The 61,756-nt window shown below is 41.3% G+C and overlaps 2 protein-coding genes across 3 annotated transcripts; both read right to left on the bottom strand.

Annotated features, from left to right (window-relative positions):
* Positions 1–19,258: 19,258 nt before the first annotated feature.
* On the bottom strand, positions 19,259–45,218 carry LOC131234679 (auxin-induced protein PCNT115-like). 2 transcript variants are annotated; one of them, XM_058231600.1, is made up of 6 exons: positions 44,768–45,043; positions 42,882–43,079; positions 28,872–29,044; positions 28,678–28,780; positions 21,300–21,624; positions 19,274–20,143 (listed from the first exon to the last, which is right to left on the bottom strand). In XM_058231600.1, exons 1-6 carry the CDS (start codon positions 44,987–44,989, stop codon positions 20,058–20,060), a joined length of 1,107 nt encoding a protein of 368 aa, XP_058087583.1. In that variant the 5' UTR covers positions 44,990–45,043; the 3' UTR covers positions 19,274–20,057. The 2 variants fall into 2 exon arrangements, with proteins under 2 accessions (XP_058087584.1, XP_058087583.1); XM_058231601.1 differs by lacking the exon at positions 42,882–43,079 and having other exon boundaries at positions 19,259–20,143; positions 44,768–45,218.
* A 4,215-nt stretch (positions 45,219–49,433) lies between these two features.
* LOC131234678 (probable aldo-keto reductase 2) lies at positions 49,434–57,079 on the bottom strand. Its single transcript, XM_058231599.1, has 5 exons — positions 56,829–57,079; positions 54,281–54,478; positions 51,569–51,741; positions 51,373–51,475; positions 49,434–50,141 (listed from the first exon to the last, which is right to left on the bottom strand). Exons 1-5 carry the CDS (start codon positions 57,051–57,053, stop codon positions 49,809–49,811), a joined length of 1,032 nt encoding a protein of 343 aa, XP_058087582.1. The 5' UTR covers positions 57,054–57,079; the 3' UTR covers positions 49,434–49,808.
* Positions 57,080–61,756: the final 4,677 nt, after the last annotated feature.

The raw sequence follows: 61,756 nt of genomic DNA on the forward strand, positions 1-61,756 counted from the left end.
GATTCACGTCTCAGTTTTGGAGGAGCTTTCAGAAAGTTATGGGCACTGATTTGCAGCTCAGCACCGCGTATCATCCACAGTCCGATGGCTAGACCGAAAGGGTCAACCAGATCCTTGAGGATATGCTTCGGGCCTGCGTGATTGACTTCGGTGGTAGTTGGGATGAGCATCTGCGATTGGCTGAGTTCGCATACAACAATAGCTATCAGGCGACCATTGGCATGGCTCCTTTTGAGGCATTATATGGCAGACCGTGCAGATCTCCGAGTTGTTGGACCGAGGTTGGAGAGCGGCGTCTCTTAGGTCCCGAGCTTGTGTAGGAGACATCAGAGGTTATTGATATCATCAGGCAGAGAATGCGCACAGCTCAGAGCCGGCAGAAGAGTTTTACTGATCGCCGGCGTCGTCCCTTAGAGTTCGATGTAGGGGACCATGTGTATCTCAAGGTCTCGCCCATGAAGGGCGTAGTTAGATTTGGAGCGAAGGGCAAGCTTGCCCCGAGATTCATAGGACCTTTCGAGATCACTGAGCGCATTGGCGCTGTGACCTATCGGTTTGCCTTACCATCTCAGTTGTCTGGCGTCCACAACGTTTTCCATGTCTCTATGTTGAGGAAGTGTGGGTCAGACATAGTTCCTGTTATTGATTGGCAGCCGTTAGAAGTTCGTGAGGACGCTTCTTACATCGAGCAGCCAGTTCGTATCCTTGATCGGAAGGAGCATGTCCTCCGAACCAAGGTCATCCCCTTGGTGAAGGTTCAGTGGGGTCACCATTCTGTGGATGAGGCATCTTGGGAGCGCGAGGCTGAGATTCGAGAGCGCTATCCTCATCTCTTTGATGATTGATTGTATGTTGTATGTTATATGTTGTCTCTGATATTTATATAGCGATGCCTTGCTTCCTCTCCTATTATAATTTATGTTTTGTGATGATTGTTTAAATTTCGAGGACGAAATTTTTATTTGGAAGGGAGAGCTGTAAGACCCGTGTCCTAGTCCGTACTGTTCCGTTAGCTTCCGCGGTCCTTCCGGTCAAATTCTGGCAACCTTCGCACCGTATTCGGTGTCTACGCACGATCCTAAGCCAGGTCCCGCGCACCGACGTCGGCTTGATCCGAAAGTTGTATCATAGCGACCGCGTCGTCGCCGCGGTTCCAACGCCGTGACTTGCGCACCGAACCGATACCCAGGTAAGAAGATGCCGATCAGCGTTTATTCCGAAGGAACACCGCGCGTTGCGGATTTCGAGGGAATCTCTACACAATTAGTCCTATCAATTAACCATAAATGCATCCCATACATCAAGTACTTCACCCATTCCCTCTTTTTCCAAAAGTCTACCATCTTTCCACCTCACCATTCCTCTTTTTCTCATTTTCAACCACAACCATCTCTCTTCTCCACCAATTTCAAACTAAACCATACCTCTCATCACTCCTTTCTTACAACCATCACTCCACCCATCCCTCCATCCATTATTTCTATCTCTCTCTCTCATTCTCTAGCAATTTTTTCAAATCCCATGAGAAATTTCACTCATCCAACACACTCTCTCAACTTCAAGTGTGGCCCACCCTCTCATCTCCAATCTCAACCATTCATCTTTCATCAACCTCCATTAAAAGTGAAGGTAAGGAGCTAAGGAGTCCAAGGGAGCAAGGAAAAGGAAGATAAGGTGGGTGATTTGTCATTATTTTAAATTTTAAGGCCCACTTGTTGGTGGGACCCATTTTAATGTATGTGATGTATCAATGGAGGGCCCATAGTGGCGGGGGTCCCTCCTCTTTATCTCACCGTACATTTCCCTCTCTCTCTCTCTCTCCCTCTCTTGTTGTGATGGTGTGGATCCCACTAATATGTGTTACATCTACCCCGTCCATCTACATCAGACGGTGTGGCCCACTCTATTACAGGTGATGATCCACACCATCCACTGTTTGGATGGGCCCGATGCATCTTTTTTTTTATCTATATACATGTTATATTTTAATATATATATATATATATATATATATATATATATATATATGTGTATATATATAAATATAATATATTATGTACACATTATATGTATATATGTTGGTGGGCCACATTTACGTGGGACCCACCACAATATCATGGTTATGAATGCCGTCCAGCGTCCCTGGACGCTGGACGTTGGCTGGCATGGGCTGTACTAACGAGCTAGCATAGAGGAGGAAGTGGTGGGCCACTCATGCAGGCCATACCTTGATGTATATGTAAAATCCAAGCCGTCCATTTTGTTCCCCATCTCATTTTAGGCGTTGAGCCGAAAAATGAAGTTGATCCCCTTCCTTAGCGGGCCATACCATAGGAAACAAGTTTCCTACCTTTAATTTACTCCCTGATGCTCCGGTACATTTGAAACAGCCCAATATTAGACTCTATGGGTTTGTATCGAGCCACAGGGACTGATGGCTGGTGTGGATCTTACTGAAGCGGGCCCCGCCTAGGAAAAACTGCAGAAAAACGGCTTTTCAAAAAAAAAAAAAAAGGAAGGAGAAGCAGCAGGGCTGCTGCTGCCGTCAGAAGACGCAGGCAGTGCCTGCGGCTGCGCTGCCGCTGACGGACGAGCGAGCGGGTGGGCTGCCAGTCTCGGCCCCGCTGTGGGCCCCATCTTGATGTCGTTCGACCATCTAAACCGTGCATTTGATGGGTCCCCATGGACCAACCGTCCATCCCAATTCCGCCTTATACGGAACTCATGTGGGCCATACCATTTAAAATCATGTAAAGACATGTCTAAGCATATAAAAACACTTGGTGGGGCCTACCTGAAACTTGGATGCGGTTGAAACTTGGTCTGTACCCTTAGCCAAGTGGGGCACACATAATGAGCGGGCTGGATTTGTGGACCACATTACGGTGGGCCCCCTGTCCATGTGATATATATATATATAATATATATATATATATATATATATATATATATATATATATATATATATTTATACATATGTAAATAAATAAAATGAAATAAAATAAAATAAAATAAAATAAAATCAGCACGGTGGGCTTCTGACCGAGTTATGGTGAGCCCAACCCACAGTCCGTGTGACCTTACGAATAGTTTGGGTGGAAAATAAACATTCATAGTGGGCCCCAGTCCAATGGGCCCATTTTGTATGGAAATAAATATTACGGTGGGCGCTATCTAGGCCCACGTGACCTTGGCCCATTTGGATGGAAACAAATATCACAGTGGGTCCTATCCAGGCCCACGTGACCTTATGAATAGATTGGATGATAAATAAATAATTTGGTGGGCCCTACCCTGGTCCACATGACCTTATGAACAGTGGTTGGAAAATAAACATTATATTGGGCCCTAGGCAGGGTGGGAAAAATAAGCATTATGGTGGGCCCCGCTTATGTATGTAAACTACACCCTCCATTAGTGTGGGCTCCATCATGATGCATGTGTTTCATCCAACAGTCCAACCGTTTGGAGATAAATTAAGGCCCATTATGGAGGCCCATCTTCATGCATTAGTGGTCTTTGTTGAGGCCCACCTTGATTTGTATTAGGCCCATATTATGAGGCCCATTGAGGCCCACCTTGATATAGATATGGGGCTCATGTTATGTAGCCCATTTGATGTATTTGGGTCCTTGGGTCAAGGCCCAATTAGATGTACAAAAGGCCCATTACAATATGTGATTCATGGAAGGCCATTCCTTGGGAGCAATGCTGGTTTGATGTCCACATTAAATGGATAATGTTGGTTAAATGTCCGCATTATAACTCTCCCTAAGGCCCACTGATAGGCCCAAAATTATGGTAAGAAGGCCGCCTAGGGTCATCTCCATTATATCTAGAGCCCATCTCTTTATACATGTTTAGTATAGATCCATGATTCATGATCATTCGCATCATATGTATGCCTGATATGAGGAGTGACCGATCATATCATATGCCTTTGGACAGACTATTTATGGGCTCCTTGATAGGCGAAGTTGCCTCATATAAGTGCATGGTATATACAGGACTGTTGCATGACTGATAGTGTGACTCATGCACTTGCATTTGTGTGATTGTAGTTACTGTATGCTCTAGCGACATCAGGGCCATAACCTCCACAGACACATCGTGGATGGCAGGATTGGATACCGAAAATATTTGGTTCTAGCATACGGGCGCCATAGACGTCCCTAGGTGAAAATCCCTAAACCCGATGGTACCAGAGGATGACTCCAATGTCAAGACCGAGTGGATATATGAGCGCATGAGGGCCGAATACCAGGAGGCCGCGTCTCCCACTGTGTCGTGGTCGGTTGGAAAGGAGTGTGGCCTTACTCGCCCGAGGGTAGGGGGCAATACTAGGCTGAGTTTGACCAGCTCCCGAATGGGTCCGCTATCGACGTGCCAGATAGGTATTGGCAAACTATTGGTCAGGCGGATAGTGAGGTTTCTTACGCTCACTTGGGCAGCGCAAGGAGAGCCGCAGTGCCATTTGGAGTGTATTGAACCCGGTGATTATCCAGAATGGAACTGTTCTGATACATGTTGAGGATTGGCATGCTTGAGTTGCATCTTGCATCGCATGGCCGTGTTATGGCCGATAGCATTCATATCTTACACCCATAGCCTTGGTACGGCTGATTGCATTCATGTGCTCATCACCATGGATTCCACATTACTCTGATATTATATTCTGAGCACGCTTATATTGCACACACACTTACACCACCCTCTAAGCTTCTATAAGCTTATGCACGATTGATGCGTGCAGTAGATCCTAGGCAGGTGTCGCAGTGGCAGAGTTTGGATTAGAGCTGCAGTTGAGCTTCTAGAGTTTTGCTTCTTTTGTTACATTGTATTTTTCCTTTCCGTTGTATTGTACAAAAAGTTTTTGATCATAGTGGATTTTGTGGTGGTGTTCTTGTGGTTATTGTTTGTGGGTTATGCTTTTGTTATGCTCATTATGAATCAGACTGATGATTTGAAACCCTCCTTGTAGTATTCCAGGATCGGAACCTGGTGAATGGGTATCGGGATCCGAGAACGGGGTTCTACGGAGGCTGTCGGCGCCGGATTCGGTGATCGGTAATTTTGTGAGCCCGGTTTCCGAGTTCGGGGCGTGACATGGGATGCCCTTACCACCCAACTCCATGATCATTGGACACCTTAATCAATGCATGCAAGTGTCCTAGTCCTAGTATGTGATCTGGACTTATGTGGGGCCCACTAAGGAAGGCCACACACCCTTTTTATGGCTGAGATTATTGAAATATAGGCTGATGTGTCCAGCCATGTATTGCTGTCCAAAAACCTGGACTGTTGCATGGATTGTCATGTTCAATCTTTGACATGGATTTTTGGATCATGATTGCCATTATTTTCTTTATAAGTATGGGGTGTAATGAGAAGGTGTGGACCCCACCATGAGGTGTGATGGGTCATACCTCAGATGGCCCATGATATGGTACCCAAAAAGGAGGCCCATAGGGGTGGGCGGTCCACCTTGTTGGGCTGTCCAACCCACATGTATGGAGGGAAAACATACACTTCAGCTTGGTTTCTCTGAGGGATGGGCCACTTTTATGGACCCCACCTTACTTTATTTTATGAAGAAAATACTAAACCTCCATTTTCCCCCTCTTGGATGAAGGTTGGGCCCACCTTATCGGGTAAACAATGCATGGACAGCAACATCTCTTCCTGGACAGATTGAAATTCCTAATTTAATTAAAATATTTATGAGTATCCAAAAATCATAAAATTTTGCAGAGAGGTGGTTCACTCATGGTAGGACCCACCTACAAGATTTTGGGCCCAATGGACACCTGTACATACCATGGTGGTGGCTGGACCAGCCCATTACAATATAGTGTCCAGATCAGTCCGATTTTCTGGACAGTCTGTTTCATTTAAATAAATTAAAATATTTTTAAGTGTTCAAAAATTCTGAAATTTTGTGGGGGTGTGACCCACCTATAGAAGTATCACTCTGCAAAATTTTAGGCCCAACGGACAATCGAACTGACTTTGGTGCGGCCTGCAAATTTGGGTCAGTTTGGGCCAAATACTCAGGCCCATATGGGACGCCCCATGTGGGCTACCTGCTGGACTTTGGTCTAGCAGTGTGGCCCACCTACTCCCTTGTGTAGTATGATGTAACCCTATGTGGTGGGGCCCTCTGACTTGATAGCTGGACCACTTGGGCTGATGTCCTAATCAAATGAAACAACTACTAGACTCCAATAAGCCCATAAACCTGTTGGGTTAAAAATCCAGCAACTTGTTATAATTATGATTGGCCTTTGGGCTGAAATTCTGAGGAGTGGGGCCCACCACATTGTGAAGATCTTAGAGAGAATAATTTATACCTTTGGTTCCTTACATGTTGGGCTTGATAAATACACTTTTGAGGCCCACCACAGTTGAATTTAATCGGGTCCATGGATGTAGCTGGTTGTTGAATTCTTTAGGCCCAATTGGGCTAGAACTTTCCAGATAGGCCCATTGAACTCTTGGGCCATTTTTACCATACTATTGTATTGGGTTAGTGGGCTAGATTACACAAGTAGATGGGCCCTTGGTTGCCCACCAAATCAACTTTAATACTTGGACCGGGTTGTAGGCCCAACTTACTTGACTAAGAGCATGACATTTGCCCATGTGGTTTGAGCAATGGGCTACCCACTAGGCCACCACAATATATAGGATTAGTGGCCTTTATGTTGGGCCCTAACCTTTCCCCTATGGGCCTATAGCGGTATATATGGGTTGGGCTATGTGTGTTTCCCTTGGACCCATGTTGTAGATAGGCCTTGGGCCGCCTTTCTGAAGCCCAACATGAGTATTTGTGATATGATTATGGCTGCCCGTTTCTTATTTCTGATGTTGCGTAAGCCTTAGGCCTTGATCCATGATCAATTAGAGATGGGCTAATTCTTGGGGACCAATTGTGGTTGGATGTCCACATTGGTGGCTGTAAGGTAGGCCCATGGACTTCTATAGGTGGTTAAAGGTCCACCATAGACCTTTGCTAGGCCCGTTTCATCTATTTAGGCCTATACCATTAGTCTCGTGGTCCTTAGTCTAGGTCCTTAATCTCGTGGGCTACCCCAGGTATATGGGCCCCCACTAGATGTTGTATTCCTTATGAGAAATTGGTTAAGTACCTAGACCCTTCATAGTTAGGTAGAGAGTTCATCTTTACCTCATCGGCACCCCTATTCATCTTCATGGGCCACTCCCATACGCATCATATACATGCTTGGTTGAGGTATGATTGGCCATGGCTGTGTCATTGTGTAGGACATGTTGCTATCTCCCCAAGAGATGGATGCCTGGAATTGATGCATGGGTGATTGTATGATTCATGTATCTGGCATTGCATAGCTTGTGGATATCCGCCCTTACTTCATCAGGGCCTTGCCTCCACAGGGGTATTCGTGGATGGCCGTATGTGTGGACACCGAAAATATTAGTTGAGCATACCGGGTGTATAGGATGCCCATGGGTGAAATTCCCAAAACTTCCATAGTACCAAGGATCTGCTCCAACGCCGTGACAGGGTGGAATACATGAGCGCACAAGGGCCTTATACCGTTAGGCCGTGACTCCCACTTTCGTGTAGTCGGTTGGATAGGGGTGTGGCCTTACCTGCCTGGTGTGAGGAGGCATTGCTAGGCTGAGTCTGACCAGCTCGTAAATGAGTCCGCTACCTTCAGGGCTTGTTGGTGATTAGTTGTCCACAGGCGGGTAGTGAGGTCTCTTACGCTCATTTGACTGTGCGGGGTCTGCAGAGCGGTAGTCATTCAGTAGTGTAATGGACCCCGGTGATTTCCTTATGATTGAAAATGTACTTGACATATGATTTGGATATGAGCACTGACATTACTTGTATCGCATTAGCATTGGCAGTACAAGCCCCCCTTCATACATTGCCTTGGTATGGCACCCATTACTTACTGCATCGCGTTCATGGTAAGCCTTGGTAAGACTAGTGATATGTTCATTGATTATGCTTCTCTCTTTATACCTCCTACTATTCTTCTGTGCACCATTGTCACACACTTACACCACCCTCTAAGCTTCTATAAGCTTATGCACGATTGATGCATGCAGGAGACTCTAGGTAGGCGCCGTAGCAGCAGAGCGTGGAGTAGAGTTGAGCAGTGAGGACTCCAGTGTTGCTGATTTCTCTCTCTTTTCCTTTTATTCTCATGTATGTCCTTTTGGACCTTTTAGATGATTGTAAAAGTTTAAATTTTTTGCGATGTGTGCCTTTGTTATTCTCAGATATACTTGCTGTGATCTTGGGTATGCTCGTATTGAAAATGATTATACTGTTATGAAAATCCTCCTTGTAGGATCCCAGGATCGGAACCTACCTCAGGAGCCAAGAATGGGGTACTACGGAGGCTGTTGTGGCCAGAACCGGCTATCGGGTTCCTTGTGAGTCCGGTTACCGAGTCTGGGGCGTGACACTTGACCTCTGTATTTTGAAAAATAGTGGGGGATTGTTGGGGTTTTTCAAAATAAGAAGAAAATAAATTTTAATTTATAAAAGAAATTAGGAAAGGATTGTAGCTTTTGGTGATTGTTGGTGACCATTCATTTGTGAATGGTGGTGTCTCTTAGTAAATGGAGCATTATTTAGATTTGAAATGGAGGGATGCCATTGTTGAAAAGACACCATGGAAGAAGATGTCTTTTCATGAAAATGGTCTTAAAGTATCTCTTGTGATTCTATATAAACCCATCTTTGGGTCAATCCGAATCACAATTCCAACAATCTCCTCTTCATCTTCTTCTTCTTCTCCATTTTCAATTTTGGATGGTTTTTAGAAAGTTACAGTTTTTAGGCGCTAAACTGTAAACAGTTTTTCGAGCAGTAAATTGCAAACAGTTTTTACAGGGTAAATTGTAATAGCACAGAAGTTAGGGGTGTACATTGTAAAAGTGTGTTTGGGGTGCAGTTTTTCAGTTTTGTCAAGCCAAAACCCACATTTCTCTGATCTTCGAGAAGAGGCTTATTGTATCCTGGAGGCGGATTTGTTGTAACTCTCTTACAAATTGGTTTAATCACCAGTAGGGTGCGAATACCGCCTTAAAGATAGTGACATCATAACGCGCCTTAAGTCTATCTTTAAGAGATTCATTTTCTATTTTTCCGCCTCAACCATAACAAGCAAGTTCCAGCAACATCATCTTCAATTATTTACAAAATATTTTGCCCATGTTCGATGGAGAAAGTTACGACTATTGGAGCATTCAAATGAAGACTCTCTTCATCTCACAAAACTTGTAGGAGTTGGTGGAAGACGGATATGAAGTACTAGAAAATGCAACTGCATTAGCGACATGGATAGATGCAAGACAACAAGCATTCAAGGAGAATAAAAAGAATGATGCCAAAGCCCTACTTTACATCCAACAAGGAGTGAGCAAAAGCATCTTTCCCAGACTCCTTCCTGCAACAACTTCAAAAGAAGCATGGGAAATTTTGAAGAAAGAATTTCAAGGATCAGAAAAGGTGATCACTATCAAACTTCAATCTCTTTGGAGAGAATTTGATAATATACAAATGAAGGAAGGTGAGTCAATTCATACTCACTTCTCTCGTATTTCTGACATCATTAATCAAATTAGAAGTTATGGAGATACAATTCAAGATAATAAAAAATCGTGAAAAAGATTTAAAGAACTCTTCCAATAAAATTTGATCATGTAGTAGCTGTTATAGAAGAATCTAAAGATTTATCTAAGTTTATATGAGCTGATGGGTTCTCTTCATGCACATGAACAAAGAATGAGCAGGTTCGTGGAAAAGTGTTGAACAAGCTTTTCAATCCAAAATAAATATATCGGAAAAGAAGAATATGGAAGTAGACAAGAGAAGTCAAGAGGCATATTTAAATCAAAGATGGCAATCTAGAAGGGGTCACGGGAGGACAAACTTTAACCGTAGCCGTGGAAGAAGCAAAGGAAGGTCTGATTTCAACAATTAAAGAAATCAAAGAGGTAACAAGCAAAATGATTCTCAATGCTCTATTTGCAAAAATTCTAATCATATTGACAAGGATTGTTGGTACAACAAATGCAACATACGCAAAAAATCGGGTCACATAGATAAGGATTGTTGGTATAAAACAAAGAATGAAGCAAATTTTTCTAAAAAGACAGAAAATTCAGAAATTTTAGTTTATTCTTGTTTGAATACTCAAGAAGAATCAAATGATATTTGGTATTTGGATAGCGGTTGCAGTAACCATATGACAGGAAATCAAAGTTGTTTTGTTGATTTGAATGAAAGAGTACATTCTCAAGTAAAGCTTGGAGATGGAAAGCTTCAAAATATTGAAGGAAAGGGAGTCATAGCTGTACAAACAAAGGAAGGTAATTTTAAACTTATCCATGATGTTCTTTATGTTCCTGGCTTAGCTCAAAATTTACTAAGTGTTGGACAATTAATTCAGAAAGGATATTCGGTCAATGTTGGTAGAGATGAATGCATGATCTTGGATAAGAAAAATAAGCAAATCGTGGCAAAAGTAAAAATGACACCAAACAAGGTTTTCCATCTGAACATTAAAATCTGAAGATGTTGATAAAACTTGGCTATCGCATTTGAGATATGGGCATTTAAATTTCAGAGGCATAAAATTGCTAAAGCAGAAGAATATGGTAATCAGTCTACCTTTTATTAACAAAGAAGATAAAGTTTGTGAAGGTTGCATCTATGGTAAATTTCACAGGCTTCCATTTACGAGTTCGTCATGGAGAGAAAAAGCTCCTCTTGAACTTGTACATGCTGATATTTATGGTCCTATGCAGACACCATCTCTTAACAAGAAGAGATATTTTCTACTCTTCGTTGATGATTATGGCAGATGATGTGGATATATTTTCTTGAATAAAAATCAGAGGCTTCCACCATTTTTCTTCAATTCAAAGCATTTGCAGAAAAACAAAGTGGTCAATTCTTGAAGGTTCTAAGGACAGACCATGGTGGATAATTCACATCAAAAGAATTTTGAAATTTCTGTAAGTCAAATGGTATCAAAAGAGAGTTGACAACTAGATACACTCCTCAGCTAAATGGCGTGGCAAAAAGAAAGAACCAGATAATTGTAGAAACGGCTCCAAGCATGCTAAAAGGAAAAGGGCTTCCAAATGATTACTGGGCGGAAGCTATACATACGGCAGTTTATATCCTCAATAGATCTCTAACAAAAACAGTAAGGAACATGACTCCGTATGAAGCATGGCATCAGAAAAAAGCCATAGGTAAAATATTTCAAAGTTTTTGGATGCATTGCATGTGCTCATATTCCATCACAAAAAGTGAAAGAAAAGTTCGATGAAAAGGGAGAAAAATGCATATTTATAGGCTACAGTGAAGACTCCAAAGCCTACCACCTTTATAATCCCACTTCTAGTAAATTGGTGATTTCTAAAGATGTGGTATTTGATGAAATGATAGGATGGAAATGAGATGAGAAACAAAACCACGTTCTAAAGACATTTAAAGAGCCTGAAATTATACCAAAGGTGACTACAGTTCCATGTTCTTCACCACAAAGCCCCACTACACCAAATTCAAGCTCAAGCAATTCTTCAAGCCCATCAAGCAGCTCTTCATCAAATTTTGATACACCTCCAAGTAAGATACGTTCTCTAAGAGAAATTTATGATAAATGTGATGTTACCTACTTTGCATGTGAGCTGTAGATATTTGAAGAAGCAGTAAAATAAGAAGCTTGGATTAAGGCAATGAATGAAGAAATTGCAGTAATTGAGAAGAATCGCACATGAGAGATGGTTGATCTACCTAAAGGAAAAGATGTTATAGGCTTGAAATGGATTTACAAGACCAAGTATAATGAAGATGGCTCAATCTAGAAACACAAAGCTCGATTGATGGCAAAAGGTTATTCTCAACAACAAGCTTTTCTGAATGGAGAAATAGAAGAAGAAGTATATGTTGAGCAACCACAAGGATATGTAGTGAAAGGAAAAGAAGAAAAGGTATATCAACTCAAGGAAGCTCTATATGGGTTAAAGCAAGCACCAAGAGCATAGAACAGGAAGATCGACAAGTACTTTCATCAAAACGGCTTTAAAAGAAGTCCAAGTGAACAATCCTTATATGTGAAGAAAGAAGATCTCGGCCTTATGAGATACTTCCTTGGCATTCAAGGCAGAAGGCAATAGCATTATCATCCGCCGAAGCAGAGTATATTTCAGCTACTGGAGCAGCATGTGAAGCAATTTGTATTAAAAGAATTTTGAGCGATTTACAAAATGAACAAAAAGCGTCTACTACTATTTTCTGTGACAACATGTCGGCAATTGCCATGACAAAGAATCTAGTCTTCCATAGTCGATCAAAGCACATCGAGCTTCGCCATCACTTCATCAAGGAGTTAGTTGAAGAAGAACAAATTTAGCTAAAATTTGCAGATCAAAAGATCAACTCGTAGATATTTTCACCAAGGTTGTGACTATAGAAAAGTTCATCAAATTCAGAAAAATGATGGGGTTGCAATATTTTCAAATTAAGGGGGAGTGTTGAAAATATAATTTGAAAATAAAATATATTTGAGAAATGTCTAGAATGTTTCTAGGAAGCATCAAGAAAAGTGTTTAGAATGTGTTTAGAAAGTTTTCCTAGATTAGTCTAGAAAGTGTCTTTTGAGTTTCCTAGGTAATTAATGCTTATTCTAGAAAGTTGTAGTGCATTTACTCTTGTGTTTAGATTATTCCTCAGAAGTCTATGAAAAGGGACTTAATGTACATGGAGGAAGCAACAAGAACAAAAACCAAAAATAAGAAGAAAAGCCCTCCCTTCAAACAATTCAAAGCAATGTAATATCTACTTTCATAATTCAAAATATTCAAAATTAAAGCATTCTATATGCAATACTCGAAGTCCAAAAAATCTTCCTCTTCTCCAACAATTACGCCTACTTCAGAAGAATTCAGAACACTTCAACACACCTAACTGCAAAATGTTGGAATTACATAACAATGCATCAAATGACCTCGACAGATGCCAAGCTTTCTTTATGATGCCTAACCCAGTCCAGGGAGGCTCCAAGTATGATTTGAGCCGAATCTAGAGTGAAAAACACGGAACTGCGAAATGGCAAATGAACCGACCCCGACATAGGCCGAGATTTCTTCAGGGCGTCTATCCCGGTCCAGGGAGCCTCCATGTCCGTTTTGAGCTGATTCCAAATCAGTTAGCCGCACTCTAGTCCACTTCAGACCACTTCAGCACACCTGACTGCAAAATGCAAGAACTCTGAAACAACACATCAAATGAACCCAACAAAGACCTAGAATTGGTTGTGATGCCCATCTTAGTTTGGGGAGGTTCCATGTCCATTTCCAACTGAATCTGACTCAGTAACGCCCACTTCAATCTAGTTCAGAACACTTAAGCACACCCGATTATGAAATGCCTGAACTGTGAAATGGCACATCAAATGACCCCCACTGAGGCCACGGCTTTTTCGGGATGCCTATCCCGATCCAGGGAGGCTCTACATTCGTTTCGATCCGAGTTCAAATCAGTTAGGGCTACTTCAGACCAGTTCAACACACCAACTTAAAAAGACCAAAACTCCAAAATGATGAATCAAATGATTTCAAAAGAGACCGAGATTAATTTGGCACGCCTATCCCAAATCATTTCAAGTTGAATCTAAATCAGTTACAACCACTTCAAACCAAGTCAAACCACTTCAGCACACTCGACAGCAAAACGCTAGAACTAAAAATTACATGTCAAACAACCCCCATGGAGGCCTATATTTTTTCAGAACATCTATACCATTCCAAGGAGGCTTCACACGTCCATTTCGAGCCGAATCCAAATTAGTTAGGCCCAATTCAAACCAATTTAGACAACTTTAACACAATCAACTATAAAACATCGAAATTGTGAAATGGCATGTCAAACAACCCCCACAGAGGCTAAGATTTATCTGGGACGCCTATCCCAGTCCAGGGAGGCTCCATGTTCGTTTCAAGTCAAATCTGAATCAGTTAGGCCCACTTCAATCCAGTTCAGACCACTTCAACATGCCTGACTATGAAATGTCAAAACTACAAAACGGCGCATCAAATGACCCTGTGAAGGCCTAAATTATTTCAGGACACCTATCTCGATCTAGGAAGGCTCCATGCCTATTTCAAGCCAAATTTGAATCAATTAGGGGCACTTCAAATCACTTCAGCACACATGACTTGAAAAACACTAAATCAGAGAAATGGTGGATCAAACAATTTCGAAGAGGCCGAGATTTCTCTGAGATGCCTATCCGAATCAATTAAGCCCACTTCAGATCACTTCAGCATGCCCGACTATGAAATATTGGAACCACGAAATGGTGTGTCAAGTTATTGCCATGTAGGCCGAGATTTCTTCTGGATACCTATCCTGGTCAAGGGAGGTTCAGAGTTAGACTGACTATTAATAAACTTTAAGGGTCGATGGTCAGTGTAGAGAACAAACTCTCTTGAAATCAAATAATGTCGCTAATGTCGCAGCGCTTGAACCATTGCATACAACTCAAGCTCATATGTCGACCATTTCTTTTAGGCTTCGTTGAGCTTCTCACTGTAGAAGGCTAGCGGCTTACCTTCCTATAATAAGACTTGTCCAATTCCGACATATGAGGCATTGCACTCAACCCCAAACAGCTTATCAAAACTGGGAAGAACCAAGACCGGTATTGTGGACAACCAATGTTTGATTTCAACAAAGCTCTTGTAAGCCTCATCAGTCCATTAAAACGATCATTTTTTCATACAATCTATAATGGGTGCGACTATAGTGCTGAAATTATGCACGAATTGATGATAGAATGTCCTAAGCTCATGAAAACTTCTCATTTCATAAACGTTCGTTGGAATCGGCAATTCCTTGATGGCTCTCACCTTTTCATCGTCCACATGGATGCCTGTAGACGTTACAATAAATTTAAAAACAACAGTTTGTACGTTAAAATACTGCACTTCTTCAAGTTGAGGTATAACTTGTTAACTGTCAAGACCTATAGCACCTGCCTAAGATGTCTCATGTGTTCCATCTCACCCTAACTATATATCAGTATATCATTAAATTATACTATCACAAACTGCCCAATGAACGGCTTCAACACCTGATTCATCATACGCATAAAACTACTCAGTGCATTTGATATACCGAAGGGCATGACCAGATACTCATACAACCCTTCCTTACTCTTGAATGCATTTTTTACTCATCACCGGGCCGGATACAAATCTGATGGTACCCACTCCTCGGATCAAATTTAAATAACACCTTGACACTTTCTAGCATATCAAGCATGTCGTCCAACCACCCTTGAAGTATTTGACATTATTTCAGACTCATCCGATAGTGATGGCGATTGGACAAGTCAGCCCTAAGAACGAGGTATATGTGATGTTGGATGTCCTGCATTGGGGGCAATCCATCTAGTAACTCTTCGGGTAAGATTTCTTTGAATTTGTTCAGTAACAACCTTAAACTTGGTGGAATGTCTAAAGGCTCTAATTCATAGCCTTTTTACCACCACGGTGTACACATCGCCAATTTCATTGGATTCCTCCACAAAATCTCAAATGATTAGGAGGGAGCTTCCCTCCACTTTAGAAGCTTCGGGGTAATTCTTTGGTGCCATAAGGGCAATGATCGGCTTACGATTGTCATTGATGAAGACGTAGACATTATATCGTCCTTGGTGGGTCGTATCACGGCCCGATTGCCATGGTCGACTGAGCAACATATGACATACTTCCATTTTGACAACGTCACAAAGTATTTAATCTTAATAATTCCTATCAATTGAAAACGAGACAGCGCATTGTTCAATTACTTTAGTCCTGTTGATGTTTTGTCATAGGCAGCCGCAACTTGTCTACCATCACCTTCGAGACGATGTTCTCGCTACCACCACTATATATGATTACATCACAAGCCTTATCGTTGATGGTACATCGCGTGCAGAATATATTATGTTACTGCGGGTGCACCTCCTTCCTTGGAGTGTACAATAACCGCCTCACAACCAATGATTCACCATGATCCTCGGCCAACCATTCTTTGTTATCAACTCATTCTTTAGCAACTTTCATTCTCATCAAATCCAGGGCCTTTTTCCGTTGTCTCACCTTCAGCACCCCATTCATTAATGGCCAAGTGGGTTGCAAGGCATTAAGGGTGGGTGCTGAGTAAGTAGCCCGATTAGCCACAGCAGAAACAATGGTCCGGCCTTAGTCGAACATAAGGATTTGAAATCTTGCTCGGACCCATTATTGTGGGCATTGCACATTAAGGCCTAGATGGACCGCTCCTCGTATCACAGTTTGTGGTTGTATGAAGTTGAGGACACCCTCCTACTAGTTCCTTTCCTTTGGACAGCGTTGAATCCTGTGTGGAACCCATCATGGGGGCCCGAGTCGAAGGATAAGGCCGAGTAGGGACAGTTACAAGCTGTGTTTTCGCCCTACCCGTCAATTGAACTACTCCATCCACAGTCCCGACCGAGTGCATCTGAACTCGGTCCTAAATTGTCGATCATAAACCACCTATGAACCATGCTACCTTCTATGATTCGTTCTCCGACAAATCATTCCGCATTACCAACCGTTAGAATTCTTCAATGTAATCTATGACGATATGATTCCCCTGCCGATAATTTTGGTATTGTTGGAACAACACTTGCTCGACTTGTAATCGAAGAAGGCGTTTCATCCGCGGCCATGATCAGAATGGCGCCTTGGTCTTTCAGGCATGTGGCAGAAGCACCAGATTTCTATTTAAATGCAACCAACTTCGCTTTCTTTTCTTCCAACGTGTCTATGTAATCAAAATATCACTCTACTTTATATAACCAATCAACGAATTCTTCTACACGCAATAAGACATTAAAACTAGGAAGTTTGGCCTTGCCTCAATGTCTCTTTCAGCACGATCAAGTCAATCATTTCCATGGACCGGCCATTGAGTAATGACGCCACCAACGTTCTCGTCGTTGGAGCTCAACTCATCTAAGATAGCCTTGCAATTAGCCTCCAGAAGCAATATATGAAAAACGGAGTTATGTTGTACAATGATTACGGACGGCTGAGCATCTCCTCGGGCTCAGGGCGAAATTAGCAAATTTTCAATACAGTCGAGAGTTGCCTGCAGCCCTTTCATGGTCAACTAACTCTCTTGATAGAAAATTTTCATGCTTTTCGACAGATAACAAATCTCTTAATCACCGTCCACATGATTTTGGTCGATTCTGTTGTTAATTGCCATCGGCCCGATGGGAATCCTCGTTTTGATACCACTTAGCGTAGTGAGAAACGTGATGAGGCCAATCACTATCTTCCTCAGGGAACAATTACTCTGAATCCATGGAGCTCTCTAGACTCCTCACAGAGCTTCCTCGAATCTATAAGGGATAAAAGCAGGAATAATTCCTAATAAATTTGAAATAACTTAATCGATGATTTAAACAATGAAAGTACAACTCTTCTTCTTCTTTTTTGAAAGATAACGTGCATTAAAAAGGGGAAAAAGATACAAAGAAGGACTGCCCAGCTGACAGCCCCTTAGGACACAAGAAAAGAAAGATCAACATTGGGCCCTTCCCTAATGGAAATCCACTCAGCAATGAAACAAAAAGCATTGGAAGAGACTATGTGGGGAGGGTTTCGCGTCATTCTGAAAGCATCTGTTGTTCCTTTCTAACCAAAGGGCCCACCAAATCGCCAAAATACCGATTCGCCAGATCCTAGATTTGAATTTGCTTAATCCGACCCCGTGTCAAGCTTTAAGGAGAGTATCCACATCCTTCGGAAAACACCATTTAATTTTAAAGCAATACAGGAAAGCTGACCAGACGAAATAAGCGAAGGGGCAGTGGATCAATAAATGGTTCACCGATTCTTCAGCAAACATGCAGTAAAGGCAGACATTCGGCACAATCAATCCTTTTTTCCTAAGGTTGTCGATGGTGAGGATTCGGTTGTTCCCCACCAGCCACCCGAAAACCTAGAGTTTTGGTGGAGCAACGTATTTCCATATGAAATGAGGATGTTGCAAGGAGGCGGAAACATTGTTGGCTGATAAGATTTTAAAGAATGACCTGATCGTGAAAGCAGATTTGTCTGCTTTCCACGTGAGGCAATCGTCGCGATCCTGGTTGATGGAGACAGATTGAAGAAGCTGCAACAGATGAACATAGTGATCGATTTCCCAATCTTACAAGTTCCTTCTACAAGGGATGTTCCAAATAACCTTGTCATCTACCCAGGAATAATATTCAGCGATGAAAGTACTGTTGTCTTTTGCCACCCTGAATATTGGAGGGAATTTATCCTTCAGAGGCATGTCCCCAAGCCAACTGTCGTGCCAAAACCTAACGCTGTCTCCCCTGCCCACTTTAAAAGCAATCAAACGGATCACTTTCTCTTTTAGGCGACTGATTCCTCTCCAAATCGCAAAGACCCTGTGAGGAGCAACGTCATTCATCCACCATCCGCCTATCGAGCTCCCATATTTACCTTTAATGATTTTATTCCAAAGGCTGTCCTTTTCTACTCCAAGACGCCATATCCATTTACCTAAAAGGGCCTGGTTCATTAATTTAAGGTCTTTGATTCCAGCTCCGCCATCTCGAAAATGTTTACAAACTTCCCTCCATTTCATGAGATTGAACTTATTCCTATCTTCCGATCCGCTCCAAAGGAAATTCCGCCTGAGCGTGTCGATGGAGTTAAGGACCGAGGAAGGACACCGAAAAAGGGACATAAAGTAGGTGGGGAGATTAGAAAGCGCTGCTTTGATTAGCGTAAGCCTGCCACCAATGGAAAGATAACGACACCTCCATCTGGCAAGCCGAGAGCGGAATCTGTCAAGAACTTTCTCCCATTGATTTTTTTTTTAGGCTGGCCAATGCCTAAAGGGAGGCCGACGAAGGTAGATGGGAGAGATCCCAAAGCACAGCCCAAAAGATCAGCAAGAACTAGCAACTCCTGATCATCTAAGTTGACCCCATATATTTTGGACTTATATAGATTCAGCTTCAGCCCAGCAACTGCTTCAAAGCATATAATCGTCGTACGAAGATTGGCAACGGATTCGGTCGTTGCTTGGGAGAAGATAAGAAAGTACAACTCTTTGAATAAGGAACTCAAAACCTAGGATAGAGTTTTAGACTTAGACTCCAACTCAAACACCCTGAAAACGTATTAGACTATAAATAGTAAAGTTACTATTTATAGACGATCTCTATTCCTGCTAGGCTATGTGGTTTTCGGCCGAAAATAGTAAGTGTTCAATTTGGCCCAACCACATTATTCTCCTAACTTTTCTAAGCCTTTTTTCTCATGTTGCGCATAACTTCTACAACTCAAAGGATCAAAAGTTATACTAGAACTAAAACTTACTTTTCTAAGCCTTTTTCATGTCGAGCACGACTTCTACAACTCAAATGATCAAAAGTTATACTAGAATTAAAACTTACTATTTATAGTAAAAACGGAACTAAACGGGACTTTTGACTGTCGAACTGATGGAATCACACAATTCCGGCATGGACAACCTAGTGTGGTTGGGTTGGTTGTCTTGAGTAGGTCCTAACCCCAAATCATATATGATATGTCAAAAAAGTCATCCTGATTGGCGAGATATGACTGATTTAAGGTTATGACGGTCCAGATCATTTCCCCCTCCGATCGGGCCTTCTCCGGTCCATCTTTGCCAGGGAAGTGTCTATGACCCGCTTTACATCAAATGCCCTGCTGTGAATCGACATGCTATTGGTTCGCTGTATGGATGTTGCTGCTGCAATGTCTGCATTGTTGCATTACTCTCATGAAAGGGAGGTGTCCATGGTAGTGTTGCCCACAGTGGGTTGCATGCGTTGCTGTTGTCTGTAGTTTAGATTTTATTGTCCTGCAACCCTGCATCTTTGCATCACTTTTTAGATCCCAAAGATCCCAAAGGGTGAAGTGAAGTTGCTCACACCAGTGGCTGGAAGAGGCTTTTTCTTCTCATTGTGGCCTGGGTGATTTTATTCCCTTTTGTTAATTTTATTGATTTTATGTTGATTATACGATAGATAAGGTCTGCTTCTTTTTGTGGCGTCCGCCCAAATGCCTATAAATCAAGTTTATCAAATCAACAAAGTTACCAATGGTGTACTCCCACCTTTCTCTAATAAAAATAAAAATAAAATAATAATAATAATAATAAAGTTATAGTAATCTTAGTTGCATTGGGGCACTTAGACAATCTAATCAATTAATTTCAGTTGTCTATTAGGTTCAACATTAGATTTCATAGCCTACCATTCAAATGCCACACCAATCTGACAACAGTAACCATCTGATCATTAGCCTTAATATTGACAGTCCAGATCATCTATGCAAAACTAGATCTAATAAGCAATTTAATCAATGTGTTTGCAGGGGCGCATCATAAATTGCTTATGATTCCAAAGAGTACTTTTGCAAGGCAAACCTAACCCTCTCATCCATGACTATGAAAAAGGAGGACTACAGAAACATAGACAAAACAGGGATGGATTTGATCATCGGATCAGTTGGATTTTTTGCATGGTGTGGTCTGTAAAATGTGCTATGGACTTAATAGACAGTTTACATCCATCGATTGGACAGTCCACATGACAGCTGCAACTAGGAGTACTATAATTTACAGTGCTCTCATTTCTCTTTAATTATTAAAGACCAAGTGGAGTCGAGTAAAGATTCGGTCGAGTTTTTGAGTTGACCCCACCCAACTAGACAATGAGTCAAGCTTTTGAGTTTTTGAACTACGCATGTTTGAGAGATCAGGTAAGGCTCCCTTTGAGCATGATCTGAACCAAATAACAGACTGGTCCATTCATCAGGTGGGACACAATTTTTAAGATGAAAACATACTATTAGAAAAAGCATGACTAATGGCCCGAATTCAACCTATCTGATTAGTGGACAGACCTGAGTCTTAGCCCAAGGCATCCTCATGGCGCCCCCTACCTGATGAATGGCCCAGATCTTGAACATGTGATATAACCGTTAGTGCATTTGCCGCAAAGCCCTGATCTCCCTCTTATGCAAGTGAGTGCACATGGCATTTCCTCCACCAATACATGATAACATGAAGAGCAAACATCCAGTAGTTCATCCAATCATACAACCTTCATAGAGATATATGCTATGGAGGGGTGATACTAGATTTGCAAGCTTCCAAACAGAAAAAGAGCAAGCACCCACAACAGGAAAGGCATTGCAGTCGATGATAATTTAGTCACCTTTCCATGAAGAGAGAGCAGGAGTATCTGACTGCCTCCAAGTAGATGCCCCACTTCCATATCTATCGCCCTTGACGGCATCTGCCAAGGTTGCAAGCTCAGCCATCTCTTCTGGAGTGAGCTTCACAGACAAAGCTCCAATGTTCTGGTTGAGGTTTTCAATCTTGGTGGTGCCTGGTATTGGGCATACGTCATTTCCTTGGTGGTGGATCCAAGCCAATGCCAGCTGTGAAGGGGTGCATCCCTTCCTCGTCGCCATTTCATTTACACGGTCAAATATGCGGGCATTGTGCTTCACATTCGCAGCTTGAAATCTTGGTAAAAACTGTCAGTTCCATGAAAGTAGTTTAGTAGCATGCCATGAAATAGATCATGGAATGGAAAGCACGCACATGAATGCATAGAAAGCAAGTATACATTAGACGTAGAATAATGCTGTGAGATCTGCTCAGAGGTGATTTGTGGTATTCCCACGACACATTTCCTCTCCTCCCAACACAGGCAACATAAATCTCTGATGGGAACATCACGCGTGCACGCCTTCCCTTACGCACGTACGTCAGAAGGAGGACCCCACCGTCGATCTAGATCGATGACGACGTCCAAGGAAGGCCTTCTAGTTAGGAGACGAAGTTTTGATTCAAAAGACTGGGCCTGACAATCAAGAAAATCTCACCATGGGATCTCATGATCATAGCCTACTAGTCGGATTGATTTTATATTTTAGATTTTGCCTATTGTTATTATTTAGAACATCATGAACACTTTAGATTTTTTTTGTTTGGTTTTTATTTAATTTACTTCATCGCCAAGTAATAGGTTGCACACATGACGCGAGTTTTGAGGTATAGAGTTTTCCTATAAATACGCACCCCTTATAGTTCTTTTGATTCATTGAAGATTAATAAAAATTCTGCATTTTCTTACTCTCTGAGTTGTGAAGCCTAATTGGGTACAAAGCCCTCTCTTCTTCAAAGGGTTAATTACCATGGTGCGAAGCCACATCTATCCCGATTCACCTCCATCCATCGTCATCTCTATTACCTGTCTTATACCATCCACCTTTCTCATCTCCCATAATCATTTGTGCTACAAATCAGTCCCTTATTACATCAAATTCCCTCTCTTTAACAGATTTGTAGGAGGGCTGAAACTTCAATGGAGCACCACGCTCAGGCCGTAGCTCGAATCGACGTGAAATTGAGGGGTTTTGAAGCCCAAGCCTGGCCGACCAACCCTAAGGAGACGATTTTTGGGTACGTGAACCCCACACACATGCGGCCGATCACCAGCGCACGTGCATTAGGTCCCACTCGTGGTTGGCACGTGACAGCTGTCTTCTGATTCAAGGTTCCCTCCTTTACTCTCTCATATTTGTTTTTTCATAAACCCTAACCCTAGATGGTCCTAAATCCCCAAATTCTATCCATATTCTCACCCTAAGATTCCCTAAATTGAAATTGGTAAATCCCTTAGATTAGGGGCTGATTACTATGAATGTGTGGATGATTATTTCTTATCTTTGAGCATCGTTTGGTTCATAAATTTTATTGATCCAGCCCTATCATGTGTAGGCCTGGACCCGCATAGATTCCCTTTAATTGAATGTTTGGGCTTTTGCGTGAGAGGTGGAATTTTTTATGTTATTGTTTCTGAATTAGTATGATCTAAGCCTGAAATCTTGCATATCATCTTTAAATTTCATGTCCTGCAACAAATTTGGTATCAAAGCTTAGGGTTCTTATAGGGGAATGCATTACATGTTCAGGGTTTAGTTGTTTATGTCCATTACTGACGCAGGACAGCCCTAATTATGATGCATGCTCATGGAGATAATTAAACAGCGGAAATAAAAGGAATAAATGATCTAAAATTCTAACAGTAATCATCATAACTGAGAAAATCATAAAGGAAACATGCAATGGAGCGGGCCATCACTATAACCATGGAGTATGGAATTCAATTACTACTTAGGTTGGATCCGGCGAGGGATGAGACCTCCCGATCTTGCATGGTCACACCCAATCGATCAATGAAGATCACTAGTCCGAAGAACCAAGAAGTTTCTCGGATTAGGGATTTGAGAATTTGGGGATTTAGGGTTTAGATCGGTTCTCAAGATTTTGATCGAAGAGGAATTAGCCAAAACAAAAAATAGAAGAAAGAAAGTTATTACCTTAAGGAAGTTGGAGGGGCACAAGAAGAAATTAGAAGAAGAAGATCAAGGGGAGAGAAGAAGCACCATTAGAGAGAAGAGAGGAAGGAGGCAACCAAAGGGTTTGCTTTTCATTCATCAATAGTTGAAATTCGTGTTTAGGGCTTTACCCCACTTAAATAAGCAAATAAAGACATAAAATTACTAAAATACCCCTAGGATAAGCAAATAAAGATATAAGATTACTAAAAGACCCCTAACTAAGTCAAAAAACGTGCAAATAACATAAGTATGGGAAAGTTTGGGCGCTCGATCCTCTTTCTCCAATCTTCCTTCACATGTGTCTTCCCTAAGTGGGGTCTTCTATATGTCCAATCACATGTGAAAGGTCTTCAGCTCCTCAATATTCGCCTATCCACAAGGACGGCACTTGTGGTTGACGCTTTCTTCGTTGGTACACCTTGAATGCACCTGTGTCCGCATCAATTACGCATCAATTCTCATCATATATGGCTGTTTAGAGGTCCATAAACCATGACATAAGCTACTGAAATATTCTGTTAACCCCTTATTTGAATTATTTTAGAAATTAACTTAGCTTTCTATTTCTAGGTTTAGAAACTTTCTTTTTCTAGATTTAAAAACTTTCTTTTTCTGTTTTTAGAAACTTTCTTAATCTGTTTTTAGAAACTAATTTCCGTTCCTTTTTCTTTTTTAAAAACTAGTTTACTTCCCTTTTTCTTTTTAGAAACTTTCCTTTTTTCATTTTTAGAAAATAGGTTGCTTTTTTAAAAACTTTCCTAATTTGTTTTCAAAAACTTTCCTCTTTCTTTTTTAGAAACTAGGTTGTTTCTTTAAAAATAAAAAAAATAATAATAAAAATTAAAAAATTAAAACTTTCTTATATTTTGACAACTATATTACTGAATTTTGGTTTGCACCCTACACCAAACATGGAACAACTGCCAGAGTCACTAAACAAGTTGTCCCAACAGATCAAGTCTTTGGATAAGCGTTTGGAAATAGACCAATGCTTTGAACAGCTTGATGTGCGCATTACCCAACTAAATACCATCGCCAAGACAAACCCCACCATTAGGGTAGATGTTCAATCTCAAGCAGGTGGCCTGGAGAATAGACCAATAAATGGAGTTGGTCAAGGAATCAATTAAGGGCGTTCACCCGTGCACCCACGCCATGAGAGACATCAAGACCACTATTTTGAAGGGTACAACATGTGCGGCCTTGTGGCTAGAGAGAGTACACCAGAGGCTAGTGTAGAGTTACCAACTGAGGTCATTCCGATAATGGATGAGTTACGTGATGTCTTTCCTGATGATCTACCGGATGAGTCTCCCCCTATGAGGGATATAGAGCACACCAGAACATGGGACACCATAATACCTACAGCCGAGTTTGGGTTTAATAGTTCTATCGATAGGTCCACAGGTCCCGGTCCTTATGAAGTCGTTACTGTTTATAAACCTGAAAAACCTATTGATCTTGTCCTTATGTCACTGTCACATAAGGCGTTAGAGCCTGCAGAGTCTTTTGCGCTTCACATTCATTCATGGCATCAAGAAATCAGGCAGAAGATCACTACTAGTAATGAACATTACAAATTTTCTGCAAACCAGCATAAACGTTTCAAAGAATTCAATATTGGAGACTCTGTGATAATCCACATCAGGCCCAAGCAGTACCCTCCGGGGGCCGTTAGTAAGTTACACGCGCGTAGCGCTGGACCCTTCAAAATTATAAAATGAAACGATCTCAATGTGTATGAGGTAGATCTTCCACCTTCCATGGGAATTACTTCCACATTCGATGTGGAGGATCTACTTACTTTTCAGGGGACCACTGATACTTTGTCCGGCCCTTCACCCACCCATCCTGATTCCCCAGATTTATCCCTTGATCCAAAGCGCCCTCCCGACCCATTTTTCCAGCCTCTACGTCCCATACCTACCCTTCCTGACCCATTTTCTCATCCTCTACGTCTCATACCTACCCATCTCGACCCATTTTCCTCACATACCTACTCTTCCTGACCTTTCTTCTCAGTCTCTGCCTCCCATACCTAACTTTCACACACCTAGAAAGGAAGTAGAGGATATCCTAGATCATCAGATAGTTTCAACGTCGGACGGCGGATTTCAGAAGTACCTAGTTAAATGGAAGTCATATCCAGCCTCAGACAGCACGTGGCTCACTGAGGAGGAGCTTCAAAGATTTGATCCTGACATCCTGGAGCGGTTCAGGAGTTTTATTTCGCCAGTGGCGAAATCTTCATAGCCAGGGAGAATTAATGGGGGCATCACGTGCACACGCGCACGCACGTCACCCCTTACGCACGTACGTCAGGAGGAACCCACCATCGATTTGAATCGATGACGACGTCCAGGGAGGGCCTCCTAGTTAGGAGACGAAGTTTTGATTCAAAAGAGTGGGCTCGACAATCAAGAAAAGCTCACCATGAGATCTCATGACCATAACTCACTAGTCGGATTAATTTCATATTTTAAATTTTGCTTATTGTTATTATTTAGAACATCGTGAACACTTTAGATTTCTTTATTTGGTTTTTATTTTAGTTTACTTCATCGCCAAGTAATAGGTTGCGCACATGGCGCGAGTTTTGGGGTATAGGATTTTCCTATAAATACGCACCCCTTGTAGTTCTTTTGATTCATTGAAGATTAATAAAAATTCTGCATTTTTCTACTCTCTAAGTTGTGAAGCCTAATTAGGTGCGAAGCCCTCCCTTCTTCGAAGGGTTAACAAACGTGGTGCGAAGCCACATCTATCCCGATTCACCTCCATCCATCGTCATCTCTATTATCCATCTTATACCATCCACCGTTCTCATCTCCCATAATCATCTGCGCTACAAATCAGTCCCTTATTGCATCAAATTCTCTCTCTTCAACAGATTTGCAGAATTTGGCCCTGTAGGAGGGCTGAAACTTCGACGGAGCACCACGCCCAAGCCGTAGCTTGGATCGACGTGAAATTTGGGAGTTTTGAAGCCCAAGCCTGGCCGACCAACTCCAAGGAGACGATTTTTGGATACGCGAGCCCCACACACGTGTGGCCGATCACCAGCGCACGTGCGTCAGGTCCCACTCGTGGTCCACACGTGACAGTTGTCTTCTAGTTCAGGGTTCCCTCTCCTTTACTCTCTCATATTTGTTTTTTCATAAACCCTAACCCTATATGGTCCTAAATCCCCAAATTTTATCCTTATTCTTACCCTAGGATTTCCTGAATTGAAATTGGTAAATCCCTTGGATTAGGAGCTGATTACTATGCATGTGTGGATAATTATTTCTTATCTTTGAGCATCATTTGGTTCATAAATTTTATTGATCCAGCCCTATCATGTGTAGGCCTAGACCCGCATAGATTCTCCTTAATTGAATGTTTGGACTTTTGTGTTGGATGTGGAATTTTGTATGTTATTATTTATGAATTAGTATGGTCTAAGCCTGAAATCTTGCATATCATCTTTAAATTTCATGTCCTGCATCAATCTCTGTGGGGCTCCATGATCTATATGTGACATCCAATTTGTCCATCACCTGAGCTAGCCCATTTTAATGGGTAAGCCCAAGAATCAGGCCGATCCAAAACTCAAGTGGGCCGCACCATAGGAAAATGTGGGAACAAAGATGTCCATTGTTGAAATCTTCCAAGGGCCCACTGTGATGTTTATGACACCCACCTGTTCATAAGGTGAGTACATGGAGGATGAAGGGAAAAACCAAGTATCTGCTTTATTCAAGACTTTGGGACAGGAAGATTTCAATGGTGTGTCCTATCCCACTTCCATGTTTTGCGGCCCACTTGAGTTTTGGATGGACCTAATTTCTGGGATCATCTTATAGTTATCTGTCGCAAATGATGAATGGAGTGTATTTCATGCAAACATCACAATGGGCCTCACAGGTATTTATGTTGCACCCGCTGCCTCCATACAATTAAATGCAGATGACGCATGCCGGTATAATAGGGTGAATTGCTCTGGCGAATCGCCCACTCTAAGAAGTATTTTCCATTAACCCCACTGAAACTTCATGCAGTTACACCATATAATGACACATGAAAAATAGAACTCCATCACTATCTCGCCGCATCAAAGTTCAAAATGCAAAACCTCAAATAGTTGGTACAGGACTATCAAGAGGAGGACGGTTTGAAAATGACAAGACAATTCAAAAGTCCACCAGGTCGAGTTAACTGGAAGACTCGGTAGAGGTTTCAGTCATGTAATGACCTACTTGGAATTTAAGAATTGTTTAAGCATACTACAAAATGGAAGAAAATTAATAGAAAAATCTGGGAAATCATTAGAAAACCCATTTCATAGTTTTTATGAAAACACTACTACACCATATACCCTTCCAACTTCAAATAAAAATTACAAAGACACGCCTTTTTCTTCTTTCTAAATATACAAAATTACAGAACTCAAACTGTCTTGCAACCTCGACTACGTTGAGTTTTCTATTTAAAAGTTTCTTCTTCTTCATTTTTGTTTTTTTTGTTTTTTTTTTTTTTTTTTTTAAGTTTTGACTAGAAACTTCATTAAAATCAAGTTTTATATTGAGTCAACTTGAAATCTGATCAAGCCCATTAAATATATTGCCTTTTGCTTCTTAGGGTTGTAAGCTTTTTGCCTCTTAATAAAAATCCCTTTATCTTTCCAAAGAAAAAACAGAGAAGGTAAAAAACTGATAAAGTCCAATCGGCTCAATCAAGTTTTCATGAGACAATGAAGTTTTAGGGCATGCTTGGATGTTACCAATTCTACAGAAATCGTTGGAAATGGAAAAAAAATTTCCACTGATGTGAATGTTTAAGATTTTTGGCTAGCAAAGAAAAGGGAGGATTTTTACAAAGCAATCATTGCACTTTTCCAATGGATTATTTGGCACAAGAAACTAGATGACCATTGTCTCACAAACTTGAAATTTTCACTTTCTATCCGAAACAAGACCCTAAAAATGGATTCAACATTTCCTTAGTGCTCATGGAAATAACGATTGACTGATCATAACCTTTTCTTTTCATTATCCTTGGAATACATGTATCCGGACATGGCCTTAAAAGTAATGCTAACTACGTTCGGTTCTTAGCACACCTAATGTTACATGCACTAAAGTGTATTGTATAGCAATGAACTGCATTGCATTGCATGCATGCATGAAGAGAAAAGTATACCTTTCGGAAGTCCTGGTTTGATAAATTATCCATGACTTTGGGCCCCGATGAGAGGAAGCCCCTCCCTAGAGGGCAAAATGTAACAATCCCTATGCCAAGCTCTCTGAAGAGAATAAGAAGAAATCAGAACTGCAGTTCCAAACCCTAATTTATCTGCAAGCTTTGGGTAAGTTGGTGTAGCAGATCAACCTCACCTACAAGTAGGAACTATTTCTTCCTCTACATCTCTTGTCCATAAAGACCACTCCAACTGTACTGCAGTTATTGGGTGAACGGCATGTGCTCTCCGGATCGTCGAAGGAGAGGCCTCGGATAACCCGATGTATTTTATCTTGCCTTCTTCAACTAGTTTCTTGAGTTCCCCAATCTTGTGCAAAAGAAAGAAAAACAAAGATGAGGAAATAAATCACACAACCAACGCCAAAATACAAATGAAGCATGATTGCGAAGAAACGAGCATTAAAATCATAGATAGCTATATGAAAAGGGGGTGAGGAAGAGCACACACATAACAAACACATCCATCATGTCCACGAACTGCAAATATAAACAAAATAGAGAGAGAGAGAGAGAGAGAGAGAGAGAGAGAGAGAGACAAAGATGAGGAAATAAATCACACAACCAATGCCAAAATACAAATGGAGCATGATTACAAAGAAACAAGCATTAAAATGATAGATAGCTATATGAAAATATGGGTGAAGAAGAGCACACACATAACAAACACATCCATCAGGTCCACGAACTGTGAATATAAGCAAAATGGAGAGAGAGAGAGAGAGAGAGAGAGAGAGAGCTTCTATAAATAAACCATCCTGCAGAGAGAGAGAGAGAGAGAGAGAGAGAGAGAGCTTCTATAAATAAACCATCCTGCCTGGAGAAAATGAGCATTCAGGATCTATTGGAACACTTACACAAGCATTGACACTGATCTAGCACTGACATTGTGATCAAATCACAAACGCTTACGCTAATGTTTAAACTTTGATTGAATCGCAAACATGCACGAGAGAGAGAGAGAGAGAGAGAGAGAGAGAGAGAGAGAGAGAGAGAGAGAGATTCCGTAAATAAACAATATTGCCTGAAGAAAATGAGCATTCAGGATCTATACCGTACACCTACACTAGTATTGAGACTGATAAATCAGAAACACTTACACTAGTGTTGACACTGGTCAAATCACAAACACTTATGCTAGTTTTGACACTGATCAAATCACAGGCGCGCATGCGAGAGAGAGAGAGAGAGAGAGAGAGAGAGAGAGAGAGAGAGAGAGAGAGGGAGCATCAGATGGCGTGCTAGGATTTGTTTATGAAATCGACTCTGTCCATCGTGTGCACCCCCTCATCATATGGATATAAGGTCAACGTGGCAGGTGTTTTTAGGTTAATAAAGGGCTGCATGACATTGTCTTGGGGAGGATGTGGTTAGACTACATGTTGGCTGTAGGATGGGATTAGCTTCAACTGTTAGTCTGTTATAGGAATTGGGGCTTATGAGGCTGTGGCTTTCGGAAGGATCAAGATCAAAGTGTATGGTTGAGTGATGGACTGGACTGAATTTTGGCTTACAGTTTGTGTTTTCGATCGTATCAGGTGGAACAGCCACACCTTCTTTGCTCTGTCAGTGGAAGTTTTGTGCTCTCATTGCTGTCCCAAGCCAAGATAAAGGAGGATTGTCTCAGGTTGGCAGCCAGTGTGAAAACTCTGCCCACATTTTTTTCTCAAGATTCCTGACAATCCAACACTACAAGCATAGAGTGGAATGGCAGAACAGGATTTGTGTAGTCAATCCCAATTAGTGGGGGTAAAGCTTTGATAATGATGATGACGACGACGACGACAATGGTGGTGGTGTTATGGGATTGTATATGGGTTAGGGTCTGTGAATGGGGTCAGGTCTATGGTTGGATTTGGGGTTGAATATGAAGCTAACTAGGGGCCAGGGTTGTGGTTTTGGGGCCATGAAAGTAACTGTAAAAAGGATGTATCGTGTCTGTAAAAGGGATGAAAAAGGAACCATGAAAGGGAATGTAAAGGATGGTAGAAGGTCTGAGGGTGACAGGATCAAGTTAGATTTATGGCTATTAGGGGATCAATTGATAAGTTTTGCGCACAAGGAGCGACTGACTAAGGAGAATAAACAGAAATTCAGTTATGCTAAGGGAGTTTTTCGTTGGGCTATTTTGTGTGTCGGAAGGCCAGTATTTGATTTTGAGGTGAAACAACTGGGGAGTGGCAATGGAAAATTTTGGGGATGATAGAAAGTTAGGATTATAGCCTGCAGTGAAGGACGGATTTGGGGAAGAACAATAATATGAAAAAAAAAAAATTGCTTTGCTACCACTTACACAAGGTATCCCGTCTCAGCCGATACGTAACGGTACCCGGATTCTGTATGCGTAACGGCCCCATAACGGTCCAATAACGGCTATTTTTTTTTTCTTCTTTTTAAGGTCCGATTTTTCACTTTTTTTTATACTTTTTTCTTCCACACTCTTTCTAAATCATTCTATAGCAATTTTCGACCACTCTTAGCTTGAAATTACAAATAAAAACAACTTATATTAAGGATTTTCTTGATTCAGAGTTCCGTGGGTCATTTTTTAGAAATTCCTCAAAAATAGGTATGTATACTTTTTATTCAATGTGTTGCTGTTTTAATGGTAGAATGTGATGTCTTAATCATAATAGAACATATTAATGTCCATTTTACAGATTTTGGATGTGATTTTATATTTTTTTATAATTTTTTTCTATTTACGCACTATTTTCGGCCCTTTTTCTAAAAATTCGAAAAATCATTTTTTATTTAATGTGTTGTTGTTTTAATTGTAGAATATGATATGTTAATCATATTAGAACATATTAATGTCCATTCTACAGATTTTGGATGTGATTTTATATTTTTTTTTTTAAAAATTCTATTTACGCACTATTTTCGGCCCTTTTTTTAAAAATTCGAAAAATCATTTTTTATTTAATGTGTTGTTGTTTTAATGGTAGAATATGATGTGTTAATCATAGTAGAACATATTAATATCCATTTTACAGATTTTGGATGTGATTTTACATTTTTTTATAATTTTTTTCTATTTACGCACCATTTTCGGCCCTTTTTTTTTTAATTCGAAAAATCATTTTTTATTTAATGTGTTGTTGTTTTAATGGTAGAATATGATGTGTTAATCATATTAGAACATATTAATGTCCATTTTACAGATTCTTATTGTGATTTTATATTTTCTTATATTGGACAGGTTTTGGAGCTTCTTAGGGTTTAGAACATAAAATCATATTTATTAATTAGATTCTGAAAACTGTATATAAATTTAGAATAGCAAGTAAACTCACAATCTCACTAGACATAGGTCATATCTAATCTATATCTAGTATCTATCTACCTTAAATGTCTGGGTCTGGCCAACAAATAAGTGAGGATATTGGATGGCAACATTGTCAGAGGGTTAGTGGTACTAGGCACCAAATGAAGTGCAACTATTGTGATAGACTAGTAACTGGTGGAATTACGTGTCTCAAACAACATTTGGCACATTGAAAGGATCAAATTGCCGCATATACTAGAGTACCGAAAGAGATAGTGATTTTAATTCAAACTAGTCTGGATGAGTCGAAGGGTAAACATACTGCTGGACAAAAGCAGAAAGATGGGATTTTGGATGCGGCTCGACAGGAGGCGTTTGGTCCTGAATATATGGGCGTTCGTGATGAAGATATTATTGATTCTGACGAAGATTCAGATCGAGAATTAACTATAGCTAGGAGAGAGAGCTTGCGTCTAGCTCGTGGAGATGAAGAACGTCACTGCATGTTTGGCGCGAGTGGGTCAATACGTGATACCCAGAAGGGGGGGGGGGGGGAAGGACTGGGAGTGCGACTGCTTATGTAGGTGGGGGTGGGAGTGTAGGTTTAGTGGGTTACAACGTATGTTTGAGAGCCGACGAGAGACATCTTTACGTGATGCCCCTACACATTTGGATGAAAAAGTAAATGAGCCTAGGAAACCCTCTATTGATCCAATCTTATTTAGGAAAGAATCAACTAAACAAAAGAAGATAAAACAAATGTGGAGTAGAACTTCCATTGAGAAGTTAGGTAAGACAACAGCAAAGTTACTTATACATGCCAACATACCTCCTAACGCGGCCAATTCTCCATATTGGCAGATGGTAATTGATGCAGTAGCGGAAGCAGGTGAAGGAATTAAAGCTCCCACAGTTGGGATATTAGGGAAAAATGGACAGATGCAGAATATACGGATGTTAAAGCATACGTGGCTACCTTTAAACCTGTATGGCAGGCCAGAGGATGCACGATCATGTGTGATGGTTGGACTGGCCCAACCAGACGCAACATGATCAACTTCATGGTGTACTATCACTTAGGAACTATATACCACAAGTCAATTGGTGCCTCAGAAGTAACAAAATATTCTAATTATATTACTGGACTAATGGATAAAGTTGTGGATGAGATTGGAGAGGAGAATGTAGTGCAGATTGTAACAAATAATGAAGCATCATATAAGCTTGCAGGACATAAGTTGATGAAAAAGAGACCACATCTTTTTTGGTCACCATGTGCTACCCATTGTATTGATTTTATATTGGAAGATATTGAGAAGAAGAAGAATGTTAAGGAAATGGCCGAAAAGGCAAGAGAAGTGACGACGTTTTTTTACAACCATAATCAAGTAGTTGCAATAATGAGGAAGTTCACGAAAGGATAAGAGTTGTTGAGGCCTGCGGTGACTAGATTCGCAACAAACTTTATAACATTAGAAAGTTTATATCAACATAGGGGAGAGTTAAGTGAGATGTTCGCTTCTCGAGATTGGCTCAACACAAAACATGGGCAGAAGACATCAGGGACACTGATTGAAGTTGCGAACACCATATGGGACAATAAATATTGGAATAGGGTCAAGTCGATCCTAAAGGCGATGGAGCCACTAATGAGGGTACTCCGTCTTGTTGAAACCGACGAAGCACCTACCATGGGCTTCCTATACGATGTCATAGATGAGGCAAAGTTGGCAATTCAACGTGATTATAGAAGGTGGGAGTCTTATTAGAGGATGATCGACAAGAGATAGACAAGACAACTCCATCACGATCTTCATGCAGCTGGTTACTACCTAAATCGTAGGTACAAATATGCCTAATCATTTGTTGCGGATAATGAAGTTCGTGTCAGGCTAAAGAATGTAATAAAGAGATTAGAGCCTGACTTAGATATGCAAATAAAGGCGTTGAATGAATTAGATACATTTGAAAATCGTTAGGGTAGCTTCGGAGATGCTCTTGCAAAGCATGTAGTATCTAGGTTGCAATCGGCTGAATGGTGGATAAATTTCGAAGAGAGTACGAAGGCTCTCCAAAAAATTGCAGTAAAAGTTTTGAGTTAGACAGCATCTTCTTCTAGCTGCGAAAATAATTGGAGTTTTTTTGCGCTTATTCATTCAAAAAATAGGAACAAATTGTAGACAAGGACATTGGGTAGACTTGTCTTCATGCACTACAATATTAAGCTAAGAATGCGATGACATCATAGGAGTATTACAGCCGCCGATGACACAGACCACTGTCCAATAAACTTGGACAATATTTATGATGAGGATGACCTGCTTCTACCTTGGCTAGAAACAAGGGAAAAGCAAATTGAAGAGGATAGTGAAGAAATATAAACTAATGACCCACTAATACGCACAGCGCAACAAGAGAGTCGTGCAGATGTGTTGGACCCAGTAAGAGGGGCAGCTTTTATGCCAAGTACGGCTCAAGATCAATAAAAGAGTACGAGCAATGGTAGCGTGACCGTGTCGGATGATGGTGATGATGACGCCCCTGCCACTGGTGCTGGCACTTCTGGTGTTACTCAGCACACCATACAGCCGTCTACAGATCGCGATGTCGATGACCATCGACAAGGTAGTACACGAGGTCGGACTTATGAGTGTACTGAGTCACGATACAGCCAACAGGAGGAAGGTAGGTCTAGTGGTGCACCTGCACCGGGTCTGGGAGGTCCAAAACATCAGCAGGCTCATGGTCCTGGTTATTATGAATATTCTTATAACCAATTGGATTATAATTATAGTTATATTGGGCCCGTTCCATCACATTCATGTTGGAGTAGTCCTCCCGATCCATATCCATATGATTATAGATATCCAGATCCAAATCCAAGTTACTCATCACAGACACTCTCAATCTCAAGATTCTCAACAGCCTGAGTACGAGCACCAGTATGGCTATTCAACAGGCACTGGTGAATATCCTTACTCGGGGTTGGAGTCGGTGTCGTTGCCTAGTCAGGATCAATCATCCTCGGGTTTTGTTGATCTAGTATTTCCTTCTGGGACTGGATATTATGGATATGCAGCACCTCCACCTATTGAACAGCCTCAGCCTGATGATGATGACGATGATGTGGAGGTCGAGCAACCACAAAAAGATAGATTTTCATTTTGGTGGTGACTTGTGATTATAAGTATAATATTAATAGTATATATTTGTATTAAGGTAAGTATTTTGCAGCAGACAGCTCACAGCAATATTATTACAAGCAACCAAGCACACACTTGACACTGCCGAACTTGTATTTAAAATAGCTCCCTTGACAACCAATCAAGTAATCCTTAATCAAGTTGCGGGGGAGTATATCAGACACTACTAATTTTTATTTTTATTTTAATATTCTTGACTTGAGGATGATATGTCACAGGATAAGAATCACAGTCACAGCCACAGGTATGAAAAATAATTGCAAACACCTACACATGTAAGATATTTTCATATTACGTTCATTCTAATATATCTATTATTGATAGTAGATAGTTAGAAAATTAAATATATGAGTTTTGCAGTCAAATCCAGGTTGTCTTGTTCATAAATTCATCAGACAGTCCGATACAACTTCTCAACAAAGAGTGGACCGTTACACCACCATAAACATGTTCCAATTTATAAATGAATGCATATTTGGAATGCTTAGAATATTCCAGATTTAATCCATATTTTTTTGGCATCCAAAGATGACATTGACGACAACGTTGGTTTCACAACGCTGACGATGACGACGATGATGTCGGCCTAAATCCCAACCTCTTACAATGGTCCTAAACTCTACGGTTGCTGGTGATGCAAAGGGCAAAGGAAAGACCATCGAGCGGATTGAGGATGATGGTGTCTATGAATGGAAGACAGTTCAACGAAGAAACAAGATCAGACGACCAGGGGTTGACGGTCACTGGAAATATGCCTCCTACCCGACCCTATTCGTTAAAGGTTACCCCCATGGATGGTTCCCCCTAAACTTGGAGAGGGTTTTCGGTCACGCGGGAGCGGTGATGGATGTTGTCATGCCTAGGGACAAGGAGTCAGGTGCGTATCGTGGTTTCGCTCTTATCCGCATGGGCAGCGAAGCAAAGCTGGCCAAGGCGGTTGCCATGCTGCATGGCGTTTCCTACAACGGGAAAAGCATGTTAGTCCAGAGGGCTCGATATGGTCCGGAACCATATCCGCTACACATCCTCAATCGCACTCTTATCAGGGAGCTTCGAAACCTCTACCTCCTAAGATCCCGATATCCGCAAAGGTCTTTCGACCTATTCCTGTTTCTAAGGAGTGTTCCTTCAAAGAAGCTCTTCTTCATAATTCAAAGGTGCCCTCCTCGACCTCTCTAGAGTCGGATGATTCCAGGAAAAACATTCACGATGAGTGTTCAAATGATCAGCCCGACTCTCCTATTATTGTTTGATCGGGAGATCTTTGAGAAAAGCATGCTGAGTTAGCAAAGTCGGTGGTCATAATCACAGCAGAAGGTGCTTCCATCCCAAACGTAAAAGAATGGATTCGTCATTGAACTGGGATCCAGATAGGTTTATCTGAATTCAAGTCGTTGGGCCATGACGTATTATGGGTTAAAATATGACCAACTCTCAACCCTGACTTCCTTTCCATGGCAGACCGATTACTCCTGGATGGTCCACTCTTGAAAATTATGCCATGGGAAGAATACTCCAGTTTCGGTAAAGAAAATATTTGGATTCTTATTTGGGACATCCCTTTGGAGTGCTGGTACGACGAATTCCTCATCAAAGCGGCATCGAAGGTGGGCTTCCTTCTGGAAACCGATCTGAAGACCCGTCTTGGGACGGAGCTGGGAGTCATTCAAGCTAGGGTGAGGAGGAAAGACATTCTTCTCCCGGCGCGTCTCTTTGAAGGTCGACAACCGCACCATACTTCTTCTCGTCCAAAAAGACTCGCCAATATCGTCACACCCTAGATGGGGGGATGTTTGGAGGGCTAAGGAATCGACAAGCCAGCCGTTGCTTCACATGCAACCATCAACGCAGGAAGATGGAGCACGACTCGCCTACTCCAGCGGACCACCGGATTTGAGGCGTGTCACCTCGTCTCCAACGAAAGTACAGAAAGGCAGTGATAGACCTTTTCAAGCGACACGTGGCGGACCCTTGTTTCCTTCCGCGTCTATCCCAGCTGATGAAATCTCTACAATCGGCGTGAAGAGATCTGCGTCCAACTGCCTCTCCACACGTGTCCTAGGGAGTACACTGACCTCTCGAGACACGGACCACATCTCTCATCAAATGTCCCTGATGCAGACATGTGGCGCACCCTACCCATTTCAGCTGAAAGATCTTAACCTAGTCAACAGACGTTCGTTTCATTCACGACACGCATCATCTGAGAATGATATTTTCAACGGAAGCTTAGCCCCGATGGATATCGGATCCATTGATGCGGGTCCATTTTCAACCCATATCCATCTCTCCCCGTCCAAATGGGGATCTCTGAAGGTATCCGAACCAGTCCCCATTAACCCATCTTACGCCTCACACCCTAGACTTGGACCCGATAAAGCCTCCATTCCGATCCATCCATTATCCTACCACCCATCTTCACCCTCCCGCAATCAACCTTATCCAGCCCTGGGGGATGACATCTCACGAGATGATTCCTCAGCAAATCTTTCCTCGGATTCCCGCTCTGCTTCATCCTTACCTTCATCCCCCATTAATTCCACGTGTAAAGACTGGGCTGATCTTGGCCCTCTCACGCTCTTCCAAGAGGAGATCACTCCAGAAGTCCTCTCTGCAGAACCTCTCCAGATGTGCTCAGGTCCTCCTCCTCATCATCTTGACATTCATACTTTGGTGCACTTAGAAGGGAACAGTAAAGAACAACGATACAAGAAGATTCATGAAAAAAAAAAAATGGATTAGCGACGCTGTGGGGAACGTCGGAAGATCCCTGGGCCTCTCTTTTGGCAACAGGGAAGAAGATTATACAGACCTTTTCCAATTTATTGAGGACAGGGGACATCCTCTCCCCCCGTCAAGCAAGTTTCTCGCTCCTCTAGCAATAGAGAACTCCTCCGCCTTCAAGATTCTCCTGCGATCATCTCTGCGTCATCGTTCAGACGCTCGGTGCCCAAATGATAGTTCTCTCTTGGAACATGAGGGGTGTTGGCTCCAAACAAAAGAGGAGCCTAGTCAAGTGTTCTATCACAAGAAAGAACCCAAATGTTATCTGCCTCCAGGAAACGACAGTCCCGTCTTTTTCGCAACGCCTTCTGAATACGATATGGGGCGTCCAGGATGCCAATTTCGTTTCGCTTGACGCTTCTGGGTCCTCTGGAGGTATTCTCATAGCATGGAAAGCTTCCAAGTGGGACTTACAGCTATCCATGACTGGGATTTTCTCAAAGGCTGTCATCCTCCAAGATAAGTTTTCTTCTTTTCGTGGAATTGTAATTGCTATATATGGTCCTAACAATGCTTCTCTCAGGTCCATCTTCTGGGAGGAACTAACTGCTATTAGACAGTCTTTTTAAGGGCCCTGCTGCTTCGCGGGAGACTTCAATGTCATCCGTTTCTCTCAGGAGCATTCTCGTTCTAGGAGATCAAGTCTTGCTATGCAATCCTTCTCTGACTGGATTCAAGCCCAGGAGCTAGTGGACTTACCTCTGTCTGGTGCAAACTTCACCTGGTCCAACAGTCGCAGAGCTCAAATCCAGTCGAGATTAGACAGGTTTCTCATCTCCACTGATTGGATCGATCAATTTCCTTCTTCGGTTCAGCTTGCTCTACCTAGAACAACCTCGGATCACTGCCCCATCCTCCTCTCGGAAATCAACGCTAACTGGGGTCCCAAACCTTTCAAATTCAACCCCGCGTGGCTTCAAATTGAAGGTTTTCATTAAAAGATTGTTGATTGGTGGTCCTCCTTTGCCACTGATGGTTTCCCTGGCCATAAGCTCTTGTGCAAGCTTCGTCTCCTGAAAGATAATTTGAAAGACTAGAAGAAGGCAGAACTTAAAAAGGGAGAAGATGAAACCGAGGCTCTGTTGGCTGAACTTCAAGAGATCAACTCTCGTATGGACATCAACGACACTCCTTTGGAGGTTCTAACCCATCGAATTCAAATCATCCAATCCATTTCATCCAAAGCTCTCGAAGACGAAATTTCTTGGAAGGTGAAATCGAGGGCTAAATGGATCGCTGAAGGCGATAAGAACACCAAGTATTTCCATAGTATCGCCAATATGAGAGCTCGAGCGAAAGTTATTCATAGTATTTCGGTGGATGGCAGACAGATCGACGACAAATCGGAGATAGAAGATGCGGCGGTGCTCCATTATCGTTCCCTCCTTTCTTCTGAAGGTTGGGTCAGGCCTGCTCTGGACGGGATTCATTTCCGTTCGCTCCTTCGCTCAGAAGTCAATCTTCTGGAGGTTGTCCTCTCAGTTGAGTAGGTCAAAGAGGCCATTGACGGTATGGATGGAGATAAGGTCCCTGGGCCTGATGGATTTCCTATGTGCTTCTTCAAATCCTTTTGGGATACTATTCAGCCTGATATCATGAATTTCCTTCATGAGTTCCACGAAAGGGGAAAGCTTTCTAAAGGCATTGGCGCCTCTTTCATCGCCCTTATTCCTAAAACCCATGGAGCAAATTCCTTCTCAGACTTCAGGCCTATCAGTCTAATTGGGGGCCCTACAAACTTCTAGCTAAAGTCCTTTCTACTTGGCTAGCTTCGGTTATGGATAGGATCATCTCAAAGAATCAAAACGCTTTCATCAAAGGACATCAGATCGTGAACAGTGCCCTAATTGCCAATGAAATTCTCCATTCTTGCCATAAGGCTGGTACCAAAGCGGTCTTTTGCAAGCTTGACATTGAAAAGGCTTACGATCATGTGGACTGGAACTTCCTCCAATATATGCTCACCCATATGGGTTTTGGAGTGAAATGGAGGTCATGGATGAAGGCCTGTGTCGAATCTTCTCATTTCTCGGTCCTCCTCAATGGCGCCCCGAAAGGATTCTTCTCCAATTTGAGGGGTATTCGTCAAGGTGACCCGTTGTCTCCTCTCTTGTTTCTTACGATCGCTGAAGCGCTCTCCCAAATGATGCTTATGGGGCAAAATGCAGGATTATTCTCTGGTATCTCGATGCCCAGGGTCAACATACCGATCACGCATATTCAATTTGCAAACGATACATTGATTACTTGCGAAGCGGACTCCGACGCCATCTCTAATCTCCATACTACCTTCAGATGCTTCGAGGCGGTATCTGGGCTGCGCGATAACATGGCCAAATCCAAAGTGTTTGGGATCAACGTCTCTGACCTGGATCTCAATTCCTTTGCTCACATTTTGGGATGCTCCACAACCTCTCTCCCAACCTTCTTTGTGGGTCTATCGTTGGCCATTGGCCCTCCTCCGATATCCATGTGGGACAGGGTGGTCGAAAAATTTCAGAGGATGCTGGCGCGCTGGAAGTGCAGATACCTATCTATGGGGGGAAGGCTTACGCTCATCAAGGCCGCTATGCGTAATATCCCTATTTACTTCTTCTCCCTTCTCATTTGCCCGTCTGTGGTGATGCGTAGGATTGACAATTTAAGGAGGGACTTCTTGTGGAGTGGCAAGGAAAACCAGAAAAAATTTCGTCTTATGAATTGGAAAGAAGTTTGCAGTCATTTTAGAAGTGGAGGCGCTAGCGAAATAAATTTGAAAACCATGAACAAGGCCCTACTTGGGAAGTGGACCTAGAAACTCGGACCGGAACCAGAAGCTTTGTGGAATATCATCATTAAAGGAAAATATGGTTCTACTCCAAGTGGCTGGTGGACTAGGGATTCCACAGCCTACAGAGCCTCTTCCATATAGAGAGGCATCCTGCATTATAAAAATTTAAAAAAAAAAACGATTACCGATAATGTCACGTTCCAGCTAGGGAACGGCTCGTCGATCCGATTCTGGGAGGACCATTGGATTGGGGACATATGTTTGCGGGACTCATTCCCTTCAATTTTTCGCTTGGCTATTCATCAAAATAGACAGATTGATTGTTTCTTCTCCATATCAGACTCTGGTACTGTTTGGGATATCAGATGCCGCAGAAATCTTCGTGACTGCGAGGTGATTCATTATACAGATCTTCTCTCCCTCCTATCCAGGGCGAACCCATCCACCTCTGAAGCTGATAAGATTATATGGTCCTTAGATAAATCCTCCAACTTCTCCATCAAATCCCTGTATTCTAATCTCATCAAATCCCACCATCCTGTCTCGCTAGCCTCCCATTTCATCTGGAAATACCCCATTCCTCCTAAATACATATGTTTTACCTGGCTGTCTTCCAGAAATCGGATTCTCACAGTGGACAACCTCATGAAGAAGGGTATGCAGCTCACCAACATCTGTCAGTGCTGCATGAACAGTGCTGAATCAGTCGATCACCTTCTCGTCCATTGCTCGCTCCTCTCTCAGATTCGTCAGGACTTTATCTCTCATTTCAGCGCTGCTGGCTGTGTCCCCTCCTCTGCTTCCTCTCTTCTCGCTCATTGGCACGGTTTCAAGCTGGGTAAGGTGAAATCCAAGGTTTGGAAAATGGCAATTGTGGCCATCTGGTGGGCTATCTGGAAGGAGAGAAATGATAGATGCTTCAACAACGCTCACGCTTCTGCTCAGTCTGTTGGATCGAAAGCTAAAAAACTCCTTATTGAATGGGCTTTGAATGTGCCTCGAATGTGCCTACCCTAGCTGGTTTTGATTTTCTCTTTTTAGGTTTATAGCTTCTTTTCTTTGCACCTTCCCTTTTCTGCTATCTCAACAGCCCCGTTTGTTTTTTTTTTCTTTCAGCTTCAATATAATCCCGTTACTTCTTTTTAAAAATAAAATAAATTAAAAAATATTACACCGTTACGGGCCGTTATGCCCCCGTATCGCCGTTACACCCCCGTATTCGTATCGGTATCGGTGGGCACCGTTACGCCAACCGATACCGATACGGAATACCTTACACTTACACTGCAACTAGAATCAAAGAACGGAAGCTAATTGCAACTATGCAGATCTACATACCACCTTATAGCTTAAGCACACTTGCAGGAAAAAAAAAAAAAAGAAAGGAAAAGACCCACACACAGCAGCAGAGTCTTCTACTGTCGTCTCGCCTGTAATCTAGAGAACACACAAATCCCCCTCACCAATTCTTATACTGCAATAGAGAATCTCAGCAAATTTTATTCAAAAACTTCATCAATAGTAATTCATGCATTAAAAGTGATTCCCTAAATACAACCTTGCATGTCCCCTTTAGGTTTCTATATGAACTTTCCTTCTCTGATTCAGACTCTTTCATAAATCCTTGTAGAATCTGGACTTGCTAAAATCCCAGTGAAGGACAACTAAGAAAGACTTCTATCACCATCTAGCTTCTAAAATTAGCACACGTCTCCATTTTCTCTGTAGTGCATACACAAATATATGGTTGTCTACAGACTACACACGCTTATGGGTGGGGATACTTGCAGATAGAAAACATTTGTGTACAGTTTTGTCCATAGACACCCATATGAGAACTTCCATGCATTTTCCTATATGAATCCATGTATCAATGGCATACAAATGCTTCTAATTTTCCACGTGTGACTAGATGGGACCCACTTTTTTTTAACTATTTTAGATGTGTGAGATGGGTACCATTCGCTTGTATCAACATTGAATCTCCTTTTCAGTAAAATTTGGTATCTTTCAATAACAATAACAAAAGTGGCAACAGTGGCAACAACAACAAAAACAATAGTAATAGTAGTATTAAGATCATGGTGATGTTCACTGAGAATAAAGCAAAACAGAGAGTTACCGTAATCTCGATGGGAATTCGAGTATCGATACGGTGCTGGTAGTACAGGTCGATGCAATTGACATCAAGTCTCTTCAAGCTTGCTTCGCAGCAGGCCCGGACATAAGAAGGATCCCCGCATATCTCACTCTTCCCATCAGCAAAACTGATCCCAAACTTGGTAGCCAGTTCAACATCCTTCCTTATCTGTTTAAGGGCCTGCAGAATCAGAATTAAGGATGAGGATGGTGGTGGTAATAAGTAAAAGCTTCAAGTTGCTAAACGCTAATATCTTAGTTTCAAGCACTCATTCTGGCCCCACATTTGACACATATGAGATCCAAACCATCATCCTGTTGGACCTCACTATAGATGGGTCACAGGCCAAAGGTTACATGATCAGAAGATCAGAGCCACTGATTTAAGGACATGTTCCCGCTGAAGCTGACCATTGGTTAGATTTTCTCTTACCCACCCAATTGCAATGTTACCTAAAACACAAAAACCCCCCATGTTTTCCGTTCTGGATTGAGCGACCCAAATCATGGTCATTTGCGATCCAAATCACTATTTTTAGCAACCCAACATTATGGCTCTATATTCTTAGTATTGATTAAATTAATGCAAATTTATACTTACAATGTAGGAATCTATACTTTTATTTATTTAGTTATAATACAACACAAAGCATGTGTAGTCTATAACAATAACATTTGTTGTGGGGAAAACCGAACTGGTCTGCCGTGCGGAAGGGCAACCGACCATAGGAAGAGCACCGGAGTGAGTTCTCCAAAGCGACAAAGCAATAACAACATTCATCATTTCGTATATAAGTTGAAATATGAGTTCATATATAAAACTATATTGCATACTGTATGTATTGGAGTGACACACATGATCCAACACGTAGTGTAGGATGTATTGGAGCCATGTACCAAAGCGAGCCACAATCCAGGTAACCTTGCCCAATTTGCAATCCTCAAAAGCATTTCAATCAGACACAAGGATCAACCCAACTAGTGTGATTTCTGTGTGGGGTACATCGTCCATGGCAGGAATGAAGAAAATGAATGGTTGGCATGCCGTACACGTGCCACATTTACAGGGGTTGACTTCTTGAAACATAAGATATTCTAAAGCATCTGATACTTTCTCCAAACACAATAGGGGAATGATCCTATGCAACCACTATGCATTGTAGTATGGTGTAAATGAGTTGTATTAGAGACAGAGGCAACCCAAAACAGTGTTCTGCTCTGCTTATCCAATTCAACCCACTTTTCAAGGGCCAGTTTGAGAAAATCACATTGAATTGGATGATCCCAACAACCCAACTAGTGGCCTTTTCCATTGCAACCATCCGTTTCTACAGATGTAGGCTAATTAAACCACTACGGTCATTGGATCAAAGTCTTACTGCGGTGCCCAAGCAATCTATCCGGCAGATGAACCGTCTAGTTTGATGATTATACTAACTTAAAGGAAGCTATTAATCTAACGGTTAACTTCGACGAACCAAAATTTGGATAGATGAAACGAAGAGAAGGTTGCACACCATGGACGGTCCAGATCATTGATCAGACTATCCACTTTGGCCAATTTAACCAGTAAGATCGTAACAATCCAATGCAAATTCCTCTGTTAGGGCCATGTGGGCCCACCTACGATGATTTTGGACAATTGGACATGAGGTTTCCGCTGTAAATAGAAACTGACCCTAAAATCGCCCTAAGGACCTGCAAAACGGAGAGCCATTTCTCACGCCGATAATCAGATAGAGAATGCAGCTATATTGGGCCAATTTGTAGACTACGGCGTAGTCCTTCCATCCAACGCTCAGCAGTGATCGTAGGTGGGCCCCACGGAGGAATGTTTCAGAGAGAGAGAGAGAGAGAGATGGATTATACCTTTCCGAGGAGAAGTTCGTTGGTGAAAGGGCCGTACATGTCAGCGGTATCGAGGAAGGTGATGCCACTGCGGACGGCGTGATGGATGAGAGAGATCATATCTGGCTCTGGTTTGGGTGGACCATAAACACCAGACATGCCATTGCATCCCAGCCCTTGAGCAGACACCTCAAGACCCTGCGATCCCAGCTTCATCCGCCCCACTCCTTTCCCACTCTCCATCTTTTCCCCCCTCTTTCTCGAGCAACTCCCACCTCTCTCTCTCTCTCTCTCTCTCTCTCTCTCTCAGACAAATCTCGTTTACGGCAATTTCTCAGCACCGAAAATCTCTCCGATATTTGTCATACTGCTCTCACCAGAGATGATCAGGTGCGGCATCGGTCTCACCCAAGACGGTGCGGCCCTCACCGTGAGCTCCCCCTTATGCATATATTCTATATCCACGCCGTTCATCCGTTTTTCCGGATCATTTTAGCGCATGAGCTAAAAACCGAGGTTGATTAAATTATCAGGTGGACCGTAACATAGGAAACAGTGGTGATTGAACGTTCTACCATTAAAAACCTTTTAAGGCCCACTGTAATGTTTCAGTAATGTTTATTGCCATCCAACCTATTGATGAAGGTCACGTGAACATGGTCGAATGAAATAAATAAATAAATACAAATATCGGCTTAATCCAAAACCCTTGTGACCCATTGACAGTCAATCACTACGGTTTCCAATGGTATGGTTTATCTGACAATTGGATCTATTTTATTTTATTTTATTTTTTTTAGCTCATGCACTAAAATAATGAAAACGGATGAAGGGCGTAGATATAGAATATATATGCATCAGGGTGGGGCCGCACTATCTTGGATGACTCCCAGGACACACTTAATCCGGTGGGGGCCACGTTGATGCATGCATTTTATACCCACGCTGTCCACCAGAAATCTCAGATACGTCCTATGAGAAATAGTGGAAATTGGATTGCGTACTGAGTAAACTCGGTTGGGCCCACCATGAATGCGTGTGGTTTATCCACACCGGCCATCTGTTTTTCCAGGCCATTTTGGGGGTTAAGCTCAAAATTGAAGCATATACAGGTCTTAAGTGTATCATACTACAGGAAACAGTGGAAGTATTGATTTCCACCGTTGAAACCTTTTCAAGACCCTATTGATGTTTATTTGTCATCCAACCTGTTAATAAGATCACACAGACATGGATGAAGGGAAAACACATATATCAGCTTGATCTAAAACTTCTGTGGCTCCCAAGAACTTTTCAACAGCAGATGTTCAATTCACACTTTTTCCGGTGGTGTGATCCACTTGAACTTTGGATATACTTCAATTTTTTGTTTAAAACCCTAAAATTATATGATAAAACGGATGGATGGAGTGGATAAAATGCATGAATGATGGTGGACCCCACAGAGTTTACTGGGTATGCAATCCGCTTTGGAAACGGTGGTAGTTGAATGTTCCACTATTAAAATCCGTGTTAGGCCACTAATGTTTATTTGCCTTCAAACCTGTTGATAAGGATGAACCTAAAAAATTAATTATCATATTAGTACAAAACATTTGTAGCTTAAAATAAGGTTTTAATGTTCAATCACCACTGTTTACTATAGTATGGTCCGCTTGATATTTTATTCTGCTTCAAATTTGGGCACGTGGCCTAAGATGATTTAAAAAATTAGATGACCGATGAGGATATTCAATAAATACATTAAGGTGGGCCCCATGGTAAGGGTGGGTGAGGCTGGACTGCACCTAATCCACTCGGAAGTCAGGCTGGACGTGGTGTGGTTTGATTAGTCCACCATGTGTGACCCAAGGGTGTGGCGTAGGAAGCTAAGTGAGGCCACTGTGATATTTGTGAGAAATCTATCCGTCCATCTAATTTGTCTGATCAAGTTAGGACATGGCCCCCAAAAATAAGGCAAATACAAAACCCAAATGGGCAGAATGATAGGAAAAAGTGGGTAGGGAACATGGCAAAATGAATCAAGCAATGTTTCAATGGTGACGGCTCAATCATTGAAAGTTAAACTTCTCACAAACATCACAGCCAATCCACTAGTGGCAAGAAGTTCCTGCAAAAGCCTTTGATGGGCATTTTGCTTGTGTCCTCATGTGATTCAACACAGCGCTAAAAACTTTGAGCTACGTTAACATTTATTTTCCATCCAGCTCGTTGTTTCTGTCACAAAGACTTAAATGAAAATTTATATATATATATATATAGAGAGAGAGAGAGAGAGAGAGAGAGAGAGAGAGAGAGCCGGTTTGTTACGAACCGTACCGCAAGAAATTTATGTGCGAGCCTTCATGTAAGCCGTAAGATGAAGAGAATAGTTGGGATTCTGCTGCCTGGAGAGAGGGAGAATCTTCAAAAAAAAAAAAAAAGAATCTCTCCTACACTCAGCTACGTGGAGAGAGGGAGAATCTTCAAAAAAAAAAAAAAAAAACAAATCTCTCCTACACTCACCGAGAGACTCTTGTGGCCCCAGCTACCACTCTTTCATGTAATATAATTCACCTGATATTTAGATTTATATCATTTTTTTTTTCTCATGCTCTAAAATGAGTTGGCAAAATAAATGGAAGGCATGCTATACAAGAAATGCATCAAGGTGGGGGCCATGGTCACGACGTCATCGAATTGGGTGAGCCTTGGCATTGGCATGACCTGACCGGCTCATGACCGATGGACTCGGATTGGGTAGTGCAGAACAGGGCACTGTTGTCAATACTGTTTTGATGTGATATATGTGTGGGCTCCACTGTGCTATGTGTTATATCCACGCCATCAATTTATTTTGCCAAATCATTTGACAACATGAGCCCAAAAATGAGACAGATATAAAGCTCACCACATCATGTAAAGCAGCGAGGACAATGACACCAACATTTAAAACCAACATTTAAACCATTCCAAGGCTAGCTATAATGTTTATTTGCCATCCAAAGTGTTCATAAGGTAACAAAGATACTAATGAATGGAAAAATCCAAAACTTTTGTGCCGTTAAGAAATTTTCAATGGTAAGCATTTGATCCGCACTGTTTCATGTAGTGTGGTCCAGTTGAGCTTCGGATCTGCCCCATGCTTGTTTCATGCCCTAAAACAATATGGAAAAGTGGATGGACGGTGTAGATATAAAGAGTTTCCACATCAACACTGTACGGACATGGGTGCTCTTTTCTACGCCGGGTAATCCGAGTCTGTGACCGAAGGGCGTAGATTAGATGAGTCTGGGATAATAGCTTAAGTAGGCGAGTCCCTGACCGTGGCCCCACCGTGATGCATCACCTCTGTCCATCAGTCTTTCTAGCTCATTTTAGGGCATCATCTCAAAAATGAAGCAGATCCAAATCTCAGGTTGACCACACCACAGGAAACAGTGATCACTGAATGCCTGCCATTAAAAAATTCCTGGGGCCACCGAATGTTTACTTGCCACTTTGATAAGGTCACATAGACGAGAATGAACATAAACGCAACGAATGGAAAACACAAATATCGCCTTCATCCAAAACTTTTGTGGCCCACAAGAAGCTTTTAATAGTCAATGACCAGTGTTTCCTGTGGTGTGACCACTTGATATTTATGTCTGCTTCATTTTTGGACCTTAACCTAAAATGAGATGGAAAAACTGATGGACGGAAAGGATATAAAACACATACATCAAGGTGGGCCCACAGGGACTCGCCCACTAAATGGCTTAGGCAACAGCTAACTGGATGAGGCCCTGACTGTGGGCCCAACTTGATGTGTATGTGTTGTATATGCATGCCTGCATTTGTTTTGCTAACTCGCATAGTCCCAAATATGAGGCAGATCCAAATCTCAGGTGGACCACACCACATGAAAACAGTGGTGCTTGAACACCAACCATTAAAGCCTTTCTAGGTCCCAATGTGATGTTTTAGTTACCATCCAATCTGTTCGTAAGCTAAACGGACCTCAACGAAGAGAAAACACAGATAGCAGCTAGATCCAATATCTTTTTGTGACCACCAAGAAGTTTGTTTTTAATAGTAGGAGTTCAATACCAACTGGGAATTCAATCCGCATGTGGACACCAATATTGAAAACAGGTGGATTGGTAGGAAAACTTCAAGCGTTTTTTAGAGTTGTACATTTGTTTTGTAAATGTGGCCCATCTGACCAGTGGATGAACCTGATTCTTGGGCTAGGACATCAATATAGTAGCCCTGTTCTGATAGATGAATTGGATCTTGGATCTATAGTGCCATGATGGCACATGTGAGGTGTACTTGAGCTGTATTGCATGTGCGAGTGGTCTTAGCAAGCCGAAGCAGCTCTTTAAAACAGGAGCGTGTTAGGTAGCCCTGTTCTGATTGATGGATCTGATCAATGTGTTTGCTGGGCCACATCATAAATTGCTTATGATTCTAAAGAGCACTTTTACTAGGCAGTCCTAACCATCTCATTCATGGCTCGGAAAAAAGAATGCTACAGAAATATGGACAAATCTGATCATCAGATCAGTTGGATTTTTTGTATAGTTATCTGTAAAATGTTCTTTGGACTTGATAGACAGTTCAGATCTATTGATATTGGACCATCCACGTGACAGATGCAAGTGCATGAACAGACTGGTCCACTCATCAGGCGGTCCACAATTTTTAAGATGAAAACGGACAGTTAGAAAAAGAATGATAAATGGCCCAAATCCAACCTATCCAGTGAGTGGACACATCTGAATTTTAGCCCAAGGCATCCTCACAGTGCGCCCTACCTAATGAATGGCCCAGAGTGGTGTTTGACACACACACAAAAACAAACAAAAAAAAAAAACAATCTCCCTCTTATGCAAGTGAGTGCACTCGGCATTTCTTCCACTAGTGCATGATACACATGAACAGATATATACTATTGAGGGGTGATAACAGTAGTTCATCCACTCATACAACCTTCATAGAGGTATATACCAAGGAGGGGTGATACTAGAATTACAAGCTTCCAAACAGAAAACGAGCTAACACCCACAACAGGAAAGGCATTGGAGACTATGATCATTTACTCACCTTTCCATGACGAGAGTGCCGGAGTTTCCGACTGCTTCCAAGTAGCTACTCCACTTCCATATCTATCGCCCTTGACGGCATCCGCCAAGGTTGCAAGCTCGGCCATCTCTTCTGGAGTGAGCTTCACAGACAAAGCTCCGATGTTCTGGTTGAGGTTTTCAATCTTGGTGGTGCCTGGTATCGGGCATACGTCATTTCCTTGGTGGTGGACCCAAGCCAATGCCAGCTGTGAAGGGGTGCATCCCTTCTTCGTCGCCATTTCATTTATACACTCGAATATGCGGGCATTGTGCTCCACATTATCAGCTTGAAATCTCGGTTCAAACTGTCGGTTCCGTGAAAGTAGTTCAGTAGCATGCCATGAAACAGAACATGCATGCACAGAAAGCAAATATACATTAGACAGAGAATAATGCTACATGATATGCTCAGAGGCAATTAGTGTTATTGAAGTGACACATCCTCTCCTCCCAGCACTGGCAAATCTCCAAGGGCCCAACCATGATGTATATGTGACATCCAATCCGTCCATCACCTGAGCCAGCCCAAAGAATCATGCCAATCCAAAACTCAAGTGGGCCACCCCATTGGAAAATGTGGGAACAAAGATGTCTGATGTTGAAATCTTCCAAGGGCCCACTGTGATGTTTATATGACACCCAACCTGTTCATGAGGTGTGTACACGGAGGATGAAGGGAAAAACCAAATATCTGCTTTATTCAAGACTTCAGGACAGGAAGATTTCAATGGCGTGCGTCCTATCCTTCTGTTCTGGGTTTCGTGGCCCACTTGAATTTTGGATGGGCCTGATTTCTGGGGTCAAGTATTACAATGATCTGCTGCAAACGATGAATGGAGTGTATTTCACACAAACATGACAATGAGCCTCATAGGTATTTATGTTGTACCCACTGCCTCCATACAATTAAATATGGATGATGCGTGTCGGTATAATAGGGCAAATTGATCCAGCAAATCACCCACTCTAAGAAGTAGTTTCCATTAACCAATTGCAACTTCATGCAGTTTCACCATGTAATCCCTTTTATCTTTCCAAGAAAAAAAAAAAACTAATCAAATCCAGTTGACTCAATCAAGTTTCGGGCAACTCAATCGAGTTTTAAGGCATGTTTGAATATCACCAATTCTATGGAAATTGATGGAAATGGAAAACGTTTTCCACTAATGTGAAAGTTTGAGATGTTTTGCTAGCAAAGGGGAGGATTTCCACGAAGCAACCATTGCACTTTTCCAATGGATTCTTTGGCACAAGAAATTAGGTGACCATTGTCTCACAAACATGAAATTTTCACTTGCTATACCAACAAGATCCTAAAAATGGAATCAATATATCCATAATGCTCATGGAAATAATGATAGACTAATCATAACCTTTTATTTTCATTACCCTTGGAATACATCTCTATCCAAACATGGCTTTAAAAGTAATGCTACACCGTGTTACGTTCGTAGCACACCTAGTGTTACATGCACTTAAGTGTATTGTATAGCGATGAAACGCATCACATGCATCCATGAACAGAAAAGTACATACCTTTCGGGCGTCCTGGTTTGACAAATTATCAATCATTTTGGGCCCCGATGAGAGGAAACCCCTCCCCAAAGGGCTATATGCAACGATCCCTATGCCAAGCTCTCTGAATAGCATAAGAAAGTTGAAATCAAAGTCAGTTCCAAACACTAATTTATGTGCAAGCTGTGGGTAAGTTTCTGTAGCAGATGAACCTCACCTACAAGTAGGAATTATATCTTCCTCTGCATCTCTTGACCACAAAGACCACTCCAACTGTACAGCAGTTATTGGATGAACAGCATGCGCTCTCCGGATCGTTGAAGCAGAGGCCTCAGATAGCCCTATGTATTTTATCTTTCCTTCTTCAACTAGTTTCTTGAGTTCCCCAATCTTGTGCAAAAGAAAGAGAAAAACAAAGATGAGGAAATAAATCACACAACCAACGCCAAAATACAAATGGAGCATGATTGCCAAAAAACAAGCATTAAAAAAATAGATAGCTTTATGAAAAGATGGGAATAAGGAAGAGCATGTGTGTAACACATCCATAATGTCCACAAATTTCGAATATAAGCAAAATAGAGGAGAGCACTCATCGAGAGAGAGAGAGAGAGAGAGAGAGAGAGAGAGAGTTTCTATAAATAAACCATCTTGCCTGGAGAAAATGAGCATTCAAGATCTATACCAATGACACTTTAATCAAATCACAAACACGCACATGAGAGAAAAAGAGAATGGGTCAGATACATCACACATGCCCCGCTAGGATTTGTTTATGAAATCCACTCTGTCCGTCATGTGCACCCCCTCATCATATGGGTATAAGGTTGATGTGGGAGGTGTTTTTAGGTTAATAAATGACTGCATAATTTTATTTTTGGGGGGTTTTGCTTTGAAGATAAGGACTGTTGGATGCAGGATGGGATTAGCTTCGACTGTTATAGGAATTGGGATTTATGAGGCTGTGGCTTTCGGAAGGATCAAGATCAAAGTGTGTGGTTGAGTGATGATGGACTAGACTGAATTTTGGCTACATTTTGCATTTGGGATCGTATAAGGTGGACAGCCACATCTTCTTCGCTCTGTCAGTGGGAATTTTCTGCTGTCATTGCCGTCCCAAGCTTGGATAAAGGAGAGGGTTGTGTCAGGTTGGCAGCCTGTCTCAAACTCTGGCCATATTTTTTTCTCATGAATCCTGACAATCAGACACTACAAGCATAGGGTGGAATGGCAGAACAGGATTTGTGTAGTCAAGCCCAATTAGTGGGGATAAGGATTATATGATGATGATGATGATGATGATGATGATGATGGTGATGGGAGTGCTGGTGGTGATGTTATGGGATTGTACATGGGTTAGGGTCAGGTCAATGGTTGGATTTGGTCTTGAATACGAAGCTAACTTGGGGCCAGGGTTGTAGTTTTGGGACCATGAAAGGAACTGTAAAAAGAATGTATTGTGAATGTAGAAGGGATGAAATAGGAACTGTGAAAGGGACTGTAAAGGATGGTAAAAGGTCTGAAGGTGACAGGATTAAGTTATATTCATGGTTATTAGGGGATCAATTGATTAGTTTGGGGAACAAGGGGCGACTGACCAAGGAAAAGGGGCGACTGACCGAGGAAAATAGACAGGGATGCAGTTCGGCTTAGAGAGTTATTCGTTGGGTTATTTTGTGTGTAGGAAGGCTGTTATTAGGTTTTGAGGTAAATGGGTGTTCGAAATTAGGGTTGGAGTGAAATGAATGGGGAGTGGCAGATTGGGAAAATTGGGGGATGATAGAAAGTTAGGATTATAGCTTGCAGTGAAGGACACATTTAGGGAAGAACAATAATATGGAAAGGTCTATGAAAAACACTTGCTCTGATGCCACTTACACTGCGACTAGAATCAAAGAACAGAAGCTAATTGCAACTTTGCAGATCTATGTACCACAGCACACTTGCAGGGGAGAAAAAAAAAAAGCACGCAGCAGCAGATTCTTCTACTGCCCTCTCACCTTTAAGCTAGAGAACACAAACCCCCCTCACCAATTCTTCTACGGTAAGATGCTGTTTGATAAAATGAGAAATAAGCTCTGAAAATTAATTTAATTGCTGAAAACTAAAAGTGATAACTTGTAAATTTGATATAATGTTAGGGATATTTTAGTCAAAAGTGAAATGAAATTTTAGTACGCCACCACTTTGAGTATTCAGCCTTGAGGGAAGCTGAAAAAAGACCCATATTTTCAGTGAAAATTAATTTATGCACTTAATAAGTTGGATTGGCCAAACAATCAGTGATAAGTGCTGAGTTTTACCAAATGGCCCCCAAGAGAAAAAGAATCAAAGCAAATTATATTAAAAAACTTCATAGTAATCATACATTAAAAGTGACTCCCTATATACAACCGTGCATATTCCTTTTAGGTTTCTATAAGAACTTTCCTTCTCTGATTCTGACTCTTTCATAAATCCTTGTAGAATCTGGACTCGCTAAAAAACAGTGAGGGACAACTAAGAAATACTTCTACCACCATCCAGCTACTAAAATTAGCACTCGTCTCCATTTTCTCTGTAGTGCATGCACAAACATATGGTTGTCAACACATGAGTATGGGTAGGGATACTTGCAAATAGAAAACAGTTCTGTACAGTTTTGTTTGTACACACCCATATGAGAACTTCAATGTATTTTCCTGTATGGATCCATGTATCAAAGGCATATAGATGCTTCTAATTTTCCACATGTGTGACTAGATGGGACCCACATTTTTTTATTTTTATTTTTTTTAATTTTACGCGTGTGAGATGGGTACCATTTGTATCAATGTTGGAACAACAACAACAAAGACAATAGTAGCATTAGTATTCATAGTAACAACAATAGCAGCAGTAGTAAGATGATGATGGTGTTCACTGAGAATAAAACAAAACATATAGCTACCGTAATCTCGATGGGAATTCTAGTATCAACACGGTGCTGGTAGTAGAGGTCGATGCAATCAACGTCAAGTCTTTTCAAGCTTGCTTCGCAGCAGGACCGGATGTAAGCAGGATCCCCGCGTGTCTCCCACTTCCCATCAGCGAAACTGATTGCGAACTTGGTAGCCAGCTCAACATCCTTCCTTATTCCTTTAAGGGCCTGCAGAATCAGGATGAGGATGAGGATGGTGGTGCTGATAAGTAAAAGCTTCGAGTTGTTAAACGCTAATATCTTAGTTTCAAGAACTCACTCTTGGCGCGCGCACCTGACACATACATGACATCCTAACCATCATCCTGTTGGACCTCACTATAGATGGTCATAGGCCAAAAGTCACATGGTTAGAAGATCAGGGCCACTGATTTAAGGACCTGCTCCTGCTAAAGCTGACCATTGGTTTTTCTCTTACCCACACAATTGCAATGTTACCTAAAACACAAAACCCCTATCTAGTCTGGATTGAGCAATCTGGATTATGGGTCATTTGCGATCTGGAATACTATTTTTAGCCATCTAACATTTTTTTTTTTTAATGACAACAGGGTGTCCTCGTCCATTTTTAAGGTGAGACTAATCCCTGCGAATGCACACAATCACTGGCAAACCACATGCATCCAGTAAATCACGGGAGGGGAATAGAACTCATGTCTATGGGGAGCAAACCCACGACACTAGCCATTCGCCAAAACCCCAGGCGGGTAAGCCATCCAACATTATGGCTCTATATTCTTACTTTTAATTAGGTTAACGCAAATTTATATTTACAATGTAGCAATGTTCACTTCTATTTATTTAGTTATAATATAACGCTAAGCATGTGAGGTCTGTGATGTAGAGTGTGCTGCAAATGCATTCTTAGCACAACTGGACCAAAAGAAGACCGAACAGAAGTGGAAGTAGTACATCCGATCCAGGCCTGGTACTGCGTAGGTCATGACGTAATTAGGCCCCAGGCGTGTTCAGATCGAAGAAATTCACTCCAGATAGGGAGATTTGTCATTCAAAGTTTGGACCACAAATCACCCATAACTTCCATTTCACGAGAAAACTCACACTTCCAATTCAAATTTGCAATTTTAGAAAAAATTAACTATATTTAGTTATTTCTATTTTTGTCATATCTCCTTATTTTTATAGTTTTAATATTTCTATTTTTTTTTAGAAATTGCTTGTAATCATGCTAGGAATTGTCGGTAAGGTTTATCTGGACTTTCTCTTTTTGGCAAATTAGGCTTCAAAAGAGTTCTGTTATTTCATGTAACTAAGAGTTTTGCTATTTTAGATAATTTTGAATTGGAGTTTGGGTTTTCTTTATTAGTGGTGTAATTGAGAAATCATACACACTTTATTCAATGAAGTACCAAAATTTTCTTTCTTATTTTATTGTGGACTCAATAACTCTCCTTAGTCCTTATGGATTCAAGGTTTTAATCACTTGAGGAAAACAATGATTTCTCTTATTATTTCATGCCCTTCCCTACGTCAGCCTATAATAACATTCATCATTTCATATATAAATTGCAATACGAGTTCATATGAAAAACTATATTGCATACAATTGTATGTATTGGAGTGGCGCATATGATCCTACCCTAGCGTATAACATATTGGAGGAAGTAGCATACCATGTGCGACGTGTACCAAAGTGACCCACAAACCAAGTAACCTCGCCAAATTTGCAATCTGCACGGGTGTTTCAATCAGAGGCAAGGATCCACCCACAAGTGTGATTTCTATGTGGGGAACGTGCTGTCCATGGCAGGACTGAAGAAATGTACGGTCCGCACATTGTACACATATCCCACATGTGCAGGGTTGAGTTCTTGAAACATAAGATATTCTAAAGCATCTGATACTTTCTCCACTTACAATAGGGGAATGATCCTATGCATTTGCACTGTAGCATGGTGCAAATGAGTTGTGTTGAAGACAGACAGCCCAAAACAGTCTTCTGCTCTGTTTATCCAATTCAACTCACTTTTCAAGAGCCAGTGTGCAAAAATCACATTGAATTGGATGATCCCAACCATCCAACCAGTAGCCTTTTTCCATTACAACCATCCGTTTTCTACGGCTGATTAAATCGTTTGGGTCATTGGATCAAAGTCTTACTACGTGGCCCAAGCAATCTATCCAGTAGATGGACCATCCAGTTTGATGATTAGAGCATCTTGAAGCAAGCTATCAATCTAACCGTTAACTTAGACTACCCAAAATTAAGATTGATGGTCAGTGAAGTGTGGGTTGGACGCCATGGATGGTCCAGATCAACGATCAGACTATCTACTTTGTCCAATTCAACCAGTAAGATCGCAACGATCCACTGCAAATTACTCTGTTAGGGCTATGTGGGCCCACCTATGATGATGGTGGACAATTGGATATATGGGTTCCGCGGTAAATAGAAACTGATCCTAAAATCACAGCGTAGTCCTCCCATCCAACGGTAAGCAGTGATCGTAGGTGGGCCCCAACGGAGTAAGTATTCAGAGAGAAAGATGTATAATACCTTTCCGAGAAGGAGTTCGTTGGTGAAAGGGCCGTATATGTCGGAGGTATCGAGGAAGGTAACGCCACTACGGACGGCGTGATGGATGAGAGAGATCATATCAGGCTCGGGTTTGGGTGGACCATAAAAGGCAGACATGCCCATGCATCCCAGCCCTTGAACAGACACCTCAAGACCCTGCGATCCCAGCTTCATCCGCCCAACTCCTCCTTTCCCACTCGCCATCTTTTGTCTACTCTTCTCCAGCAACTCCAACTTTCTTCTCTTTATAAAACTAACTCTCTCTCTCTCTCTCTCTCTCTCTTTCTCTCTCATACAGCCATAGTGACAAATCTCGTTCTCGGCTATTTCTCGCCACTTAATTTATCGGGAGATTTATTTTGAAGTTTTTCTCAAAGTATTATCGAGAAAATCTCGCTATATATATATAGAGAGAGAGAGAGAGAGAGTCATGCTCCCCTGCACACCTACGCACGTGCGCACCTTTGCACATGTGTCATGGGTGTCTAATCTGAACAGTTCATGTGATGCGGAATCCCATAAAACCTTATGTGACAAATTTTCACCCCGATATAATATTCTGGTGGGCCATAGAAAAGAGAAATGCAAATCAAGGGAGGAAACTGTTTTCATTTTTCATGGCCCATCAAAGTTTTAGATCAAAGTAAAACTTGGTCCCGGGGGGTTTCAGGAGGTGTTTCTTCACATAAACGGTTCAGATTTTGGATCTCTTCTTTTATGACAATAATGAGGTGTTCCAAATTACCACTCTCCTAATTTTGTGTGTGTGTGTGTGTGTGTGTGTGTATGGGAAAAGGTACTATGCGCTCGACCTCACAAGACCGTCCCATGAGGTCGAGTTGTGTGGGCCCCGCCGTGATGCGTTTCAAACATCTACCCCATCAGTCAGATGAACCATTCCATCGTGGGTCTAGGTCTCAAAAATCAAGTCCATCCATGACTTTTGTGGGCCACACCACATACAGAAGTGGGGAGGGGCTGTGCACCATTAAAACATTCATAATCATTTTTTGGGCCCACCGAGATGTGGTTTGCAAATCCAGCCCATCCATTATGTGTGTCCCACTTGGATGAGGGTTCAGACCAAGTTTCAGCAGTATTCAAAACTCAGGTGGGCCCCACTAAGTGCTTTTATATGTTTTTGGCATGTCTCCACATGATTTTAGATGGTATAGCCCACCTGAGTTCCGTATACGGTTGATTTTTGGAATATCCCATAATTTAGAGGGACCCATCAAATGCACAGTGTTAATGGTTAACACACATCACGATGAGGCCCACACAGCTCGACCTCACGGGAGCTTATCGTGAGGTCGAGCGCATAGTACCCCTCTCTCTCTCTCTATATATATATAAACTTAAAATATTAATATACATTTAGGGCCATTTCGATACCACCAAATAAGTTTCTTTTTGTACTTATAAAAATAGATAAGTCACTTATTTCAAATAAGTTTGGTTTATACTTAGTTATATGAAACTTTTTTACTTAAAAGTACGTGATCACTTTAGTTAATTCTTTTTTGAAGTTACTGGAGAGAATTATCGATGAAAAAGAAGAGAAGTTGATAAGTACATATGTTATTTATCAAACATACTTATCTTCTTAATAAGTAAAATTAAGATAATTTATTGTGAAATAAGTAACTTATCTTAAGTAAATTGGAATTCAAATGAGTCCTTACGACTTGCTTGCATACCACCAAATAAGTTACTTTTTCTACTTATAACAATAGATAAGTAACTTATTTGAGATTAATAGTTTTATTTAAAATAAATTATAAATAACTTCTTTACTTAAAGTTGCTTGATCACTACAACTTAATAAGTAGAAACTTAGATAAGCTACTTATGTCTTAAGTAACTGATGTAGAGCGGGTCGCGGACAGTTACATGGCTAAGATGGATCAGAAATGGCCCGGTCGACGACAGAAGTGATCAAGACCATCGAACCTTAATTCGGGCGTATCTTGCAATCCGGAATGAGTTATCTGACGTAAAATATATGATTTTGGGGTAGAACGAGCTACTGAAGCCAACCAACCCCGCTATGCTGGGTTGCGCAGTCCGGAATTGTGAAAAACCCCTGGATCGATGGTCGTTTCCCTGTTTTAATTTCGTTTTTACTATAAATAGTAAGTTTTAGTTTGATTATAACTCTTCATCCATCGGGCTTTAGGAGTTGCGCCCAACGTGAAAAGAGCTTAGAATAATTAGGAGAACGGTTTGGTGAAGCCAAATAGGACACTTACTATTTTTGGCCGAAAACCTTGCGCACTAGTAGACATCACGACCGTCTATAAATAGTAAGTTTACTATTTATAGTAAGTCGCGGATTCTAGGAGTTTGAGTTGTAGTTTGATTCTAATTTCTTTCCCATTGCTTGGTACCCCTATTTAAAGGGTTGTGAACTCATTTTTATTGATCAATTAATCGATTTCGAATTTTATTAGAATTTATTTCTATTTTCTTGCTTTCTTTCCTCGTAGATTCGAGAAGTCTCTGTGAGGAGTCCAGAGAAGCTCCGTGGATTCGGAGTAGTTATCCTCATCACGTTCATCCCTGCGTCAGTAACTTATTTCGATTTCTATCTATTAAGCTATAATGATTAAGTAACTTACACTCCCTTAAAGAGAAATGCTTACGCACTACTAATCCTATGCACATCTAGTTGGCATGTGGGCCACCATGGCAATTGTATGACATCTTGATTGTTATGTTGTCTATCATGAAATCTGTCACCCTATAAATTAAGTTGTTGTAACCATTAGATTAGACTTATGTGAGTTCAAAGTATTTTTTAGTAATTTTATTTTTATTTTTTCCTACGATGGTTTTCAGTTGATGATTTGGTCTACTTAACTTTTGAAGTGTCTTATTTTGATGGTAGGGTGTAGTTTGAGTGGATCCCTAATTACGGGGCCACATTGTGATATATGTGCCTTACATTCACATTGTCCATCCATTTTGACAATTCATTTCAGAGCATGATCTAAAAAATGAAGTCGATTCAAATCTAAGGTGGACCATATCACAAGAAATAGTCATGATTGAATCCCCACCATTAAAAACTTCATGGGAGCCACTAGAATGTTTATTAGCCATCCGACCTATTGATAACATCACAAATAACTGGATGAAGTAATTACACAAATATAAGATTGATCCAAAACTTTTATGGCCCATGAGACGTTTCTAATAACTGATCACCACCTGTTTCCTATTTTATGGTACAGGTAAGATTTGAATCTGTTTCATTTTTAGAATTATACTCTAAAATAGTTTTGAAAATGGTGAAGAACTTAAATATAAGGCACATACATCACAGTGACCCAATGGTCAGTAATCCCACCCACCTCGGTGCCCTTATTGTAATGAGCGAGTGTCATACAAATGGGGGTGTCAATGACCCGCACGAAGGCCTTAAAAATCAGAATTTTAAATGGGCCCGTCTGACAGCCTGCCTGTAACAGTTCAAAAACCGGGCTGTATGTGACGCCTGGCCCGTTGAAAGCCCTACGTACAAATACCAAGGTGGTCTGAAATGCTGAACGTGCAATTACTTGCGGCGGGGCATCTCATATTTAAATAATTTATTTTATTATTTTATTATTTTCTGGTTAATATAATAAAATCATTTCCGTAGAAATGTAATAGATTAAAATTCTTAGAGATTTTAAGAATTCTTGCGATAATATTGTATAATGAACTTATCACGATTTTTTTCAAAATCTCGGCCATATTTGTTATCATCCCACCGGCTTTCTCAAAAATGATAAAGCGCCTTACTGCCTTTGCTGAGACTCAAGATCCAACGTTAGGCCCACATGTTGGGATCTTCTCAAGTCCATAGGAGAGGAATCTGTCTCCAATACAATTCATTTGCACCATACTACCGTGTAAGGTTTTATACAAGAAGGCATGTTGGAATTTGCACCATACAATTCACTTGCACCATATCTAGGGGTAGGATCATATGCAACAATCTTATGCATAGATGCGTAAGCAATTGTTTTATATATATGAACTTATATTGCAATTTATGTTTAAAATGAAGAATTTTATTATCATAGACTTGTAGGCTTAGTCATCAAATCATGGATGGACAATCAACTGTCTAATATTTTATTATACTAGAAAATTTTTAGACTGATACTGGACCATTTATCATGCAGAGTTCACCTTCGAGTTTAGAGAAGGATAGAAGAAGCAATTTGCACTCAAATGGCTTGAGTTAGATGTAAAGCAAAGAGGAACTGAGAGAACAATGTAGCACTATTGCTTTATATGTTTTCCCAGCTTTTCCTAGAAAATGCCGGGGAAATAATTCTAAATTTTTTGGGAAAATGAATTCTTTGAAAAATAAAAATCAATAAAAAGACATAACTAAATATATCTTTTCCCTAAAAAACTGAAAAAAATAATAATAAGAAGAAACCAAAGATATCCAAATTTTGAAGAGAATTCTTATTGCATTTTGTTTATTCATTTCAGTATCGAATCCAAGCCTCCACTCTAATCACCCTAACATGAATATTATTAGCACACGTCTCACTGTGTTGTTGCAAGTCGATTAGACATGAGGTCATACATGTTAATGAACAGGCCGGCTCATATTTGGTCAAATGCATGCGATTAAGATAGTGTTGAGTATACTATAATTGTACTCAACTCAAGTTTGATTGAACGCTTGTAACCTTAGACGCCAAATCAATTATAGGATAAGACCTGTGAAAGTTTATCTTATTGTAGAGGCACTAATGTGCAGTGATCGGGCAAATTAGAAGGAAATGATTAGTCCTTCTCAATGGAATCTTTTTGCCTTAAGGTAAGGACTTTTCTTTTAACGGTGATCATGATCTCAGGTTTGTCATTAATACAATAATAGATAAAAGAATAAAAAATAA

This window comes from Magnolia sinica, chromosome 19 (genome assembly GCF_029962835.1).
Source record: "Magnolia sinica isolate HGM2019 chromosome 19, MsV1, whole genome shotgun sequence".
In the NCBI taxonomy this organism is placed as follows: domain Eukaryota; kingdom Viridiplantae; phylum Streptophyta; class Magnoliopsida; order Magnoliales; family Magnoliaceae; genus Magnolia; species Magnolia sinica.

Coding starts and splice junctions, on each gene's coding strand:
- LOC131234679 (XM_058231600.1), bottom strand. CDS start 44,989: ATGGAGAGTGGGAAAGGAGTGGGGCGGATGAAGCTGGGATCGCAGGGT. Junction 28,781..28,871: donor GAAATAGTTCCTACTTGTAG/GTGAGGTTGATC, acceptor TATTCTCTTCAG/AGAGCTTGGCATAGGGATTG. Junction 20,144..21,299: donor TGCTCTCTCTTCATGGAAAG/GTGACTAAATTA, acceptor CTTGATTTATAG/GCATTTGGGCGGACGCCACA.
- LOC131234678 (XM_058231599.1), bottom strand. CDS start 57,053: ATGGCGAGTGGGAAAGGAGGAGTTGGGCGGATGAAGCTGGGATCGCAG. Junction 54,479..56,828: donor ACGAACTCCTTCTCGGAAAG/GTATTATACATC, acceptor CTGATTCTGCAG/GCCCTTAAAGGAATAAGGAA. Junction 51,742..54,280: donor GAATTCCCATCGAGATTACG/GTAGCTATATGT, acceptor CTTTTGCACAAG/ATTGGGGAACTCAAGAAACT.